Raw genomic sequence first — 72,089 nt, 5'->3', positions numbered from 1 at the left:
GTTTTGAGCATTCTAACACTTCCTAAGTGTACATGCAACCCTAATAAACCTTGGATCTATGTTTGTCTAAGATACATGCATATAATTAATTTTTCCAAGGTTTAAACACGTTCTTCGTCCTGGGCAGTTTAGTCACAAAATCCATGGTGATGTCTTCATATTTACCCATGGGTATAGTAAAAGGTTCTAAACTCCCATATGGTTTCTAATGTTGTTCTTTAACTCTCGCACATGTTACACACTCAGCCACATACTTCGCAACATCGAGCTTCATCGTTAGCCACTAGTAGTAAGGTTTCAGATCCCTATGCATCTTAGTGCTGCCGAGATGAATCGAGTACATGGTCTTGTGAGCTTCTTCCATTAGAAGATCTCTTATTCCTTCCATCGTAGGCATCTAAATCCTATCTTGGAATACCTTTAATCCATGACTATTTGTACCGAATACCAATGTTTTGCCTAAACGTTCTTCCTTTTGGTTATTTTTCTTTTAAAGCTTCTTCTTGAGCTTTCTTGATGCTTTCCACAATCGTTGAGACAACTTCAATTCTTAACGCTCTTGGGCTCTTTTTCTTTCCAAGTTTACTTTTCGACTTAGAGCATCAACTACGACATTTTCTTTACCAGGGTGGTAAAGTATCTCATAGTCGTAATCCTTGAGAAACTCTAGCCAGCATCATTGCCTCATATTCAATTCTTTTTAATCAAAGAGGTACTGGAGACTTTTATGATCAGTGAAGAGTTTGCACTTTGTGTCATAAAGATAATGCCACCATATCTTTAATACAAATACTACCGCTGCCAACTCCAGATCATAAGTGGGGTAGTTCTTCTCGTGATCTTTCAATTGTCAAGATGCATACGCTATCACTTTATCTCTTTGGGTCAGAACACAACCTAACCCAACTCTGGATGCATCACTATAGACTACGAAGTCTTCAACTCCGTCAGGTAAAGAAAGAATTGGTGCTTCGCACAACTTCTTCTTTAATTTCTCGAATGCTTATTCATGTTTATCACTCCATGTATAGGTAGCTCTATTATGGGTCAAAGCTGTCAATGGAGTAGTTATCGAAGAAAAGCTTTGGATAAATCTTTGATAATATCCAGCTAATCCCAGAAAGCTTCGAATCTCAGTGGGACTTTTTGGTCGTTCCCATTTCATCACAACTTCAATCTTTCCTGGGTCAACCATTATTCCATCCTGGTCAACCACATGACCCAAGAATTGGACTTCTTGAATCCAAAAATCACATTTAGAGAACTTTACATATAGCTTCTCTTTCTTCAGAACTTTTAATACTTCTCACAGGTGCTTGCCATGCTCCTTCTGGCTTTTTGAGTAAATCAGAATGTCATCTATGAACACTATCATGGATTTATCGAGGAGTGGTTTGCAAACCATGTTCATCAAATCCATAAATGTTGTTGGAGCATTGGTTAGTCCAAATGACATAACCAAGAACTCATAGTGTCTGTATCTCGTTCTGAATGTGGTCTTCTCAATATCTTGTTCTCTCACCTTCATCTGATGATATACAGACCATAGATCGATCTTTGAGAAATAGCTCGAACCTTGCAATTGATCGAACAAGTCATCAATCCTTGGCAATTGGTACTTGTTCTTTACCGTTGCCTTGTTCAAATCTCTATAGTCTATGTACACCCTCATGCTTCCATCCTTTTTCTTCACAAATAACATCGGAGCTTCCCTGGGTGATGAACTAGGTCTAATGAACCCGTTGTCCAACAACTCCTGAAGTTGCATCATAAGCTCCTTCATATCTGTTGGTGATAACCGGTATGGTGCTTTTGCTATTGCTGTCGATCCTGGAAACAAGTCTATTCGAAACTCTACTTGTCTATCAGGGGGAAATCCAAAAAGATATCCGGGAAAGACTTCTGGATAGTCACATACCACTGGTATTCTTTGTATCTCCTTCTTCTCCTTCTTTGCATCGATTACAAATGCCAAGTATGATGTGCATCCTTTAGAAAAAAAATTTATGGCTTTCATCAGGGAAATGATTCCAGAAATCACTCTATGTTTGTCCTCGTACACCATAAATAACTCTCTTCCAAGTGGGTTTACTCTCGCCATCTTCTTTCTGCATAATATCTCAGCATTATTCGCATTAAACCAATCCATTCCCAGTACGATGTTGAAACAATTCAACTCAATGGGCAATAACTCCTCGTGGAATTTATTCCCATTCAATTCGATAACAATGTTTTTAATAAAATGGCTAACAATTATGAATTTGCCACTGGCAACTTCTACAACTGGAGCACTATCAAGTTTATGTACAGGCAATGCTAGTCTTTCACCAAACTTATGCGATATAAAGGAGTAATTCGCTCCCGAATCAAACAATATATTGGCGGGCAATCCATTTACAAGAAAGGTACGTAAAGCAACATCAACTTCATCCCTTTCCGTTTCCAGGGTCATCTGGAATGTTCTTTCCTTTGGAATCGGGGGAACATTAGGCCTTGCTGCCTCTTTCGTCTTTGGGTAATCCTTAGCAATATGCCCTTCTTCATTTCACCCATAACACACCCTCTTGTTGGATGTGATATCATTGGCATAAGCCCATTTTTCCCACACTTGTAACAAGTCACCTCCTCGCTACATTTTCTAGAGTGCTTCTTCTTGCACCATCTTGCCTCACCTCCTCCTCCTTTAAACTTTTTGGAACCAGACTTTGAGAATTTGCTTTTCTTGTTGGACCTTGAAGATCTGTCAAACATCCTTTTCTCGCCAACCTCAGCTCTCTCCAGACCCTTTTCTCTTATCTGGGTCCCAACATTCTTAGCTGCCCAGATGGCGGATTTCAAAGTGGTTGCTTGCTTGACCATCAGACCAAAGTCCACTTGAAATCCTTTAACAAACTTGTTGACCTTGGAGAGTTCAGTCAAAACTAGGTATAGAACAAGCTTCACCTTCTCCATAAAACTTGCAGCATACTCGGTGACACTCATTCTTCCCTTCTTTAGGTTCTGAAATTCGTTGTTGATCTCCAGAAGATCCTGATTAGCATAGTATTGCATCTTTAGTTGCACCAAAAAGTCTTCCCAATACATCTTGCTAGCTTCTCCCTTGGGCATGGCATCAGCTAGTAGCTTCCACCAGCTCAGTACTCCTGACTTTAACAATGTAACCGCGAGGGCGGTCTTCTGTTTGCTGCTACAGTCATAACTTTAAAACATCATCTCCATCTTGGAGATCCAATCCATGAATTCCAATGATGTTGGGCTTCCAGAAAGACTTTGTGGTTTGGATGCCATTAAATCCTTTTACTTGCACCCATGTCCATTATTTCCTCAATTGGGGTGGTTTCTTCTACCAACTCGTGGCTCAAATTGACTGACATTCTGACTATAGTTTCCTTTGCCTGATAGTTCAGGTTGTAAGATGGTCACAGTAGGTTCATCCCTATCATGCAACATCTGTCTCATCTCCTCACTTTGTTCGGCCATCATATGCCTAATCATTGCTTGGACTCCTGCAATTGTGATTGGCTCAGGTGTAACTGCTACTTCCGGTGCACGCTCAATCACAGGCCGCTGATTAGCATTTCCATTAGCATTTCCGAGTCCACTTAGGGTTCTCTCCATGTTGATCTATACACCAAAGTAGGTGAATTTAGATCTTTATTTACGATAGACGTTTAAATCCTCCTTGTCACTCCAAAAAGTTACATGCTAGTTCTAATACTATAATTATACGTTTAGAATTCTGAACACATTTCCGGATCAGGTCGGCAATAGACCATAGATCCGATCAAATAATAGCATATAAAACATCTTTATAGCTATAACATAAATCATTTATCACATTATAACAATTTAGGCATCTTTCCTAAAATAAGCTATTGCCCGTGTCTAAAATATAGTAAACATTCATCTCATAATCATCGCTTAGCATTCTAAGTTTAAGTCTAGAAATCCTAAAAATTCCTAGTTCTCTTAAACTAATGCTCTTATACCAACTGCGACATCCCCATTTTCACGGCCAGAAAATACCGATTTGTTTATGCTTTATTTGAAAATCAGATTATACTTTTGAAGAAATATGTTGCAGAACTTGGTCCCAAAAATATGATAAAGAATTTATCAAAGAATTTCCAAAGAAATGTATTTTCATTATATTAAAAACCTTGGGATGTCATTGTCAATATAGATCAAAAACATAAATAGAAACAACATAGGCCTTACAACATCTATTTATTCTAGTGGCCTATAACCCATTGATCTCTCATCAGATCATCACTCCTGTGTTCTCTTGCCACTACCTGTATACAAGAAACTGGTGGGTCAGGCTTGCGAGCGTGGTGAGCACATAGGGTTTTCAACCCACAATAATTAAGTTTATTAATTTCATCAAATCAAACAACCCGATTACCCATTCCCGTTATCTTCACTTTCTGTCCCTAAAGCATCTAACGTAAGGGACATAGCTTAAGGATTTTCATCGGGATGACAACACTGCTTAGGGGATTCCTCAACAATACTTGTCAAATAAGGCAACCATGAGGGGGATGGAGTGCATCTGGTGAACATTTAGTTCAAAAACACCTACAGGTTGCAAGCCTGATAACGTTCCACTAGACTATCTAGAATAGTCCGTGGTCATCATCTATACTCCGTTAGATGACTGAATCATCTTAAACATCGAGACCTCTCATCATGTTTATTTCCTCTTTCATCATCAATTTCATCTACCCATTTTTACCCATCATAATCATAGGTATAAAATACATATAAAATTTAAATAAAGTAAAACATGTATATTTTCTTCATCCAACATAAATATCAAGTACACAGATAATATGCACACATAACACGTAATTTATATTAAATACTTCATATATGTGTGTAAGATGAAAATAACTATGCACTTACTTGTTAAAGTGATGATTCCAAACTCAGGCAGCACTTCGCTTCTAACAATTCTATTTTCCTTCGACGAAACCTAGTATCATTACTGTTAGATTTTAGTCTAATATTTATTGCGACTATTTACGAGCGATATTGTTTTATAAGTGTTAAACAATACTTTTCAACCACTATGTATAGAAAGGGGCCATACATGAAACACCGGAGGGCAGGACCATTTTGTCATTATAGCACTTCTGAAATCCAACAACCTTATGCAGACTTTCAAACCAGATTCTCCGTACCGCGAGTAGTTAAAAAATATTATAATAACACTTTGTATATTATATTTTATAATATCTCTCTCTCTCTCTCTCTATATATATATATATATATATATATATATATATATATATATATATTGCTTATAAGTTCATAATAACGTTAGTAAACTTAAACATAAGCTATACTTAAAGTAAGGTACGCATAACTCACTTATTAGGGGGTTTGGCTTGGAACCGGGCTCTGCAGGGGCAGAACTTCCGAGCCGAAATCTGTTCTTCTCGGAGCCTTCTAGTGCTCCGGCACTCGCCTCTAGCACTTAGGAAGTACTAGGGAAGAGGAGGGATAGTTTTGCAGTGTTGAGAGAAATAAGGGTCAAGGTATTAAGAATTGAGGCTTCCCTCGCATCTATTTATAGCAGTTGGCCTCAGACTACGTTGGGTGTACTCCTCAGGGTACGCTGTGCGTACGAGGCTATGCTGAGCGTACGAGGGGGCAGCTGTTGGCTTCGCATGGGAGATCGTGGAGGACAAGTAAGGGCCAAGGTTTTTCCACGTCACCCTCTTCGCAACAGCCTATTCCCAACTTCTAAATTCCGTAATTTTCGCATACGAGCTCCGTTTTCAACGTTCTTTATATCCACGCGTAGGTGACAACGTACTCTACCACTATCGTTTGGACTCAGTCGGCTAATTTTGACTTTATTTTTAAAGTTATATATTAACAGGCCTGGACATGTAAAGTCCGTTAAAAATTCATAACTTTGTCATCCGATGTCCGTTTTCGTCTCTTTATATCGTTGAGTTCCTGTTAACGAGATCTTCGATTCTTGTTTAGGTTGCATTGGCTAAAAATCGGTCGATCTAAAATTCAAATTTCGGGTTGTGCAATACTATCTAAATCTTATAAAAATCATAACTTCCTCATACAAAGTCAGATAATGCTTAGCCTAGAATCACGTGCGTTACAAAATGACCAATCAAGAACATACCTAGAATCGAATGTTACATAGATCATTGGAGGAAATCCCCTAGCCTTCTTCTCCACCATGACACCACCAGAAACCGCAAAAAGGAGCACCTAAATAAATTCCCAAAAAAACTAGAAGCATCATTATGTATGGGAATTAGGTTTTTAAGGGCGATTAAGGTAGAGAGAGAGAGAGAGAGAGAGAGAGAGATAAACATCCAACACCATTAGAGTTCACCGTATCTAAGGTTTGTTACATTTGTTCTATTGGATTAGGTGTCTAAGCCCATAACTATAATTGGTATAAACTTGAAATGATAGTAGCACAGTCCTTTTGGGTTGCCCTCAAACCGAGCAATTGGACAATATGATTTTTGGAGAGAGGGATTGATTTATTATTTGATTAATAAATTAAAATAAATATTTTATTAATATATTATCATAATAATATATTAATTAGAAAATGTAATATTTAATTAATAATTAATCAGAAATTATTTAGAATTAATTTTGGGATTAATGGATGTCATTAAAAGTGTAGGGTCTAAAATGCAACTGCTTAAAAGTTGAAAAAAGTCTCCAGAACCTTCTACCAAGGGGGTGGACGGTTTCAAGGGGATAATCTAGGGTTTCTTGAGTATCCCATGTGGATAAATATGGAGCTGGATAATTACCAATTTGAAATTTTATTATTACATTCAGATTATGGTTATCCATGTCTTCCTTATATCACTATAAAAAGGACCCTAGTCCTTCGTATTTCGGCCACTCATACTCTTAGAGAGATAGCCGGAATTTTGCTCTCCCCTCTACTCTCTCTATAATCTTCCTCTTTCTGGTTTGGGTGTGATTCCATTAGAGGCATGACACTTGTGGTGCTTACTTCCAAGAGATCAACAAAGGAGAATTCTGGATGTTTACAATAACAACTAAAAGGTATGTAACCCTAAACCTTCTCATTAGTAATTTCGAAAATTACCTAGGGTTTCTAGGGTTCTTATTTTGATGTACTTAGTTATAGGTTCAATAGTGAAAACATATATATTGTTTTAGGTTGCATGCACACTTAAGAGTTTTAAGTTTGTTTTGTTATGCCTAAAACCCATCAGTGGTATCAGAGCGAGGTTTGTTTTTAATGGAATTTTCTATAATTAGTACCCTTTTAGTTTCCAAAAAAACATTAATTATCAAAATCTAGGATCCAAGTTGCAAAACAAATAAATAGTTAGGTATCCTTTATGTAACGACCCGTTCCCGGTATGTTAATTCATTAGTAATCGTTTTAAAGTTTTGCAAGAAGGACTCGGCGAGCTCATAGCCTGACTCGCCGAGTAGGGTCGCGACTTCGAGCACGCGTGAGCTGGGGACTCGGCGAGTCCATCCGTCTGGGTGAAACCCTAAATCCCCGGGTTGCCCACTATTTAAGCCACCTTATAGCCCCATTCTTGCCTCCTTCACCCTCTAAAGCTGTGAGAAAAACCCTAGTTCATCTTTGAGAGTTTATAAGTGATTTGTGTGATTTTGTGAAGGCTTGAAGAAGGAGAAGAAGAAAGGAGCAAGGAGAAGAGGTGGAGTGCCAAGATCCAAGGGCAAATCTGAGTTATTGGAGGTATTTTCGGATTCCCCTCTTGTTTTATGCTTTAAACCTCCATTAGAACTCTTCTAAGAACTAGTTGATGCTTGTTCCAAGCCTTGTGCTTTCATGAACGCCCTAATAAGCCGAGATAACCTTGGATCTATTCATTGAGAAGTCCCATAGTCCAGATCTATTGCCTTTATGAGGATACTTTGCATATTAACCCTAGATCTATCCCTTTTATGCATCTTTTAGCCTTATTTTCCCTTATTCATGTGTTGTACACGTAAAGTTGGAAACTTTACGTGGTAAACCAGCTTATTGGACTCAGATCTATCAATTGTATGTGTTGGATTCAAGCAAAATCGAGTGAAAAACAGTTGCATGGCGGCAACTCGGCGAGTCGGGAAGAACAACTCGGCGAGTCGAGTCGCGAGTCCCCGATTCCTCCCTTTTTAGCAGTGTCGAGTGGAACCAGTGAGTTAGAGAGTGGACTTAGCGAGTTGAGGGTAGACTCAGTGATGGAGGGACTCGGCGAGTTGTTCATACAACTCGGCGAGTCCAAGGCAATCTTCTTAAGATCAAGAACAACTTGTCGAGTATTTTCATACGACTCGGCGAGTCGGATGAAGATTGTCTGAGTTCTTGGATCAAGAGGGTACTCGTCGAGTCGATGCCATACTCGACGAGTAGCAACGAGTAGGATTGAAAAGTGAGAGTAGGACTCAGCGAGTTGGGTGGCCCAACTCGGCGAGTCAGTCCAAATGAGAGAGACTTTGACCAAGGGTAAAAGAGTCAATTTACCCAAGTGCAATGTTTAGTATTTGATTGAGTGTGTTTATGGACTTGTAGCCGGGGAGATACAGGAGCAGCAGCCGTTAGCTTCCAGAGCCACACACTCAGCAGCCAGTTTACGAGGTGAGTTTCCTTCCAGTAGGAACGGGTCTAAGGCCACAATGCCGGCCCGTTCAGTTAGCAGTAGTTTCCGGACTTAGGTCCGATGCAGTAGCTAGTATGTTTGATGCCTTTGTGGCTCAGACAGGAATTGTGTGCTATGTTTTATGTGTTTAGTGTTATGTGTTCCGGTCTACGGCCCGATGTAGTATGCAGTATATGTGTTCATGCGAGATGATGTGTTATACTATGCCATGTTCAGTTAGTCAGTTCCAGACTTCGGTCCGATACAGGGGACAAGGTCCCAGTCGGTTCCGGACTTCGGTCCGATGCAGTTAGTTCCGGACTTCGGTCCGATGCAGTTAGTTCCGGACGTTGGTCCGATGCAGTTAGTTCCGGACTTCGGTCCGATGCAGGGGACAAGGTCCCAGTCAGTTCCGGACTTCGGTCCGATGCAGTTTCCGGGCTTCGGCCCGATGCAGTGGGCTAGGCCCAATATGTGTTTATATGTTATTGTATGGTATGTGGTAGTTTGGAGGAGCTCACTAAGCTTCGTGCTTACAGTTTCAGTTTTGGTTTCAGGTACTTCCGCAAGCAAAGGGAAGAGCTTGGGGTGATAGCATCGCACACACTACAGCTTAGCTTTATCCTGGGGATGGTTTTAGTTGTTTCGATTTGATATAGTATGATACAGTTTTCCGCACAGTATTTTATTATGATTTGGGGTACATCGCGTATGTTTTCATGTTATGATACTCATATTATGGTTTTGATTATATTGAAAAACAAAATTTTTGGGTTGTATATTTGGGACGTTTCAAGTTGGTATCAGAGCCCTGGTTTGAGGGATTCGGATACACTTCCGGGTGTATCTGAACTCAAACTAAGGGAAATAAAAGATTTTATTTTTAAAAAAAAAATAATAACGCTTTACAAAAAGAATTTTGAAAGCACTTAGAAAGAAAGAAATTGTTTTTTTTACGAGATAGAGGTGTGTGTATGCGATCAGCCGAGCTCAAGTAAGTACTCCCAAATTACCCATACAAGTTATTTGTTCAGTTTCAGTTTCAGTAGAACAGCATGCTAGTATAGGACTAAGGATCTAGGAGAATGCCTTATGTGCCTGCTTTATGTGTTACAGCTTTATGAGTATTGCATGCTAGAATTGAGTAGACATCAGTAGGATAGCCTGATTAGGTTATGCTTGATAGTGGGAGCATAGCATCCTATGCTAGTGTAGTTTCTTGTTACGAGAATAGTTTTGCTTGAGTCTGTTTCCCTTGTCCGAATGCTGCTTGCTTCGTGCTTTGTGGGGTTCTGAGTGATGGGAGTTAGCCATTAGGTGAACACGTCACACCACGTGTGGTCAGGGTTGAATAATCCCAGAGTGCTGGAACTGGCCCTATTGCGCAGCTCTTGTTTGAGTCCAACCGTTATAGGGACGGGTCTTTTACTTGAAGGATTATCTGATCCTCATCACATGTGATGGTGTTTAGGTAGTGGCTAATTGACATTATGAGGAGACCTTCAGCAGCTGAGGACCAGTGGTGTTAAGTCTGAGGTTTCCCTAGGACAAGCCTAGGATGAGAGTAGCACAGAATAGCCGTAGTAGAAGTGACTTGGTGGAGTCAAGGCAGTTCTTGAGGAAAGTACGGATAGATGTGGAAGGTAGTATGGGCCCGTACTACTGAAAGCAGAGGATCCGTACTCGAATCAAGGAAGGCCAAGACAAGACCAGGAAGCTAGTAGTAGTATCACGATCCCTTGAGATATTTCAGTGTTCTGATGTTGTTATGATATGTTTCAGAATGGTAGTTTTGCGCCCAAGACCAGCAGTCGGCAGCTCAGATGCCGGAGGGGGATCAGGATCGGGATCAGGCCCGGAGGTCGGGCAGATGGATGAGCAGACCAGAGAGTTCCTTTCTTCTGAGGTTACCCGCATCATACTGGACCAGACTCCTGTGATCTTCGGTTCGATCAAGGAGGGTATTTTAGAGCTGATGGATGAGAGATTGGGTAGTTTCCGTGCTGAGATGGCGGCCATGATGGGGTCACGCACACTTACGTTCAGGGAGTTCAGGGCATGCGGAGCTCCAGACTATCATGGGGCGCGGGACCCCATAGCGAGTACCAGATGGTTGGCGGATGTGGCCAACGCTTTCCGCACTAGCAGGTGTCCCGAGGGGGACAAGGTCAGATTGGCGTCCTGTCTTCTGAAGGACAGGGCACGGGATTGGTGGGAGGAGGTTGGACATGCCATCGGGGATGATGCGGCATTGGATCCCATGACCTGGACTGATTTCTCTACTAGGTTCAGGGCGGAGTTTGCACCGGTCATTGAGGTGCAATAGCTAGCTAGGGAATTTCAGGACCTTACCCAGACTACAGAGACAGTGGCGGAGATCACCGCCAAGTTCAGGGAGGGCTCTTCTTGTTCCTCAGTATGCAGCCGATGAGGAGATGAAGAAGGCCCGTTATCATGAGATGTTGCGGAGTGATATCCGCATGTTTGTGAGCTGGTCCAGTTGTAAAACGCTGGACGACATGATTGCTAGAGCTAGGGAGAGGGAGATTGATCTCGAGATGGAGAAGAAGAGGAAACCGGAGGCGGTTTCGGGTTCAGGCAGTGTGGGCAAAAAGCCCAAGGTTTCAGATCACAGGTCCAAGAGTTAGCAGAGCCACGGTCGGTGTGGCAAGTGTGGGAGATTGCACGAGGGGGCGTGCAAGGCAGGGAGTTCCGGCTGCTACAAGTACGGTCGGATTGGGCATTTGAGTAGGGATTGTACGGCCCCTGCTACTACGGTTACAACATCAGATCTGATTTGCTTTCAGTGCAATCAGAGGGGACATAAAAAGTCCCAGTGTCCCAGTTTAGCTGCAGCAGGGAAGGTGGTTGCACCTGCCCTTGCCACCTTGAGGATTACAGATGGCCGGCAGGGCCGATCCGATGCGCCAGTGGCGAAGAGTAGGGCGTTTCAGATGACAGCAGAGGAGGCGCGAGCGACTCCTGATGTGGTGACGGGTATGTATCTTTCCTCCATCTTTTGATTATTATTATCGTTTGAATATTACTTGATGATATGTTTTATTTAGGGTCGTTCTCGGTGAACGGCATCTCTGCTTTGGTATTGTTCGATTCGGGGGCTACCCGATCATTCGTATCGCTTGCGCTTAGCAAGAGATTTAGCAGAGCTCCAGGGGAGCTGGATTGTCCATTAGAGGTTGAGATAGCAGATGATAGGACCGTGAGGGTCGGTAGAGTACATAGAGGGTGTTCCCTTCAGATATTTGATGAGCAGTTTTCAGTGGACCTGGTTCCTATTCCCCTGCGAGGGAATAAAGTTATTGTGGGCATGGATTGGCTAAGCCCCAATGGGGCGGTGATTGACTGTGAGCTTCAGCTAGTGAGGGTTCGCACTCCCAGTGGGAGAGAGATAGTGATTCAGGGCGAGAGGCCCCAGCGAGGACCGACCTTTTGTTCCGCCGCAAGGGCGAGGCGCTATGTTCAGCAGGGTTGCGCCGGTTTTGTAGCTTATGTCTTGGATGCCCGGGAGAAGGGCAAGACGACGATTGATGACGTTCCTATTGTTCGGGACTACCCGGATGTGTTTCCCGAGGATTTGCCGGGGATACCTCCTGAGAGGCAGGTTGAGATCAGGATCGACCTAGTTCCTGGTGCGGCTCCGATAGCCAAAGCACCATATCGACTAGCTCCACCTGAGATGCAGGAGTTGTCTACACAGCTACAGGAGCTGTTAGACAAGGGTTTCATTCGGCCGAGCAGTTCGCCTTGGGGAGCACCGATCCTGTTTGTGAGGAAGAAGGATGGATCGCATCGTATGTGCATTGATTATCGGGAGTTGAACAAGGTAACGGTGAAGAACCGTTACCCACTTCCGAGGATAGATGACTTGTTTGATCAGCTTCAGGGAGCGTCTTGGTTCTCCAAGATCGATCTACGCTCCGGTTATCATCAGATGAGGGTTAGAGATGAGGATGTACAGAAGACTGCTTTTAGGACCCGGTATGGTCATTATGAGTTCGTGGTGATGCCATTTGGGCTCACCAATGCCCCAGCCGCGTTCATGGACCTCATGAACCGCATGTGCAGGCCGATGCTGGATCGGTCGGTGATAGTATTCATAGACGACATCTTGGTATATTCCAAGACACAGGGGCAGCACGAGGAGCACCTGCAGGAGGTGTTGGAGACTTTGAGGAGGGAGAGACTTTTTGCAAAGTTCTCCAAGTGTGAGTTCTGGTTGCGCGAGGTGCAGTTTCTTGGTCATCTCGTCAACCAGAAGGGTATTTTGGTAGATCCAGCCAAGATAGAGGCCGTGATGCAGTGGGAGGTCCCGAAGTCTCCATCCGAGATTCGGAGCTTCCTAGGGTTGGCAGGGTATTATCGGAGATTTATTCAGGACTTCTCCAAGATAGCAGTGCCGCTCACCCGACTAACCAAGAAGTCGGTGGTATTTCGTTGGGGGCCTGAGCAGCAGGCAGCGTTCGAGACTCTCAGACAGAAATTGTGCGAGGCTCCGATCCTTACCTTGCCAGAGGGAGTAGAGGACTTCATAGTCTATTGTGATGCTTCGATCACAGGTATGGGAGCAGTATTGATGCAGCGAGGCCATGTGGTAGCTTATGCCTCGAGACAGTTGAAGCCTCACGAGGCTAATTATCCTACCCACGATTTGGAGCTGGGGGCAGTTGTGTTTGCCCTCAAGATTTGGAGACATTACCTTTATGGGGTCCGCTGTACTATATACACGGATCACAAGAGCTTACGATATCTCATGGATCAGCCGAGTCTGAACATGAGGTAGAGGAGGTGGTTGGACGTGCTGAAGGACTATGACTGTGAGATCCTTTATCATCCAGGGAAGGCCAATGTGGTGGCCGACGCCCTGAGCCGCAAAGTGTCGACGACCCCTATCAGAGATCTGTGTATGAGGATGACAGTGATCACTCCGTTGTTGGAGTGGATCAAGGAGGCTCAGATGGAGGGTCTCAAGGAGGAGAGACAAAAGTGTGAGAGGATAGTGGGTCGAGTAGCTTCGTTTGATTACGACAGTCGGGGTTTGTTGACGCTTCACGGGAGAGTGTGGGTACCGTACTAGGGTGGAGTGCGGCAGATATTGATGGACGAGGCTCATAAGTCTCGGTTTTCTATCCACCCAGGGGCGACGAAAATGTATCGAGATCTTCGACCTGACTATTGGTGGCCCTACATGAAGCGGGACGTCGCTTGGTATGTTGAGAGGTGCTTGACCTGCCGGAAGGTCAAGGCGGAGCACCAGAGACCTCACGGCAAGATGCAGCCGTTAGACATTCCCGTGTGGAAATGGGAGGACATCACCATGGATTTCGTCACCAAGCTCCCCAGGACCGCACGTGGAGTGGATTCGATATGGGTATTAGTGGATCGATTGACGAAGAGTGCCCATTTTATTCCAATCCAGGAGAGTATATCGGCGGAAAGGTTAGCTGATATCTATGTGCGAGAGATTGTGGCACGTCATGGAGTGCCGGTATCGGTGGTGTCAGACCGAGATGTCCGTTTCATATCCAGATTCTGGAAGCGGTTCCACGACGAGATGGGTACTCGTCTTCATTTCAGCACCGCTTTTCACCCCCAGACTGACGGGCAGAGCGAGAGGACGATTCAGACTCTTGAGGACATGCTGAGGGCATGTGTTCTAGATTTTGGGGGCAGTTGGGATACGTATCTTACGTTAGCGGAGTTCTCGTATAACAACAGTTATCACGTGAGCATTGATCGACCTCCTTTTGAGATGCTGTATGGGAGGAAGTGCTGGACCCCGATTTGTTGGGGCGAGGTCGGTCGGCGAGTCATCGGGAGTACAAAAGTGGTGCTCAAGACGACTGAGTTGATCCAGCAGGTCCGTAGTAGGCTGCAGCGCAGAGTCGGCAGAAGAGCTACGCTGACAGGAGGCATTCGGATTTGGAGTTCCAGGTGGGAGATATGGTCCTTCTGAAGGTCTCACCTTGGAAGGGTGTCATCAGGTTCCGGAAGAGGGGCAAATTGGGCCCCAGATTTATTGGTCCTTTCAGGGTTTTGGCTCGGGTGGGTCGGGTTGCTTATCGGTTAGATCTTCCTGAGGAGCTTAGTCAGATCCACAACACCTTCCACGTGTCGCAGTTGAGGAAGTGTTTGGTGGATGAGTCAGCAGTCGTTCCCCTAGAGGATATTCAGGTTGATAGCAGCCTGAATTATATTGAGAGGCCGGTCGCGATTCTGGATCGGAAGGCCAAGACCTTGAGGAACAAGGTAATTCAGCTAGTGAAGGTACAGTGGCAGCACCGGAAGGGATCTGAATGGACGTGGGAGGCTGAGGAGGAGATGAGAGCGCACTACCCGGAGATATTTGCAGATCCAGCCGTAGCAGACTTCAAGGACGAAGTCTGAGATAAGTGGGGGAGAATTGTAACGACCCGTTCCCGGTATGTTAATTCATTAGTAATCGTTTTAAAGTTTTGCAAGAGGGACTCGGCGAGCTCATAGCCTGACTCGCCGAGTAGGGTCGCGACTTCGAGCACGCATGAGCTAGGGACTCGGCGAGTCCATATCCCAGACTCGGTGAGTCCATCCGTCTGGGTGAAACCCTAAATCCCCGGGTTGCCCACTATTTAAGCCACCTTATAGCCCCATTCTTGCCTCCTTCACCCTTTAAAGCTGTGAGAAAAACCCTAGTTCATCTTTGAGAGTTTATAAGTGATTTGTGTGATTTTGTGAAGGCTTGAAGAAGGAGAAGAAGAAAGGAGCAAGGAGAAGAGGTGGAGTGCCAAGATCCAAGGGCAAATCTGAGTTATTGGAGGTATTTTCGGATTCCCCTCTTGTTTTATGCTTTAAACCTCCATTAGAACTCTTCTAAGAACTAGTTGATGCTTGTTCCAAGCCTTGTGCTTTCATGAACGCCCTAATAAGCCGAGATAACCTTGGATCTATTCATTGAGAAGTCCCATAGTCCAGATCTATTGCCTTTATGAGGATACTTTGCATATTAACCCTAGATCTATCCCTTTTATGCATCTTTTAGCCTTATTTTCCCTTATTCATGTGTTGTACATGTAAAGTTGGAAACTTTACGTGGTAAACCAGCTTATTGGACTCAGATCTATCAATTGTATGTGTTGGATTCAAGCAAAATCGAGTGAAAAACAGTTGCATGGCGGCAACTCGGCGAGTCGGGAAGAACGACTCGGCGAGTCGAGTCGCGAGTCCCCGATTCCTCCCTTTTTAGCAGTGTCGAGTGGAACCAGTGAGTTAGAGAGTGGACTCAGCGAGTTGAGGGTAGACTCAGTGATGGAGGGACTCGGCGAGTTGTTCATACAACTCGGCGAGTCCAAGGCAATCTTCTTAAGATCAAGAACAACTCGTCGAGTATGTTCATACGACTCGGCGAGTCGGATGAAGATTGTCTGAGTTCTTGGATCAAGAGGGTACTCGTCGAGTCGATGCCATACTCGACGAGTAGCAGCGAGTAGGATTGAAAAGTGAGAGTAGGACTCGGCGAGTTGGGTGGCCCAACTCGGCGAGTCAGTCCAAATGAGAGAGACTTTGACCAAGGGTAAAAGAGTCAATTTACCCAAGTGCAGTGTTTAGTATTTGATTGAGTGTGTTTATGGACTTGTAGCCGGGGAGATACAGGAGCAGCAGCCATTAGCTTCCAGAGCCACACACTCAGCAGCCAGTTTACGAGGTGAGTTTCCTTCTAGTAGGAATGGGTCTAAGGCCACAATGCCAGCCCGTTCAGTTAGCAGTAGTTTCCGGACTTAGGTCCGATACAGTAGCTAGTATGTTTGATGCCTTTGTGGCTCAGACAGGAATTGTGTGCTATGTTTTATGTGTTTAGTGTTATGTGTTCCGGGCTACGGCCCGATGTAGTATGCAGTATATGTGTTCATGCGAGATGATGTGTTATACTATGCCATGTTCAGTTAGTCAGTTCCAGACTTCGGTCCGATGCAGGGGACAAGGTCCCAGTCGGTTCCGGACTTCGGTCCGATGCAGTTAGTTCCGGACTTCGGTCCGATGCAGTTAGTTCCGGACGTTGGTCCGATGCAGTTAGTTCCGGACTTTGGTCCGATGCAGGGGACAAGGTCCCAGTCAGTTCCGGACTTCGGTCCGATGCAGTTTCCGGGCTTCGGCCCGATGTAGTGGGCTAGGCCCAATATGTGTTTATATGTTATTGTATGGTATGTGGTAGTTTGGGGGAGCTCACTAAGCTTTGTGCTTACAGTTTCAGTTTTGGTTTCAGGTACTTCCGCAAGCAAAGGGAAGAGCTCGGGGTGATAGCATCGCACACACTACAGCTTAGATTTATCCTGGGGATGGTTTTAGTTGTTTCGATTTGATATAGTATGATACAGTTTTCCGCATAGTATTTTATTATGATTTGGGGTACATCGCGTATGTTTTCATGTTATGATACTCATATTATGGTTTTGATTATATTGAAAAACAAAATTTTTGGGTCGTATATTTGGGTCGTTTCACTTTATCCCATTCATTTGAATCCAACTAGGTATATATCAATTATCAATTATATTCTATTATATAATTTTTATTTTTATAGGATCACGAATAACAAAGTTTAATAGAGATGTTTGATCCCATCTATGCCTCAGAATTCTTTTGCGTAGGTATCCTTTATGATAAAAGATTTCTGATCAAATCATCCAAGCTGAACAACTTGTGTAATCGGACTATAACTTGGTTATAGAAATCGCGAATACACCCCGACCGTCAAAAGATAACACTACGCGGTTAAGTATCCTTTATCCCACTAACGTATCAAGAGATGTGCGAGGTTTTCAAAATGGATTGTACAGATTTGAGGTTTTAAGGAACATTTTTATGTTTTAAAATTCTAGTTTTAAAACAAACGTATGATATCATGGTTATTAAATGCATATAATAAGTCATGGTACCAATTTTCAAAAAAAAAAAAAAATTACTTTTAAAGGTTCTATATAAAAAGTTAGTTTTTATATAATTTGACACGGTTCAATTTTAAATTTAATAACCGGTATTAAGTTTGAGTTTGAGTGTTTTTGAACATTTTATATCTTTAATAAAACTTCCTTTTGTTACTTATATATATATATATATATATATATATATATATATATATATATATATATATATATATATATATATATATATATATATATATAACCGCTATTAAGTTTGAGTTTATAAGTTACAAAAATCACCATTTTAATACTTACAATTGAGTATTTCAAAATTTTCTATTATTAACGTTTTTATAAAATCAGTTTTTATGTTAAAACAATAACTAGTTACATCTTATGTTCACATAAATTTTTTTTTTAAATATAAACTCCATATGATGTTTATTTGTCTAAAAAATAGTTTGAGTTTGTGAAAAAACTATTTTATCAACCACACAAAATATTTAAATACAATAAACAACACAAACATGCATAATAGTGCAAAACAAGCAAAGATCTAGTGACACTTTTATGAGGCATCATAAAAGTTTCAAGTCCTAAGGGACTAAATGGACCAAAATTTTCAAGTGTTCTTCATGCTGACTTCAAGCTCCCACTTGCATTGATAATCTACTTTGTTGCAATTTTATTAAACTTTTATAAAAGTTATAAACTTTTTTAAAAAGTGTTAGAAACTATTGGCCTCCTCTGGATCTTTGAAAAGGGCCATCCTCTTCATCTTGTTACATTTTATATAAAATAAATCTAGTCTAAAAACCAATCTATTACATTAAATAACAAAGATGAAAAAACTAGTTATTTTTATTACATACTTTATGAATAAAAGAATATTGCAACTATTTTTAGCAAATCACACAAACAACAACATAAATGGTCCATGGCTTGTTTATACACTCAAAATAACATATAAACATAAAACAACCTTTATTTATCGAAGATAACTTTAAATATCAAAATATGCATGAAATTTTTTGTGAAATAAAATAATGATTATAAAGTTGTCTAGAAAATATGTATGCACTTATTTTCTAACAAAAACAAGTTATCCAAATTTTCTAAAACCTAAGATTTCCAAAAATCATAAAACCTAACCAAACTTGCAAAGTGGCTATGATACCAATTGTTGGGCTTTATTCAAAAATAGTTTGTCAAAACTAGAGTAAATATGGCAAACGGAAGACTTAATTTTCGAAATCATAAAACAAGTTTATAACCTACCAAGGATCATCTTGCAAAGTTTGGAAATAAAATAACAACCAAAGAAGAAGAAAAACATAACAACTTCGTAGTCTTTGAATCTTCAAGGTGAGGTTAGGAAGTTGATGAAGAGTGTAGAGTAGAACTCTTACCTTTGCGAACACCAACAAGACTTCAACTTAATGTAGATGCTAGTCCATAAACTCTTATACTCTGAAGATTAAACTTCATAATCAAATTATGAAATTCAAGAGAGTAAAAGTGCAAGTATTCTTCCAAGTAATGAACCAAAACTAGAGATAATGCATGGGAAGGGAGGATTTATGGTTTTCGGCTTCAAAAACTAGCCAAGAGTGAAAGCCCCATGTGTAGTCTTAAAGCAAAGGTAATACCCTTAAGGTCTTAGCACTTTAAAACCTACCATGTCCCTAATGTTCTCCATACCTCTAAGCCATGATTTCTTTAGATTTAAATAATAAAAAGTCCATGCTTCTTTTATTCGTTCTTATACATATATAAAAGAAGATAAAAGTTTACAAATTTTGTAAACTTCTTTTATAAAATATGAACTTTGGCTTTAGGTTAAAAGCAAAAGTCTTTCTACTCCAAAATAATGTAAATAACTTAATAAATCATACCATATGATATATTATGTTACTTGCCACTGAAAATTAATATTTCAATGAAATAAATAATTTCCAGTTAATTATAAGAGTTTATTGAATATTTATTAAAATCAATTTCTAATAAATAATCAATAGTATCAAGTTATTATTAGTGTGACCCTTTAGGATCATATATTATCTAGAAACATCATTTTATAATTAAACATCATTTTATAATTACTCTTGGACATAGATCTTTCATAATGACCATTAGAGTGCCATAACAAGCTCTGGAGTTCTTCAATCTCCAAGAGCATCCATAATCATCCAAAATTAGCTCAAACTTGCATCTAGAAGATCAAAGGTCAAGGTATGAACTTTATACCTCAAATAATTCAGAAATCTGAAGAAGATAATGGATCCAAGCTAGCTTCTTGCTTCCTTGCACCAAAATGGGGTTCCTCATTCCTCAAGCTTCACCAAATTCCAAAGAACAAGCTATCAATCATGCATGGAGGCTAGGGTTTCGTGTTAGATGGTTGGAGGCTGAAGAGGATGACCTACATGAGTTTAAGCCTTTAAATATGTAAGAAACCTTAAATTTCATGGGCTTGGGCCACAACGTTCACCACGTTGTGGCCATCCTCTTGCCATGTTGTGGTGACCAATTAAAACTCATTCTTCATTACACAACGTACCACACCGTGGTCATGAGCCTACCACGTCATGGTACGCTTGGGCAGCAAACCTAAAATCTGACTTAAGCCTAATATCACTCTAAGTCGAAAGCCTTAATATCAAGCCCAAAAACCTTTACTAGATCAATTACCGCCCGAACCTTCAAGTTAAGATTATCTCGGAAAAAGACGTTACATCCATGTACCTTGCTTTTATATCTAAGTGTAAGGACTACATTTTTTATGGCAATAGATAGAATGCAACATTTCGTACAATATCTTCTCTGTTCTTTTGGAGTATGTGATCAACATTGTTAGAAATTCCTACAAACCGTTGGAAAAACTTGTGCTGTTGTATCAAGTAAGATTTTCATGTTCAGAGTCGACTCCCATCATAGTGTAAACATCTCTATCCCGTGATGTTAGCAAGACCTTGAAGTAAACACCCTAATTTGGCAAAGGACTTATACCAATAGTATTCATATCAACAAACTGCGATACATTGTTAATTATTACTAGGAACTTATTTTTACTGCCATGTGACTTGGCAAGTAACATTTTACAAAGCTTATAAGCTTTGATTTAGTTTTTTCTTTGAGCTCTAACTGAGGTACAATAAAATCAAACAATTTCTTTTGAGTAAATTACATGAATGGTCCCTACTTTTGGGGTAAATTGCGTGTTTGGTCTCTAACTTCCGATTTTAACGTATGTCATCCCTATATTTTTTTTTGTTTGGGGTAAATCGAAACAAATGGTAGCAGCAACAGATGAACAAAACAACAATCAAAATCCTTGAAATTAAACAAATCATACCAAACGGAATACAAAAATGATCCAAAAAATCATACCCAAAGTAGCTGAAATTTTTGAATAGAGCTCTGATACAATAGTCTTCAACAATGCGCGCAAAGTCAGCGTGCTTGCTACAAGTCGACTTCAACATCAGAAAAAAGGATTGAATAGAGCACCGATACCATGCAAACTAATAAATAGTGGAGAAGAAAGATTGCTAGGGTTCTATAAGCTAATCTAGGTTGACCTAGCTAAAATCCCATAACAAAATAAGCCCAATAAGTTTATTAGGCTAACACTTCGACCAACAATTTTAGATCAAGGAGTAGCGTGTTATTTGATCCATACGGTTTTCTCCCCGTTCTTGAACATTTTCATAGCAACCATGTTGTTCTTTAGTATCCTCTTCATATGATCAACAATTCTTTTTTTGAATACTACCGACACATAGTCTTTTGGTTTAGATGATCATCACCATTCAACCTAAATGTCAATGGGAGTATTAGAACATTTACATATCATCATGAAGAATATGTACATTCCAAAAATCATGAATTAAAAGGCCACTAACTGTCAATTAGGAGACATGAAAATGGAATTTACCTCTAATATTCACTTGTCATTAATCGGAGACTTTGTCTATGCTTATCAGAGTGGGTGCTGTATAAACTACATAAATAAAAGTTTGTAAATATAGGTTGCGGCTTTTGACAATAACAAAATACTTGCATGAATTCTTCAAATGTACTTGAAAAATGATGAAAGCAAGAAAGATCTAGTTTATTACCTGTTGTCTGATCTTTATAAAGGAGTTGATGTCTTCCCCTGCATGAAACGAGTGATAAATTGTTTCTATTTCTTTTAGCTGTGGAGTAGCTGAATTTCCATTGGTGAAAATCGTTATTTTTGGGCATTTAATGAATCTCAAAGTATCCAATAATGGGAATGAAAAATCCTCCTTCCCCAAGCTAAACCCCTTAAGACATGGAAGCAAACCAAGTGTTATGGACCTTAGACAAGGTAACACAATCTCATTCCTCTTGCCATTAGATTCTTCCTGCTCTTCTTCTACAACTACATTTGCATCCTTACTGATCACCTCCTCCATACGCTTGCAGCTCCTTACAGTTAGGTCTTGGAGTTGCAATAGACTACCAACCATGGGAATAGTAAATACATATTCTAACCTTGCACATTCGTTAATTTCAACTCTTGTTAGGTTTGCAAGCTCAAATACTGTCCACTGATTGCTTCTCCATATATACCTCAGATTCATTAGCCCCTCTAACTCCACTTGTCTTAGGTTTGGAAGTTTGACAAGAGTAGTTTGTGATGCAGAAGCAGAACCACTATTTGTCCCTTGGAGTGCTTCAAATACCTCCTCTACCAAATTACAGCGCCATAGTCTAATCATTTCCAGATTTTGCAGTTGCTGCAGCTCATTGCATGGAAAAAGCTTTTTAGGAGTTTCCATATAACCGGACACATGTAATTTGATCAAATTTTGATAAGACCAAGGTACTCCTCCTTTTGTAGTATCAGGGGATGAGCTTGTAATGTTTGAACTCTGGAATAGGTTCTGCAAGGCGAATAAAGAAAACGTAAGGCATATTTGGCATGTCGTGTGTTGTAATTATAATGAAACTCAAGTTAATTAAAGAGTAGTAATTAATCAATATGACGACTATCAATGAAAAGATTATAATTATTAGTGATGATGATTAAATCCTACTAATTGTTTCTGTTCAGTTACTATTTTTGATCTCACACAGTAAGTTAATTAGTTAGATATGTAAGGTTTGTTTTGGATCGACCTTCTGCTCTTCGATCAATACGGAAAACTTTGATTCGACCAACCTAAATTTGACTAAAACTAGTATCAATGTTGGCATGATTCTTAATTAGATGATGTAAAAAAAAATAGTAATAAATAAATATATAATTATACCTGATGATGCGCAGTGGTGGACACATGAAAGTTAAGCCCACATTCAAGAATGTATGTGCCTACGCCTGTTTGTACATGCTTGAGCTTCAGAGCTGTCAACTGACCAGATGTGAACACCACCATTTGGGGACATCTCTTGATTACAACATCATCCAATAATGGAAATTGGAAGTCATTCATCCCCAAGAAGAAACCCACAAGGTTTTGTAGATTGCCCAGCGTAATGGACTTTAGACGAGGAAAGACCACAACCTTCTTAGAAGAAGAAGAAGAAGAAGATGATGATGATGCATCTTCTTCTTCCTTCTTCACAATCACTTTCATTGCCTTGCAATCCCATACCCTTAACTCTTCGAGTTGCTTGAGGCTTGCAACTGCAGAGAATGTGAATATGTGTTCCAAACGGTCACAATCTCTAATAATCAGTATCTTTAGGTTGGGGAATTGAATGTTAATTAGACCATATTCAAGACTATGTTTTCCTAAGCTTGTGTCTATATACTTGATCTGCGGGGCTGTCGACCAACCATGTGTGAACTCATTTATCCCCAAGAAGAAACCCATGAGGCATGGTAGATTAGATAGTATAATGGACTTTATAGGAGGAAAGACCACAACCTCATTAGAAGATGCACCCTTTGTTCTTATTGTTTGCTGCTCTCCATCATCTTCCTTCACAATCACTTTCATTGCTGAGCAATTCCTTATCCACAATTCCTCAAGTTTCCCAAGGCTTTCAAGTGCCGAATATGGGAATACATATTCCAAATGGTTAGCACTGTTGATATTCAACTCCTTTAGGTTCACAAGTTGAAGCATGCAACCATTATTCAGTCGTGGAATTGCTGGTGTATCAAAATTTCCTTCCTCACAACCAATACTGTTGTTGTTGATCCCTTGAGTTTCAAATAGCTCCTTCATCCCACCACAATGTTCTATTTTCAGCTTTTCAAGCTTTTGCATTTGTCCTGCTGCATAGGATGGAATCAAACTTGACAATTTATAGCACATCCGTATTGTTATTTCTCTGGAGTATTGGCCTAAGGCCCAAGAAACATCACCCACTTGAGAAGACTGCAACACATGAAAGATAATGTAAAATTAAATCAATATAATTAACAAAGCGCAGTTCTTTGTTACCCACATACATATACACCACTTTTATATAAAGATATTTAATTCAACATTTGTACTTAACGAGTATTCTTCATGTCACAAAAGTATTTTTGATTTTCTATTATTAATGTAGTAGTATTAAAGAGAAAATAAATGAAATACGACTTTACAATCTAAAATCTGGAATGCAAAATAAACGAGGTTGAGAAAGCATGTGTTTGTCACAACGAGGTTAAAGAAATTAAAATTTAAAATTTATTATTATAGCTAGTTTTTTTTTATAACGTCTAACACAAACACCCTCTAAATCCTATTTCTAAACTACAGTTTTGTCCACTACAAGATTTGAACCCTAAGCCACTTAGGGGAAGGACACCTAATTCTAACACCTGATACGGCTAAGGTAAGGGACATTTGGTAGTTAGCAAGACTTAAATATATAATTGGTTGGAATGATAGCTATAAATGGAAAATAGTCCAAAAAATAACATAATAAATGTAATATTTATCATGAAAAAGTATTTAACATGCTTGTTTACAGAAAGAACAAAGGATATGCATCATATAGCCACAACCTAGGATGGTTAGAAGGTCAATTAGATAGAAACAAAAAGAAAGTTATTAGTAGATAATTGTCTTGATCATAATTTTACAAGTGAACTAGTTTTGATTGTCCGTGCCTTACAGGGGATTTATGAATACTATATTTTCGACTGAATAAAATAATATAAAAGGTTGGTATAAAACATAATAATTAAAGAAGCAAAAACCGCAAATGATATATTTATGTAATTTCGCTATTATACCGGGACAATTACTGTAATTTTGTCTTACATAAGTACCATTTCTACAATGTCGCTAGTATAAAGGGACCATTTATGTGATATCGCTATTACATATGGACCATTTTTGTAACCTCATTATTACACAGATACCATATTTTAAATTTTGTTACAATGGACCATTTCTATAATTCTGTCTTACACAGGGACCATTTCTGTAATTTTGTTACACAAGGGTTACATCAGTAATTTTATCTATTATACAGACTGTAAAAAATAGGCTGTAAAAAACTCTCATGTAAGGGATCTCTTCATTTTGTTTCTAGCATTGCAATATAAATATGATATCAAAAAGAAAATTAAATAAGTTGGTTCATATATAGAAAACATACCTTAAATTGATCAACAAAGGCGGTAGTGGTAGTGGAATTATTGGAAGATATTTCATTATTCACACCATTGGCACAAACACTACCACCGATACACTTGAGACTATCAAGTCTATTAAGAGATAGAGAATTAAGACATGGAAACACAGTGGTGCTTGTGTTGGTAAATACCGATGTAGTATATTCTTGATCCTCATCGTCTCTATTTGAAACAACTTCTTCAATACCATCACACTTTACTAAATCGATTGTCTTTAGGTTGGAAAGAAGTTTTCCCATGAGAGGTGAAAACAAGTACTTAATGGTTTTGCATCTGTAAATATTTATGGTTGTGAGGTTGTGGAATGGGGATTCTGATTGTTGTTTTGGAAGAGTGAAGGATTTATTCCAATTCTTGCACTTCCACACATGACTCATGTTGTCCATTTCCCATAGAACTAATTCCTGGAGGTTGGGAAGTATAATAGGTTGTTGTTGGTTATGGTGAGTTGTTACCAATTCTCTACTTGTTGGACTCTCACCCTCTATCTCAAACACCACCTCCACTCCTTCATATCTCCGCAATTCAAGCATACGGAGGTTATGAAAAGAGTTTGCAAGACACGATGAGAATCTAAAGATCTTAGAAATACTATCATCGACTTGTGACGTCTCTTCCTTTGATAGAATATTAGTCTGAGAAGAAATCTAATTAGTAACATGAATCACCTAATGCCGAATTGCATAAATTATTTAATTGCACATCGAAGGCATATGTAGAAATAACGGAAATAGTAAACAAATTTAATAAGGATTTTTTTCCCTTTAAATAAAGGAACCATTTAAAAATTGATTGTAAGAAAATTATGACATAAGGGAAAAATATCTCGGAAAAAAAACCAAAGACTCTTGATGTCTTTTTCAAAACCTCTTATCATTACATTTAAAAAGGAAATTATAATTGTGTTTAATAATGAAGGATGGAAAGATGGTTCCATGCAACAAGCATATTGGGAGATTAAAGAAAAATACAAATCAATTAAGATGTGACAACCAAAAAGCCTTTGGCCTAGCATTAATAGATGTTTTGAAAGAGTGCACCTCTCCAATGGTTGAAGGTTCAAATCTCATTGTGGACAAAAGATATGGATTTAAGAGTATGATTAGATGGTTGTATGAATTAGTTGTTCTAACAAAAACAAATTAAGATGTGATATGTTTTCAAACAAGAGACAAAAATGGATTTTTTATACAACATAATATCCACTTTTTTAACCGACATTTCATAAAAAATAGAATAAAATAAGATAGGTAAATTACAACTTAGGCATCATAACAATTATAAAAAGGACATCACTCATGGCTGGAAACCATTAAATTTCCTATCAAAAGTTAGTTTGTAATAGAAATATTATAAAATGTAATTGATTATGGTTGACCAATTTCCTTATAAAATATTAATTTTTTTTTTTTACTTATGGTTCAATCATTTTCTAAATTTGTACTCATTTCAAAAACAACATGTTTCTTGATTAATTAACCGTCACGTTTTTTAGTTAAAACTTATTTCAGTTAACTGGGTTTTTTTTAAACATTGACATTTTAAATGTTAAACTTATTACAGTTACTTACTTATATAGTAAAATCAATAATAATTACTTGTGTATTGTAAAATGGAATTGGGGATATTTATAAATATCTAATATATATCGATTTTGGTGAAGTGTCTATGTGACACTAGTAAAAAAGTAGGATGCTAACCCTTAATGAAGTAGAAAGTGAAATTGAAAGCCATACCTTCTTGTCGCTCTCCATGGATTCATTCTTTCTCCGGGTTTCTCCACAAGCACTAATGGAAACCTTGATAAGTGCCCCAAGATCAAAATTGGTGGTAGTAGGCATGAATATATGTCTAAACCTCACACAACTTCCAATTGTAATGCTTTCAACGGCTTGAAAGCTACGAACCAAGAGATGGGAGTTATTTTCACCTTTTACCCTCCAAACCTCACTTAGATTCCATAATTGAAAAACAACAATGCTTCTCAAGTTGCTGCTGCCGCAATCTTCTCCAACTCCACCAACACAATCTAGGTCGATGTTGAATAACATCTCAATGGAGCCACAATTCTTGACTTCAAGCTCTTCAAGATAATGTATCAATGGCATGGGGTTGCATGGAAACAAATTCACAAGATTATTACAATAATCCACTTTAATCTCTCTCACTTTAACTTCACCACTCATCCTATATTCACAAGGCCATATCTCCTTCAAATTGTCCATTCCACGAACAGACAATTTCTCCAACTTAGGAATCATAACCTACAAAATTAAGCATCCATTAATACCCTTGTCCATGCAATACATTATACAATAAAATTACATAACTTTAAAGATTGTTTGAATTAAATTAATATAACACATATTAATTTACCTCTTTGTTCAGTAAACAAGATGTTTCCGAATTATTCTTGTGATAAATGTTTGTGATATTTGGAATATAGACTAGTTCCAACTCCAAGAGTTGTGGGATCTCAATTATGTTCACATTATGGCACAAACCCGATAGCTTCGATAGTGTATGCAAATATAAAAACTTCAGCTTGGGGAACGTAATTTTCTCTTCTCCGTTACCCCCGGTATGTATGAGTTCTTCCATGTTCTTGCAGTAGGAAACTCTCAGATGCTCAAGTTTTGACAAAGCTTTTACAACGCTAACTGTGAAAAGATATCTCAACTCCGTGCAACGCGAAACGACAAGGACTCTTAAATTGTAGAACGAAGAGGATTGAGGAGGATGCAATGACTTCACCTCAATATCTTCAAGATCATTCATATCCCCTACACTTAAATAGAGCACGTCTGTTTTTTGAAACAACTCATTCATTTTGGATTCCAATAGCTCACCTTTTTTGGTGACCAACCTCAACGTGTTTTCGAACGAGTGACTACTCGATATCAAATGATCCGCTCTTAACTCACTTCCCATCGAGATCTTGAATCGTTCAAGTTTCTCAAAAGACATATTCTTCGGTTGAGCATTGATTTCAAAGAACTCAAATTCTAATGCAAAAAGGTTTTTTGAAAGTTCCGCCATCTCATTGCAGTTATCATCTGTGAAGCTAATGGCTTTTCTATTTCCGGCTTTTTTACTTCGAACAGCAACTCTCATATAAACCTCTTCAAGTTTGACCAAATTTTTTAAGACACCCTTATCTATACGAAGACCAAAACAATCTGTCAAATCTAGTAGCCTTAGCTTCTTCAAATTTCCAATTCTGGAAGGTAACCATTCAATGCCAGAATTAGCAAAGCTCAACACCTCCAGATTAAACAGATTTCCAATACAAGAGCAATCAAACATCAATGAGCATTGATGGAGATGAAGAACTCGAAGGTTGGTGGAGCAATATTGAGGAGACGAGGGAAGAAACGGATATTTCATTTCATGAAACGATACAACTTGAAGCTTTTCCATTTGTTCATAAAAGTTTGGAGGAAACTTGAGAAACTTATCTCCATGCATAAGTTTTAAAATTGTGAGGTTTGGAAAGTTGAGGTCTATAGGAAACCCAGACATACCCTTGCATGTTAATGAAATTCTTTGGCAAGAGCCACTCACATCATTTTCAGGCCACCCTGACATGCTACCATGGTTGACAATTGAAGCATCCTGCACTTTAGAAAACATATCCATAACAAAAGCAAGTGCTAGATCATGCATCTTTACACACCCAACAACATCTCCTTCCATCAACAAATTGGTATGGATAAGCCGCTCAATGCAGGTGTTGAGTCTGGCTCTTGCTTCTCTTATAGTATACACTTTTTTAAATAAATTTAAGCCCCATCCATACCTCATTAACTCCTCAGGAGGAATATTGTAGTCTTCGGGAAACAATCCACAAAGCAAAAAGATATATTTAGTCTCCTGGTCTTGAAGATAGTCGTAGCTAATTCCAAAAACTTCATTCACAAAATTGTGAAGGTCATGATGCTCTAAACGAGAAAGTGCATCACTCCATGCATCCTTGCTTTTATTTCTAAGAGTAAGGGCCATGGTTTTGATGGCAATAGGCAAACCACAACACTTTCTTACAATATCTTCTCCCATCTTATGAAGGTTGGGATCAACATCACTCGAAATTTGTACAAACTCCATGAACAAACTTTGTGCTTCTTCATCTAGTAAGATTTTCATGTTGAGAATTGAATTGGCTTCGACTCCCATCATAGTGCAAACATCTACATCCCGAGATGTTAGCAAGACCTTGAAGTCGACACCTTGATTTGGCAAAGGACTTAAACCGATATCTTCTAAATCAACAAACTGCCATACATCGTCAAGTATTACTAGGAACTTATTTTTACCACCATCTGACTTGGCAACTAACATTTTACGAAGCATATCAGCTCTTGCTGATTTAGTTTTTTCTTTGAGCTCTATACTGAGGTAATCTGCTACTGCTTCCTGAATAGCAATGGGATCCGTTTTGTGCCCTATAACTGCCTCAATAATAAAATCAAACATTTTCTTTTCTTGCACAATCTTCTTCAACCTTTTCATCATTGTGGTTTTCCCAACACCACCCATCCCACATAAGGCTATCATGTGGGATTTGTGGTTTGGGTGGAGTGCTTGTAGTGCTTCTGTGAAAATCTGTTCTCTTGACTTGAAGTCATCATGATAAGTAGATGGCGTAGAGACGGATGCCTTCATGGAATCAACTTTTCCAAGTGGAATCGGATGATCAGTCCAGATGATTAGAGAGTGTTTTCTTGTGAGACTTTCAACTTCCTCAATGATCTTGAAGGCTTTCCTTCCGACCTTGTGCCTAAGCTTGAGACTGAAACAACTGCTGACATCACTAGGTATGTCTTCCACTTTTGCATTGATTTTTCCTACATCTTCCAACCAACCCCTGACTTGGGCTGGAACCTCAAGAAGGCTACTTGTGTTTTGTTTAATGTGATCTTCAACACCAGTTTTTGCAGAATTCAACTCGCTCAATTTGTTATGCATATCCCTAACATATTTTGTACAGTTTATCATGTAGCCCAGATGTCTCTTAACAGGAACCATAAGAGTGTCAACAACTGGTTTAATAATTGCATTAATAACATCCATTGCTCAAAATTGTTACTTCTGATCACACCTACATAGTACAGCAGCCGACAATTTAAAAAGGGCAATTCGATGGAAGTACATATATAATGAACAAATACATGCATCTTATATTCATTTCGGGTAAGGTTAAGTTGCATTATATTTCAACCATAGACCTATGACGTAATCTTGAAAAAGAGAAAACTTAAAATCTAAAATAAATTTGAAGAGAAACTTTTTGATTAATTTAAACATGATGATAGTAATAGACGTTAAGGCTATATTGTCAAGAATGATGTTCAGTGTTGTCCATCTGGGTTTGCTTGCTTTATCTTTTCATCCATTATTTTACACAAACACAAATTCATGCGATATGTGATGAAATATGAAGTGTGGATATCATAATCAGTGTTCAGTTTGAAAAAGATAGACAAAAAACCATGGATTGTACAAAAAATGCTTGAAAATTACTACAGATGAAAGAGCGTACCTGCACTTTGCTTTGTTTGCTATATCTTCTTGTCTCAAACAAAATGCACAACTCTCAAATAAAAGAGTAAGAACAGTAAAAGTGGGGAAAAAAAAGCATAAACACAAAGAATAAAGGTTTAGGAGATGTTGGGGGTTTTGGTTGATTCTATATTCTTTTTTTTTTTTTTAAAAGTATTATGTTTTCATTATAATTAAGGAAAATCTATCATACAAAATATCGAATCCATTCATTGTATACTTCATTCCCTCTCACATAACATTTTATTTAAAACAATTCGTTAATATAGTTGCATACAAGTATAATTTTATATGATTTGGATTAATTGTCTATTAGGATACAACTATTTTGAAGAAAAATAGATTTAAAAACGGAACCAATTTATATTTTAATGCTTGTTAGTGGATAAATGGACGAGTTTTAAAAGGAAATAACTCTCAAAGCTAAAAATAAAACTTTCACAAATTTTAGATAAAAAGAAACCCAATTGTAACAATATGTTTCATGGCTTGTTTTCTATGTTTTGGTTAAAGTTTTGCACATGGATGATGGATGCTATGGATTAGGTATGTCAATGATGTTTTAAAGGTTTCTACGACTGCATTTATTAGATAAAAAGAAACCGAAATGCAGCCAAATTAATTATGATGACGATGAAACACAACAACTAGAAAGGTTTCTATGACCTGTTGTTTGAAAGTTTAACTAATCGAAGAGACGTCAAGTAATGTTTAAAGAAACCAGTTCAAATCATATTGGAAATTATTTTTTTTAAATGATCTGTTTAAAGTTTTATTTTCATAAAATGAATTTTTACAAGAGGAGCAAATGAGTAATTTGCACGAATAAACCTACAAAATCTTGAAATTGTGGGCAAGAATTGAAATAAAAGGTGAAATGAGATTTTGTTGAGTGTTTAACAAGGAAACGTCGAATAAAGTTGGCACATTGCCTTTTCAAATTAATACGTCACATTACACCAACCAAGGGGATCCATTATGTGTTCAACCACAACGCGAATAACTGGTATGTGTGTGTGCAAGTGTCAAAAAGCTTAAGCAAAATAGATATCTATGTTACTTTAACTTTGATATTTTCTAATTATGCACTCAAATAAAAAAATAATAAAACAAAATCTTTATATTTTTATGAACATATATATCAACTACTTTCATTTCTGTTCATCTCCAAAAGGCAATGAGATTGAATGGATTTATACTGTACACTAAATTACAAATTTAGTGCATCATCTACTTCATGAAAAATAATATGGTTTCGGTCCATATGTTTTTTTTTTGCATTGTTAGTCCCTAAAACATATTTTATTGTACAAATGGCCCCTAACATGTACAACATTAACAAATGGGTGTTAAATATAAGTAAATGGCCTATTTTGCCTCATATTCAATCTCCAAAATTTTCATCCTTTTCGGAGAAAACCCTAAAAAATATATTCCCCATCTCCTTTGGCTTAAACCCTCACTACTAGAAACATGGGTTTTAGAGACGGAAGATTCCGTCGCTATTCCGTCGCTAAATGTTGTTTGCGATGGATCAGCGACGGATTCATTCCATAGGTAATTAATAGGTGGCTAATTTCTCAGCAAGGGTTTTAACGACAGAGAGGTTTTCCCTTGCGACAAATGTAGCGACAGAATATCCGTCGCTAAATGTCACTCAATACATTTACTCAGGGCATTAGCGACAAAATTCGATAACTCCATTCTGTCGCTATTCTGTCACAAATTTCCTTGATCAGTTTTTTTTCCGTAGCAAATCCTTTGCAAAATTCATATACTGGTTTTTTTTTTCCGTCGCTAATCTGTCGCAAACTTTAGACATGGTTTTTTCCCATAGTTAATCCCTTGCAAAATTTATACATGATTTTTTTTTTTTGTTTCGTCGCTGATCTGTCACAAACTTTAGACATAATATTTTTTCTGTAGCTAATCCCTCGCAAAATTGATGCATTAAAAAGCTTTTTTTATTCTCACCAATCCGTCGCGAACTTCTAATATCATTTTTTTATTATGATTCTAAAAGAAAAAAAATACTACAATTATCAAACTTTTATACTAAAAAACATCAAATAATATACAACCAAACATTACAATACCAAAACTATCAAAGTTTACTAATGTATCATTCAAAAAACATCCAAAACCAAAACTATCCATAAAACATCAAACTCCCAAAGGTTTAACTTCAAAATAACATTTTAACACCAAGAAATCCAAAGTATGCAAAAGAGGTACAAACAAAAAAAAAGTTTAACCTTCAAAATAAGCATTGGGAAATGAGTTTTCACAAAACATAACTTCAAAATAACATTTTAGCTGCTCGCTTCATTTCATGTCCATCCAATCATCTTCGGTTCTCATTCCTATAAAAACAATCAAAAGTATCAAATACAAAAGGTTAACAAGTCATTCAAAAACATAAAATACTAATGGTTAACATCATATTACCTCTAATTTTCAATTTCCTATCATATTTTTCAAGGCTGCATACATCTTCTCCATTGCTTCATATTTTGCATCAATTTGTTGTTGTTTGGCATCTATTCTTGCAGCTTTGGCATCCATTTCCTCACGCATTTGTTGATGTTTAGCTTCCATTTCTGCAGCTTTAGCATCCATTTCCCCACGCATCTCGTTTCGTACACGTTCATAGACAACCTAAAGTACAATGCCATGATAGGAAACTTTGTAAGTACAATACCATGATAGGAAACTTTGTAAGTACAATGCCATGATAAGAAACTTTGTAAGTACAATGCTATGATAGGAAATTTTTACAAAGTACAAAATTAAACGAACCTCTTGGGATGTTATTGTACTAGATGTTCCTTCCAAAAAGCTCGTTGGATCAGATACAGATCCGAATCCATATATTCTTCCTTTCTTGACTCCTCCGGAAACATCACACCATGTTTCATTATCCAAGAGGGGGTGACAACTAGTATCATCACCAAACTTAGCCACCATAGCTCTTTCATAAGCCTCCTATTATAGCAAAAAAAATATATGAGAAAACAGAAACATGAAATAAGGAATGGAATGGTTCATTCCATTCCGTTAAATTCATATTCAAGGGATGGAATGAACCACTACATAAGCCCCCTATTAATTAATACTCAAACCTTGCATAAAGTTGATTACTACTTACAAAACACTTAATTACAACTAGGAAGAGGATCAAACATTTAGAGATAATAATTTGTTTCTTTTCTTTTGTAAGTTGATTACTACTTACGAAAGATTTGTTTTATGTCAATTTGTTGCTTTAACAAAGTCTTAACTTTAGCTGCCTTTGGTGTAATGTACTCTTGAGTAGACCGTTTAGTGTGCAACCTTGCATAAAGTTCAACTCCTGTAGGAGGGCGTTTAAGTGTTGCTTTCTACAAAATCCATTAGTAATACATTAAAAAACAAAACAAAAACTCAATAGTCTAAGTGGAAACTAAGGTGAGATGCAAACATCTTACCGTTCTTTTCTTATGTTGACGAATATATATAGAATCCCCGGTATGTTTGGAAACAGAGCCATCTTCTAATTTATTTCTATTATTTTTCCCTGATTGTGATAAACGTTTCCAACAACATCATTGAATTCAGAGCTCCAAAAATTAAATTCTGATTACAAACTACAAAGAAAAGACATTACATCAACTGTCTTTGATAAATTCGAGCATTTCTTCCATATTTTGATCCACCAGGGTGAGTATTAATTTGTTTTTTATATTTTAAAAACATAATTCATGTTTTTATTTTATTTTTTTAATTTAAAATGCAGGATTCCAACCCTTTGAGGAGCTATATTACAAGACATGGCTCCATAGGTATATTAGTTACTGTTCTTGTTAAAAAGGGTAAAAAAGTAATTTCCCTTATTATGGTTTTAATTTGTGCAGTGGACAGAGGCTTATTATTCAAGAAAAAAACCAAGAACATGATTTGCCGATAGAAAATGTAGTCACTGTTCAGGTGAGCAAATCAAGAATTGTTAAGTGACATTTTTTTTTATTAAAACTAGTGTTATAAAATATATCAATAAACATACTTGGAGTCTTTATAATTTGATTTGTTAATTAATATATTAGCATACAATAAGAGTGATTAGTGGATGCTACACATAGTTATATCTTTAGATTGACATTGAAGACAAAAATATTGTATGTGTGTGTTGTGTAAAGAGTGTTTATGAATTAAAATATGATTTGCTCCATTAAACATAAATAATAAATTTTAGCAATAATCAAACATATTGAAAACATTTACTAAAAAGTCCGGTGAAAAAATAAAATATCATACATGATTAAGTCATTTTCAACAATATATATATTTTTCAAATATTTTATTATGCACTTTTTATCATTATAAATATAACTTTAATTTCTAATTTTTTAATACATTTTCATGTTATAATATGATTCAAAATAATGGAAATATTTCATATGAACATTTTAATTTAATAGAACAATTATTATCCCATTGTTAATAACAATGAATAAGTTATTTTTAACAATTTATATTTTTCATATCTAAACACCTTTCGTCTTAAAATGATTTTTCATTTTTAAAACGCCTTTCATATTATTTCAGCTTTAATCACCTTTTGTCTTAAATCAGTTTCAATATTTTAAAACATTTTTCATCTTTAAATCATTGCTTGATAAAGGAATGCAAATGCATGATAGGGACTTAGCTGTCTTACCAATGTTATCTCATCATCAATCTTAACACGGTGATTAAATACAGCATGTTTGTAAGCTAGCACAAAGCACATAAAGAAAACATAGGCACTATAACATGTCAAACTATGTAACATGTGAGCAACAAAACACATGTACGACACAAGGGATATCTACGCCCAATACTTGTGAAGACATTCTAGAATGTCAAAACATCATCTTTCTTTTCTTTAGTTTGGATGTCCATATATTGAATAAATGCAATATATCTTTAGTTTCTACCCAGTGAATAAAAGATCAAAGTTTACTTGGCATCACATTTGGTTATTATATTATAATAATAATAAGTTCACAATATACCTTTGCATAGAGCTCAACATAAGGGCGGAATGCAGGATCATCCAACAATGCGATGTCTGTAGGAAGTTTCAAAAGTCCCTCTGATTCACCTTTCAGGAAGCTCCCTGGTCCTACAGAATCAGGGCAATTAGGGAGATGTTAAAAAAAAGTAATTATTTTATTACAGATACAGAAAGGAAATGAAGTTTTACAGAAAATATGAGTTATCATATTACAGAAATGAAGCATGCATACACAGAGACACACGTGAATTAAACAAGGTTAATTAACCAAATAATGGAAATTTACATTATTGTATATATGAGTGATTAATGACCCAAGTTTTTGCACATGCTTGTTGAAGGGTATTTTGAGTATTTGTTTAATGAGAGAAATGTTGGAGTTTGTCACAAATGGGTTAGAGATAGCATTTAGACTTGTGATCACACTAAGCTATAAAGAAGCTTTTTTGAGCTCTTTTGTTGTGACGCGATTATCTGCAGCTTTTTCAACTGTTTCTATGGCTTGGTCAAGATTCGATATAACTTTGCTTTCAGCCACTATTTCTTCTTCTAACTTACAAAAATTAATGGCAGCAAAGCAGTTGTGGTACATTGATGTCCTGAAATCTTGATCTTTGAGAAAACTTTTAATGTAACCACTCAAAATAGATATCATTGCTTTGATTGCAATGTCATCAAGAGCTACTTCGGGTACAGATTCAATATCAACTGGTCTTCGAACCTTAGTGTCCTTGTTTTGTGTGCTTCTGTTTGATCTGGTAGATGATGAACCAGGTTGATTCACATTTTTCTGATGATTAACATAACCATTATCAACCTGAACATCCTTCCCTGAGATGTCCATGTTATCATACTTCTCTTCTTTCTTGCTCATTGGAGGGCTAAACACTCCATTTAGATAAATATCTTTGTACTTTCCTTTATCTGGTCTTTTGTCATTGACTTTCTGCTTGCTTCTTTGACCTCAACTATCTCATCAAGAGAAAATGGTTGTGATGAATCGATATTGTATCGAGGAACATCACGTGTGTCTTGAGAACCTCTTCTAATATGTCTTTCCTTAGTTTCATTCCTTGAACCTCTATCTAGTTTTTCCCTTTTCAGAACATCTACTGATCTCCTACTCTTGAGTTTATCAGGGGAGATTCAACAAGCATATCATATCTAGGGGTAAATTAGAACAAGCATCAAATCATATTAGAATTTGCAAGTAGGATGCATACTTCTTTCAGGTTTGACACAAACTCATTTTGACATGTTATTCAACCCATATTTTCCAAAACCTTGTACATATTCTAAATCCGTAGCTGAAACTCAAGTTTCTAGTAGTGATATGTTATTTCTTGACTTTTAATGTATGACAGATTGACAGCTCATATCAAGTTAGAAGCAAGAATACCGTCTTCACTTTATATTTTGATGATTAAAAATATGTATCTGATAGTTCATTCTTCCATTTCAGGTCTAGTCATAGATTTGGTATATCTGTCCATTATCATATATAGTCCAGATCTAGTCCATTAAAATAAAACTGAGAATCCCAGTAAGAGCACGAAAACGTGTTTTGACCACATCTCTTCAAATCGTTGAAAGTGTTAGAACTTTTTCGGTTAATTGTAGTAAACGGATAACAAAGAGGGTGTTTTGATGCAACGTTACGAGTTAGGGAAGTTGATTGGACATGGGAATTTTGCAAAAGTCTACCATGGAAGGAACCTTGAAATCGGGACAAGTGTTGCAATTAAGATCATAGACAAATCAAACGTAATGAAAGCCGGAATGATGAAGCAAATAAAGTTGCTATGGGCAGATTTAGGGATGCTGTAGTTGTTAATAATGAGTATACAGGAAATGAATGTATCAAGTATCTAAAAGACCAAAGGTTTCCTCCTATGACATTTCTACCTCTTCACTCAGTCCGAGTCAAGCCAATCATTGGGAAGCTGCGAGCCTTAGGAGGAACTGCAAGGCTTATCGTTGATGTGATTTCAAATGACAAAGTATTTGACAAAGCCATCCTATTCGCTGTGGGGAATACGTTAGTCTGTGAAGATCTTGATGAGGCTAAGCATCTGAGTTGGACTGGAGAGGGGTTTAAAGTTGTAACTATTGATGGAACTTTATTAACAAAGGCTGGTACCATAACTGCTGGTATAAGTGGTGAAATGAAAGAGAGTTCACATAAATGTGATGATAAGAAGATAGAAGGTCTCAAAAAGGAAAAAAAAGGGTTTGAAGCAGAGTTACAGAAGCTGGGTTCAATAAGTGAGATGCAGTTAAAGATATCTGAAGCATCTGGGAAAATCAGTGTGGTTTCAAAGAAATACCAGCTGGAGTATGAGAAAAAGAGGGACATGGGAGCACGGATTGCTAAGCTGAAATCATCACAGAATGAACTAAAAAATGTTTTGCTTGAGGTTGATGAGAGAGAGAAACAAGTTAGATCAACTATAGAGAAAGCTACCAGGGAGGTTGATACATTGAAGGAAGAAATACAAGAGTGGAAGTCACAATCAGAAAGGTGTGAGAAGGAGATGAAAGAATGGAAAACAGAAATCTCTGCTGCTACAACAAACATAACAAAGCATAAAAATAGGATAGATGCTACGGAGACTGTAATCGCACAATTACACTTGAAGAAACAAGATATTATGGACAAGTGTGAATTAGACCAAATTACCCTTCCGACTGTGGAGTTTACCACTGGGATTTGAAACCTGAGAATTTGTTATTAGATGATGAATGGAATTTGAAGGTTTCGGATTTTGGTTTGAGTGCTTTGGATGAAACAAGGATGGTTTGCTTCATACAATCTGTCATACATTAAAAGTAGGTTAGACATACTCATTATCCTTTCAGGTTCTTGGTTAAAATATGAAACATTGTACAGGAAAGCGGATGCATAAATTTTTAATTCCAAAACCTGCTAACTTGCCTTTTACTGTTCCTTCACCTTCAATTCCTGGAGCTTCTCCTTTACCAAGGGAGTTAATGGGTGGTGTTGTGTCATCTTTGAGTTAATGTGTGTGTGTGTGTGTTTATGTGTCTGTGTATATCTCTCAGTTTAAGAGCAGAAGGATTTTTATGGTCATACCAAAGTGGATTGATTTCTTTGAATTCCATATGTTGTATATTCAGAGAGGAACAGAACTTGAAAGACTCCAATGGCTATCAGAGTAATAATGCCCCTGCCTATGCTCATAATGTGCATGTTCCTCTTCTGCCTACTTTCCTATTTACCTCTTATTCACTCAAACATTTCACACTAACTAGCATTGTGATTGGAGCTTGCAATATTACGACCAAAACACCTTGGGATTTTCTAGCTTTGACAACTTTGCAAATCAGGGGCATTGTATTGTGTGGAGGAATGACGATTGAAAAAGGAAAAAAAAATGAAGAAATTAAACCCTAACGTAATATATTGTGCAACTAAATCAAACCTAACCTAATATATGACTAAAGCAAATTAAATCAAGAGATTTACCTGAATCGGAAGTTAACGAAGAATAATTTCAGATTTTAAAATTGTGGAGGCTGTCGGAATCGGAAGCTGCAATGGTCCGTTCTTGTCGTCATCTGTTTGAACAGAGAGGGTGAGATTAGGTTAAGCAAGTTGCAGCTCGAGAGTGTTGTCAATTTCAGATTTGGGTGAAAGCGTGTTCAATTTGAATGACAAATCTGATTTGGGACGGAAGAAAACTTACACGAAGTTTGGAATTGGAGCATCAATTTCAGCGAGAGATCGTCAATCTTAAAAACATAGCGTGCATATGCTCTGTCGGTATTCTCTCGCTAAACACATATCAGATGGCCAAAAAGTCGATCTTTTTTCCCTCGTTGAACCCTCGCCAAATGCCTTTGTTTTCCACCAATTACCGAGGGATAAGAGTCCGTCGATGAATACTTGAGAGATCTGTAGTTGATCCCTCGCTAAACACTCTCTAATATGCTAAATGTTGAATAAATAAAAAAATTTGTTTAAACCATCGCAGATCTCTCGTAATTCCCTCTCTATAAGCCTAAAATTTGCTACAGATTTAATCCCTCTCTAAATCCGTAGCTAAAACTCAAGTTTCTAGTAGTGCCTAAAATAAACTAGATAATACCAAAATGAAAACAAAACCAAATCCAAATCCAACTCCAAATCAAAACTCAAACAAAATCAAAGCTAATTACAAAACCAAAAAAAAAAATATCAATTAGACACAGAACCAAATCCATAATAACGAGTTACAAGCTATGAGTAGTTTATAATTACATAAATGGATAGAAGTTAAGTTACATCTATGCTCACGTGTAGTCTATATAACTTAAGATAGCTCTATATTTTATCACTTTACACATTGATTGTGTTCACCCTCATTTTTTTCATGAGAAAATTCGCCTATGATAAATTGAGAATGATTGAGAGAGAGAACAAGACTGAAAGAATCTAAGTTATAATGATGATGAAGCGGAAGACTTGTTATCTTCTTTCCTCTCAATAAGAACTCGTCTAGAAGGTGGGCCAAACATGCTTAGTACCACCTACAAACATATAATCATTAGTTTGTACTGTGTTTGGTATGCACTGGAATGGAAGTGAGACTGATGCCAATGTGACAAAATGAATTCTTTTTCATGAGGAAAAAAAATTTATGAGGCAAGAACGATGGAGAAATGGTTATAATAACTTACTGGCAAGAAAATGAGCCCATGTAAGAAACCAAGAAGAACCAATGCCAGATACATTTGGAAGTAGTAAACCTACATACCAAAATCAAATGTTAAGTAAGTAGTAAATAAAGTGGATCATATAATGAGAATATATATATATATATATATATATATATATATATATATATATATATATATATATATATTAGTTGGTGGTCTAACTTTGGGGCATAAATAGTCTATTTTTACTATAAATTCCACAAACAAAAAATTCCATATATTTATGTAGAAATGTTTGAGATCATGATAAACAACTTTTGTAGACATGATATGAATCCATGATAGTCTTGTTTGGTGTGCATTTTACTTTGATTGATTTTGTTCCAATCGAAAAGGTGGAACATGAAGAAAACACTTTACATATCTTGTATGTTACAAAAATGCCCTCCTTCTGAAATCTTATTTACCAATGCAATTTTAAGATTAGAGTAATACCACAAATATTTCGGTCCTTGAGAAGCAGAGGACGATTACTCCTACTAGCTTTGTAATTGTTATTCCACTGCAGAAGAAAGAACAAAAATAATGTTCGGGTTTCATAGTCTTTTTTTATCAAAATATAAAATGCTGAGTTAGCAATATAGGATAAAGTAAGCAGTGAGAAAAAAGAAAAGAAAAAAGAAAAACTGGAAACCTGAAAACTGAAGCACCCATTGTACCCAAAGCCTCCTTTGTCCGCTGATCTCTATCACCGCTACTAACCTGCCAGCAGAGCAAAATAGCAGTGAGAAATGACCTTTCTACCCTTGGAATTATACATAGGCAACAGGAAATTTTAAAGATAAAATTGGGAGAGTATGACTTACCAAGAAAGCATGTGTTATATGTACACAAAACTCGACAGCAATACCCACTGACATCACCAGGTTAACAACAGACACAGCATTCAGTTGGATGTTCAGAATGGCCATCACTCCCTTCACACAATTCAAGAACAAATCATTCCCACAATACATATATATATATATACACATACATATATATAAAATAAGTTTTAACAATGACACTTTGGAATTGTTGAGCTTAGGAACAAAACAAGAATGAAACATACCAACATATCCACAAGAATCATCACCAGCACAAGTACAATGATACTTGAGCTCCATAGGCTGAAATGGAAGAAAGAAAGAGAAAAAACAAATCATCATTAGCTCAAACTTTGGTAGTTTTTTGGCATGATGGAATCAGAGAAGGAATGGAATGGTTCATTATGTAGATCTACTGAAATAATTAAAAATAATGATTTCAAACTTATATCTTTATGAAAAACAAATTAAATATATTTATATAAATAAAATTATAGTCTTTATGTAGGTTTAATTTATTAATGAATTTCATTCCATTTTCTTCTAACTAAATGTGTGGCAGATCATGATTCCTTTTGATCATTCCAATTCATGTAGAATCCAAATCCTTTGATAGATTTCATTGCTTCCAAAAATATTCCACAAAGCACATTGTCCATTCCATCAAACCAAACAGATAAGAAAAATAGAGTATGTCAGTCCTACCATAAGGGGAATGGAACTTACCTACATGTAATAACCAAGCAGACAACAAATACAGCACCTGTAGAATCATGGGGAAGTAATTTATCAGAATTTAGAAGTAATTAAGAAGCCATTTAACTTATAGAAGTGAGAAGAAGACTGGAATTCCTTATATGAAAAATGGCTAACCAATGGCTATTGCAAGACTGATCAATGCTGTCTTCCATATGTCAAGATATTGCTCAAAGAACATGTAAAATACAGAATAAGGAAACACCTCAATCTGCAAAAGGAGGTAATTGTTATATAGTTAAAACTTCATTTTTAAATATATATATAAATAAATACAAACAATTTTATAACAAGGCATTTCATGTTTAACAGTTGTATTACATTTAAGGAATCAGAAACCCTTGAGCTAAATTCTCGTGCAGCCCTCATTGAGTTAACAAAATCAACCTGGATTAAAAACAAAAACTCTGATGAATTAAGGGCATGATATAAAGTAGTTGGTTGTGCTTTAATAGGGCTAAATGTATGAAATACTAACAGAATTTCATTTATTTGTGTAGTATAACATCCCAATTTCATTTCTTTCTATTACTGTAGTTTCATTTTTTCTTATTAGGGCATTGTAGCGGGAGTTTGTGATTGCTTATGTAACGTGCTTATTAGCATATTGCGTTTTGGTAATGCTAATAAGCTAATATGAGGATTTCACAAAATAGCTTCTCTTATTTACTTAAATAAACACTTTTGGAAAACTTGTTCATTTTATCAGCTTATAGTGGTTTGGTAAAGTTAAATTTAATAAGCTAATTTCAGTGTTTGGAAAAGTGATTTCATTTTAACTTCTCACCATTGTGTTTGGTAACACATAAACTAATCCGAAAATCTTTTCTTAAACTGCATTTTGGTACTAGATAAGCTAATAAGCACCTTTACCAAAATACATAAATTGTTTTAATAAGCAATCCCAAACAACCCAATACTTTCACAATCCCTTTTTTCCTATTATGACATTCTATTTTAAAAAATCTACCCAATTATAGCATTAAAAATAGTTTTATATTCAGATGACATCATTATAATTAGCTAGATTTGCTACCTGTTTGTTCAGGGGTGTGTGATATGTACGGAAGGAAGATGTTTGAATAATACCATTCTCGAAACCTGAGGACAAAATGTAAACTATTATTATAGTCATGCTGATGTAAGCATCACTTCAATGATATTAAAATTAGTTGTACACTATTTTAAGTCACTTTCTTATGTGAAAACAGTGCTTCAACAACATGAATGACTTATTCTTTGTGTTTAAATTCATAGTACATTTCAATAACATAATTTTAAAGATACTAAAATTAGTGAACCTGTAAGTTCCACACTATTGGTGTAAGCTCCATGGCCACCTTTTGCACAATCAGCAGAAGGGAGAGAATCAAGAAACCATGGAAGCTTCTCCTTGAATTGTGGTGTAGTTGGACGATCATTTTGGAAATCTGAGTGACGAAAACACTGTAAATCATAAAATAGGTTAAATACAAACAATGTGCTTTTCATGAAATGATTACTATAGCATCTTACTTTCCTTTCTTTCTATTAAAGGTATTCTAGCTACTTAAGAAAATCTACCCGATTATAGCAATATCATCAAATTACAAAGCATTTTTAAATGTTATAATTGGTTATATTTTTCAAAGTACAATGTCCTAATAAAATAATACAAACTAAGTAAAAACTTATATAAGTAGTTACCGTTGTACAGTCCTTGCAAAATCCATTTGTGCTACAAGAACCATCACTAGAAGAACAACAAGGAGGCTGAAAGAAACATCATATGCTTTTAGTACATACACTTCTTTTGACATATTTAGATTCAGCTTAATAATGATTTTATAGAATCTACAGATGACATCAACTGAGATATATGATGATAATTTTGGAAGACAAAGTTGTGTGTTAAAGGAAGCAAGAATATTGGAAGTGGTTAAACCTGATCATCAGGGGGGCAATAACTTCCATTAGTGAACTTTCTGCAGCATCCAAAAGCTTCTGGAGATACCCAAACAAGAAAATCATCAAGCCATGAAGCAGCAGGTTTAGCAATGTAGCTTGATGTAGGTACTAGAGATGCTTTTGATATCTGCAATTAATCAATTTTAACTTCATCACAAGGTACTCGATTAATATCCTGTTACCTTTTAAATTATGGAAATATGGGTACGGAATTAAATAATATAACATTAAAAGTAAAAATTATAGAGAAAAACTAAGAGGAAGTATTAGAATATGGAGTAACTCTAACTTTATGTCATAATTGTATCCTTCTAGGACTTCATATTTGGTGCTTATAATCACTCACCCATATTACAATGCAACACAAAGTAAGTAGAAGTAAATGCTCTAAGATGACAAAGGAATTTCTATTTATGTAATTTTTAATGAAACAAACCTTTTTTGTTATAACTAAATTACTTTTTAATTTTTAGAATAACTGAAAAAGATTACTTTCATTAACTTACTGGGGTTTAATGAGCTTTTATTATGTATAATTTTTTATTTTTGTAAATAAAAGTTCATTGATCATAATTATATATTGTACACAATAGAATTAACAACTCATTCCATTACTCCTTTCATCATAATTCCATTCCATCCAACCAAACAGCTTCCCAAATAATTAACACTTTCATACCTCATTCAAAAGGGAGTTTGCATCACAATGATTGATGGAGCACAACTGATTTGTATGTCTTGATTCTGAACTGAGAAAACAGGAAAACTTAACGTGAAAAAAACAAAAACTTGTAGTCTACATTACAAGTTGAAATGAACTTCATCAAAAGCGTGCATTAAGGAGAAAAAAAATATACCTGTAATTATAGTTTTTCACAACAAAATATAGAGGTGGACCAATTCTGAGATACTCTGAGACATTATTAAAATAACCCTGCAGAAGAAATGATATTTTAAAAACGTTTTAACTGTTGACATATTACCACATGAGTTCAGATTTTTATAAATATTTGTATCAGAAGCTTATCATACCTGAAGATATGAGTCTCGAGGCATAACTATTTGTTGTTCTAAACCAGGTTGAATCCTTGTACATAATGCCTTATAAATAAATTAAGATGAAAAATATTAGAGGGGTGTGAATTGAAAAATTCTTGGGAAACAGATTAAGAATATTCCAATTAAAAAAACTTACAATGCTGGCCAATGATAATGCAGCAAACACAGCAATGACTACAAGTTTGACTACCCATAGACCTAAGATGGGTGCATGAACCTCCTGAAAAGTAGCATAAATTTGAAACAATGTGACCACATAAAGCTATTTCATAAAGAAAACTATTCACACACTGATACTTGCATATAAATAATAGGTAAAATGCAAAAAATAGCAACATATTTTTGTTCATTAGTTTATTAACATTATACTTTAAAAAATATGCCCAGATATGGAAATGTTATCCAAATACAAAGCAATTTTCACTGCTACAATTGGTAGATTTTTCAAACTATAATGCTTTTATAAGAAAGAAGTGAAAGTGAGATGCTATAATAGAAAGAAATGAAAGTAACTGCTCTAATTGATTAGATTTTTCAAAGTATAATGTCCAAGAAGAGAATAAATGAAACTACAATGTTGTAGTTAAGTATAATTTTCAAACTACAATGTTATGACTGTTCACCTTTTTGTTATACTACAATGCCTTTATAAGAAATAACAATGGAAGTACCATGTTGTAATAGAAAGAAATGAAAGTAGGATGCAATAATACACCTATAAATGGAAGTAAGTTTTCTATAATTTAGCCCTAGATTTTAATGGTATGTCACATGCTTCTCTATATCCATAAAATAAACTCATTTCATTTTACCATTTCCTTACCTAAAACTTCTAGCCTCAGTGATCATACCATTGTGCAGATACAAAAAAAGAAAAAAGAAAAAGAAAGAACATTTCATAGATGATGGAGACATGTTATATACCTTCATATACCGAGTAAGTAATCCAGATTTTCTCTGATTATTAACTGAAATAGCAATGATTTCAAAACCCTTTATATTATGCAAAATAAAATATAACTAACGCAGTAAAATTGATAAGGTAGACCTTTCACAGACCTTGATCAGTATCAGAAACTGAGCTTGAAGCTTTAATACAAGGAAAACAATCAATCCTCTGGTCCTCAGCTCTCATAAAATCAAAAACAATCAAAGCTACAAAAGCAGTGACTTGCAGAAGGAAATCCAAGAGAATAGCCAGTGCTGAAATGTAAGTGTGAAGCAATGTTACACAAGTCCATTATAGTATTATCAAGGGTCAAATGCAAGAAATTGCATCATACTTAAATAATTTGTATATTATAACATCCTACTATCATTTCTTTCTATTACAACATTCTACTCTAAATAAAACCCCCCAACTGTAACAATGTGATCCAAATACAAAACAATTTCACTGCTATAAATGGGTAGATTTATCGAAGTAATGTCTCAACGAGAAAAAGAAAAACTGAAATTACAATAATAGTAATAAGAAACTGTAATAGGATGATGCTTTAACTAACAAATAAATGAAAGTATGTTGCCATTTGTCGCATTTAGGTCATTGTCAAGGGTTAAATGCAAGATATAGCAGTGTACTTTCATTGATTTGTTTGTTATAGCATTCTACTTTCATTTTTTCTAATACAACATTGTATTTAAAAAAAAATCCACCATGTTATCAAAATACAAAACAATTTTCACTGTTATAATTGAGTAGATTTTTACTACAATGCTTATAACATAGTAGATTTTTCAGAGTATAATGTCTTAATATAAAGTATAGAAAGGACAATGTGTTAATAGAAAGAAACAAATGTAGGATGCTATAAACAAAGATAAATGAAAGTATGTTGCTATTTCATGTCACATAAGAAACAAAAGTAGGATGCTATAAACAAAAATATGGTGCTATTTCATGTCACATAAACAAAAATCCATGTCTAACCTGCAAACATGGAAAATACGCGACATGCTGGCATAGGAATAAAGCTTCCAACCGCAAATGCTAAAACTTCAGACAGACTGGCGAGAGTTATAGATGGTCCCACTTCTGCAAGTGCATTACTTATTCGGCCTTCCAAAGGCAACTCCACTTGTTGCCTTTTAACTGCATGCACTAGAATGCACATGTTGTCTACTCCAACCTTTCAAAACATATACCAAATTAATAATCTCTTCATCTCATATAAGCCAATCTTACTTTAAGAGAAACATGAAAGAAATAGCAATGTACTTTTAATTATCTCTTTATCATAGCATCTTATTTTCATTTTCTCTATTATAACATTATTATACTTTGAAAGTTCTTCCAATTATGGCAATGAAGATAGCTATAATTGGTATATTTTTGAAAATACAATGTTGTAGTAGATAAATATACAAAAGTAAGTTGCTGTTTCTTGCTTTTGTTCATATAAAAGCAATTGGAGAGAACACATGATACAGAAAAGGATGAAACTTACAGCCAAAACAAGAAAAGGGATGACTTCCATGATGATGAGTGTAGATTTTACTCCAATTGCACTGAAAAAACCAACTGATGCAATAACTGATAGCATGACAAGCATTACTCCAGAAAGCCCAAGCAATACCTAGGGTATAAGAATATTTAAATAATTAAAATTTGAATAGTGATTGTCTTAAAAATATTATTAATTAAAGGCTTTGCTAGATGATGAAAATACCTTGGACGAAATATAAAATGAAGTGAAGCGAGGAGTGTCACCCAATGCCAAAGATATATAAGCAAACATCACAAGGTAACTTATCTGAAAAATAAGCACAAATACAAACCATGTACTTTCACGTGAAGTTAAATCTATCAAACTAAAACACCATCAAACTTTTCCACATGATAGAGAAAGATCAAAAACACACACACACACACACAAGAACACAAAACAAGCTCTTACCAAAATTGTTATAGCATCTGCAGTACTTTCTCTTTTCAATTCTTCTTCAATAGAGCTTTCAGAAGAATAGGATAATGTCAAATTCTTAGATGCCACCATTGGCAGGAGCTCATCCTGATATGTATTAAGAGTAGAAAATTAAGTGAAATGTCATAAAAAATATCCATTTCAGCTGAAAAGAAAAGAGAAAAAAGGAAAAAAGACAAACCTCCACTAATTTAATGAAGGCTTTCTCCCATGCAATTGCCCTTTTAGTTTCATTGCTTTCTTTATCGATCACGTTGTTCACAGGATAAGTTATGATGAATGCAGAAGCCTGTCTTTTAATCATTGTTGTAGGGTCACTATAAAACATAAATAAAGTTGCGATAAAAAAATAATATATCATGGAATTACCTCAGAGTAATTGCTACCAGAGAAACCTCCTAATGCTGTGCTTGGTTCTAGTGGGCCTTTGAATGCACTCATGCAGTTCTCATCAGAAGTGTAATGCTAACATAAATCATCCAAACAACCAATTTCAGATTGCTTTAATTTTCATGATAGATAAAGACATGTTACAAGAGTAGGATTTATAAAATACCAATATAGAAATAAAATATGCAACCATGCATAAATAACATTGTTGGGATTAGTTGGTTAACATGAAACAAGGATTTTTTCCAAACCAATATATATACCTGAAAGCAGTATTCAGCATGTTCAATACCCCCATAATTCTCAAAGTTTTTAGGATCCATTTTGTAATACTGCAACATAAAAAACAAAAAAGAAATCATTAGAAAGTACACAACATATGCTACAATTGTGTACACTCTAAATGAAGAAACACTTTAGCTTGTAATTCATTATATATATTATGAAAGCTTCCATAGATATTTACTACAGTAAAAGAGAATTAATTACCTGAAGAATACTTTGTGTAGCACAAGCCTCACCCAGAGGTTTCATGCATATGTCTGTCAAAGAAACCAATGATCCAGTATAATTTGCTCGAATTCCATCTACCTATTAAAATATTTCAACTTATACATTTCTCAACACAATAACCAAAAATATCATGGCATTGATAATTAGGAAGTAAAATCAAATAGTACCTTATCTTGTATTGCAAAAAGCAACTTAATATTTTCCTCTGTCACAATACTCGGTGGTTTCTCATGTGTAGCCAAAGGTTTAGTCGCCAATAAGAGCTGCATATAATGGTTGGATGCATTATGACAAAATGTAAATAAATAAATAATTTTTTTTGAATATGTGAAATATCGAGAAAAACTATTTATGCTGATATATACTCACCTGCTCGATTCTATAGAAAGGAGCGAGGTGGCTATCAAAGTATTGTTTCTCTTCTGCAGCTCTACTCCCATGGCCTACCCAAAGCTGCAATAATAATAGTACAAAGATAATAAGTCCCTGTTTTTTTTAACTTAATCTGCTTAATGAATATAGGAGTACATATATTCTTTTTGACTTTATGGGTTAAGAAGGTCTGTATATGTTAAGTCAAGAAACCTAGCGATTGATACAGGACTAAAATGCTCTGAACAGAGTAAACTACAGAAATAGTCCATGTAGTTATGTAAAAACTACGGATTTGGTCCTCATCCTTAATTTCAACCTTTTTTGTCTATGAAAGCAAAGTATTGTAACCCTTAATTTCAACCAAAAAATGACTATTTTGTCTTTATACGATTTTTTAAGAAAGTTATTAGTTATAATTTTGATGTAGCAATAGGAAAACTGGTCATGCAAAGTTTCCTGTTGCTATATTACAACTATAAATAAGAAACAAATAATTAAAAAAAAAAAAAAAAAAACAATAACGGAAAAGTAGTCATTTTAGGTTGGCTACAGACAAAAGGGTTACGCTACTTACTTTCAGGGACAAAAAAGGTGTAAAATTATAGATGAGTACTTAACCTGTAAATTTGGCATAACAACAGGGACAATTTATGTAATTTAGTCATCTTTGTATAAAACGCTACTTGTCATTAATACAAAAATAAACCATGAACAGAGTTGAGATATAAAGTAAATTAGAAAACTCAAGTAAAAAATAATTAGTTGTAGTTCATACTTTCTCAGGGCGTGTCTCTACTTGAAAACGGATTAAGCCTAAACCAAGAAGAAGAACAACAGCTAATGAAGAACACAAGACAATAACCGGATTTCTAGCAACCCACGCTCCATATAACCTGTAAAATAATGTCTCTGTCAAGATCTAATGGTTTTATTTTAGAATTATTAACAAAAAACACAAAAATTAGGAATGTCATATCACAAAATGATAACCCATTTCACAAAATAGAATCATCCAATGTTTTTTTCGAATTTTTTTAGTGGTCCCACATCATATCTCACAAAAAAAAAAAAAAAAAGAAAAAAAAGAAAAAGAAAAACGTAACACTTTTTTTATACTTCACGAAAAAGAATCATCCAATGAGATTGTTTTTTAGTGGTCTCCACATCATTTTCTGTGAAGCAAACATGCACTACTATTTTTATGAGATAATAACCACCTATTTTGTAAAAAACAGTGTGATTGTTTTTTTAGTAATCACATCATATTTCGTGGCAGAAAAAAAAACGGACAATACTTCTTTTATGTGAGAAAATGACCTCTTATCTCCCTAAAATGTTATTTAAGAGGTCCGGGGTCCCACATCATATTTTCGCAAACTTAGAATCTTTTTCACAAAAATGATGTCATTTTCACGAAAAAAAAAAATGATGTCATTTTTGCGAAAGAAATGATGTCCTTTTTCCCTAAAAAAAGTTGCACTTTTTAAAAAAAAAAATCTGGTGGGGACTAAGTAATTACGTGAAATAGGTAGTCGTTTTTTGTGATAAATGTTGATAAGATGAACATTAGGTGTTATATTTTTAACTATTTTGGTCTTTTTTGTTATTAACTCTTTATATGTGTAGCTATTAGCATTGACTAATTGACTTTATGAGTTATGACCTGAAAGTTTTTGCCATGTATCCTTGAACAACTGAAAGCTGAACCCCACTTGCTATTTGAGGGTTATCCTCAGGCATCTAAGATTAACATAATCGATAAGATGATAGTTATTGAAAAAATAAAAAATTTCAAAACATTTTTCTACATGTTATACATTTATTCTATAAAGGGACAGTATTAAACAAATATGAAATTATAATACCTGCATGGGGATATTCTTGTCTTTTTTCCCATGGACATGCTGTACTTGATCACCACCATTTGTCACATTCACTAATGGTCTAGTTCTCAAAGATGTTTTCCTTGCTCCTCTTTTATAAAACAAACCCCATGCAAGAAACAAAGAGGCCAAAATAATATACACTATTGCTAATGAAACTTCAACGCATCTTGCCTACAAGAAAATTTAAGAATCACTAAATAAATATCACAATATGTGAGCAAAAGTTAACGTTTATAGATTGGTAATAAATTTACCTTAAGAGAGCCAATTTTAACTGAGCAAGAACCCTTGTTGTGAGGTGATGAAAGGGTAGAACTTGAACAAACAGGAGATGAAGGACAATCACCACAAGAACAGCCTAATGACGTGTCACCACATGAATAAGTAGTCACATTCATAGGCTTCATTCCTGTTGCCACGTCAGCATCTGGACGAAAGTTTATTCCATAGGGTGAACCTGGTACCTGAAGGTCTGCTTTTCGACCAATGAAAGCAAACCACTCTGCCAAAAAAAAAAAAAACAGAACATTTAATTTTAAAAAAGAAAAATGTAGGATTTGATTCGAAATAAATATATATCTCTTTTAAGAGTAAATTACACAAATGGTCCCTATGGTTTTGGATAATTTGCATGTTTGGTCCCTAACTTATTTTTTTAACTCGGAAGGTCCCTACAGTTTGCTTTTGTTGCGCACTTGGTCCCTGTTTTACCTAAAAAGACTATTTTGCGCTTCATTTTTTAATTTATTTAAATAAACACACCCCAACCCCACTTCCACCTCACCTTACCTTACCTTGCCTACCCCATCTTATTTAAAAAATCAATGGCAAAATAGTGTTTTTAGGTAAAACAGGGACCAAACGCACAACAAAAACAAATTGTAGGGACCTTGAGTTAAAAAAATAAGTTAGGGATGAAACGTGCAATTACCCCAAACCATAAGGACCATTCGTGTAATTCACTCCTTTTAATAATATTGTAGTAAACTGTACCTTTGAAATTCTTAGCACTAGCACCAACAAACTCAATAGCCCGAGAATTCATGGTGCCAAACTTTACATCCTTGCAGGAATCAAATAAACCCTCTCCGAAAGTGTCAGTTATATAGTAGTCAATACCACCCACAGTCATATTGTTCTTTATCTGAAATCAAAATAATAAAAAAAAAAAATCAATATTTCATTGACAAATGTGAAATATAAAATATGCAATATGCACTGCATCGGGTCAACTAAGACCAATGGGAAAATGAAATCTCCAAAATTACACCCACACTCTCCAAAGCTTTAACAAACACTTTTCTACGATATAAAACAAAAGAAGAAAAGAAAAGAATCAAACACTTAAAAGTGTATTTGATTGGAGAGTCCATTTATTGGGATGGAGCCCACTCCCCCTTTTCTCTTGTCATCAAACATGGGAAAAACACTTCTTTTATTTTAGTCAAATCTCAACATTTCCCTCCATCTATCTGATAAATCTTAAGAACTAAAAATAGCTACTCATTGGTCAAGAATATAAACATAGTCTGACCTTGGAAATTGAAGTCACATTGATGAATTGACTTTGATGTGGAGAGCATGTAAGCTCACAAAATAGATTCAAAAAGTTTCTTAAGCATGCAGGACATCCAACTAGAAAAGGTATTGCCTGCAAGAAAAGACAACATAAGTTTGACCATTTGGTTAAGTCAACTATAAAAGGTGCATAACATTAAACTATACATGGTGAATTTTTTTTTTTTTTTGGTTTATAATTTATAAAAGAAGGAAAACATGTTACTTGTTGGACTTGTGTACGCAATGTATCGAATTGAGCTTCTGTACAACAAATGTTTCCAGAAATTGTTGGACATAAACTTTGGATCTTAGCTGATAATAAATCATCTGGCTGAAAAGAGGCAAACAACATTTAGGTAGTGTAATGTATTGAATTACCCTTTCCGGAAAAAAGCTAGTACCTTTACAGATGGAGAACCGAAAGGGCAATTAAGTACTTTCCCATCGCTACGTGCTCCACATATATCGTACATTGCACAATATTCTTCACCATGTTTTTCACTAGATCAACACATTAATTTCTTCTCATCAATAAAATTAAAAAGGCAATAACCAATAGTGAGAACAAAAATGTAAGTCACATATTCAAATATGCCAAAAAGATACTCAAATGAGCTAATTAAAGTATTGCATAATTAAAGAAAAGTTCACCTCTGTGTGGCAAGTATCCGTGTATTATACCTTTCTGCATTACATATACATACAAACAAAAAGAACTGCAAAAATATATTCACAAGTAAATTAGTCATCAAAATATTTTAAACTGATAGACTAATTTAAAATACAAAGAATATATTTGCTAGTCAATAGTCATGCCACTTGTTTAAATAGGTTTAGTCTTTCATTTTCCATTCCATTTATTGTGGTTTGCTTTTTAGTTGTAGAAAGTACATAGGCCAACTTTTTTATTATTATTTACGAGAGTGTTGTGTAGTAATTACATCGTAATCAAAACAAGATATTTTCTTCCATCAGAAATGAAAATAGTAACATATAGTTATAAAAAAGGTATAATGAAACAATACCTTTTTCCATGCATCTTTATTTTGGTAGATATAGGTGAAAAAAAAAAGATATATACACCAATGACATTTTGTATGGAAAATCTTATTCAACAATGTCCACATAATATTCAAATACATAGAGGGGGACCTGAATAATAAATAAATTTTTTTACCATCCATAACATTGCCTATACTTACCATATTTATTAAAGTATGAGATGTATATCATGCATATATTATAATGTATGTTTCTTTGTGATGAGTACATTGAGTGCATTTATTTATTCAGAAAAAAAAAATAAATGGTAAACATTCTCTAAATAATAGATGAAGTGATCTGTAAGTAACAAGACCTCAAGGAACAGAGATACTAGCTACTCAATAATTGATGGAGTGATCTGTTAGTACACCATATGAAGTGACATAAATTATTTTTTTTTATTTTAAATAATGATAAATATCTTTTGGGGCCTATTTTTTTTTTTTTTTTTTGAACAGCTGTTTGGACAGAATGGATTAATCGGTTAAGCCAAAAATTCATGGCTTAATGCCCTTTACATTTTAACCATTTTTTCTTCCCAGTTCCACTCATCTTAAAATTAATAATTATTTTGTTTTTGGAATGTATGGGTAAAATGGTAATTTAGTCTCATTAACTATATAGCACTTTACACGCTTTCATCAACTTTGCCTGCCCAGAACTTAATGATGAAAAAAAAAAAAAAAAAAAAAACTCAGAGTTTCACCAGTTAGTATTAACAAATTCAAGCAAGATTTCTTTTCTTGAAAAAATAGTTAAATACTAATCAGAGTTATTAATGCAACATTGCTTTATAAAAGCTAAAGAATAATGCACTCGTGCTTCACACACACATGGGAGAAGAATGTCAACAATTCAACAATTTAGTCTCAAGTTCCAGAAATTTTGTGACCACAATAACTTTTTTTTTTTGAAATAAAAAAAGCATATGGTAGAAAAATGTCGATTATCTTGTAAATCAATTCGTATAAAAAAATTGAACTGGATATATACGCATCTTTTATTTTTCTGTATTATCTTTTTCAGTGTAACCAAATTACCCTAAATCAGGGATATCAAATCAAAATTGCATGAACGACCTACCTATTTTTTCTGAAGGAGAAAAAAAAAAAAAAAAAAAAAAGAACAGAGCTAATTAACATTTTTTTTTTTCAAAATTACTTTTTCCTTGTAATATTCAGTGCTAGATTAACCAAATTAAATAAGTTAATTTCATCGCAGAAAAGTTGCAGTATTGGGTAAATTTAGTCTCTGAAAAGTGAACTAACTTTACTAATTACCTTTCTAAGACTATATAGACTATTTTTAGATTCTAGGTTGATAATTAATTAATGTCTTTCAATTATTCGTATTTGTGCTTTTTCCTTCAAATTGAATTGAATTCTCTAAAAATAGTAGAAATACGGTTCTTCTGAAAACAGAGATGAAAATTAATAAATGATCACGCTTCAAAAAACACGAAAATGTTCTGTTTTTTTCTCAAATATTAAATAAATCGGTTTTAATCAATCAATCAAATTAATTAAAAACAATTGTTATAGTTCCATTTAATACAACAGCTAGCGCTTACGAAATGATACGACAACGACAAAACATCTCTCCAAAAAAATTCATAATCTAATAAAAAACTAAAAACAGATTGAAGTAGATACCACATTCGTTGTATTGATCATTAGTATAAAAAAGAAAGAAGCACACGCATGCAGATAAAATTTCAGTAAAAGAGAGCATGCCTGAAAACAAGCAACCGCCGTGGAAAGTCGCCGTGGGAGCGTCATCATTACGGTGATACCACCGCTGTCGTTGCATAAACCGCCGATCAGAGGCCGTAAAATAGCTCCGGCGACCGGAGGCGTTGGGCCTTGGGAGTTGGTGACAGAGAGAAGAGAAAGAGAATTTAAAGAATTTATAGCACTGAAATTTAACCAAAGAGTCGCAGACTCAAGTTGAATTAAAAAAAGAAGCTTTCTAATTTGTAATTAATGGATGGATAGTGTAGTGGCCGTTTTCGAGACTGAGGGTATTTATGTCATTTTACAGGAAGTCGATCTTTTGTGGGATTATGAATTTACAGAACTCTCCTTGCTTTCGGTTGATTTGTCGACTACGATTGACGCGTATGTTACTTGAATCCTTGTGACCAAATATTGTCGTTTTACCCATCAAACAAATTAACATAAATGACCAAAACAAAAACGTATTATATTTTTATACGAATAATACCTATTCTATTTTTCATTTGTATTGGTAATATATTTATATTTTTATATATTCAATAGCAATGTTTTTATAATTTACTAATCCGTAATAGCAATATCTAATATTGAGTTTGTAGACTATTTACTTTATTTTTACTTCTAATAGCAATATATTATTTTACTAGGTGTAACTTATAGGGATAATGACTTGAAAGGGTAACGAACTTTCGATATTTGTCACATTTAGTCATTAAACTTTTTTTCGTTATCTATTTGCCATTGAACTATTGAAACTGTTCACATTTTACCCTTATGACCGGCTGTTGCCGGTCATAAGGGTAAAATGTAAACAGTTTCAATAGTTCAATGGCAAATAGATAAAAAAAAAAGTTTATGAACAAAATCGAAAGTTCGTTTCCCTCTATAAAGTTCAATGACTAAATGTGAACAAACTTCCTCTTGTATTATGTTTTAGCAAATTATTTATTTTTGTTAAATTGTAGCAACATTTGTTGATGAAGAAATCTATGAAAAAAAAAAAAACAAAACCCTGAAAATATATTTAAAAAAAACAAAACCGAAATAAAAAACCAATGGTTTGACGTTTTCCAAAATAAAAAATCAAAATTTCCAATCTGATTTTGGTTTTACAAAAAAAATGAACCATTCTCACTAATGTGAATTATGACCATTGGTTTGACATGCGAAATTTGTGACATACTATGAATATGTAGTTACAACATCGTCTGAACTCGTAATTCATAGTAAGGGGTTAGAGTATCATCGCATGAATACGTAGTTACAACATCGCTTGAACTCGTAATTCATCACCTACAGGTTATGGGTCTGTTGGTGTTTCCACTGGGTTGTCTAGAATGGTACGTGGTCGCCATCTATACTCTGGTAGATGACTACATCGCCACATTGCTGGTTAAGGTTATGGTATCTTCTTTCATCCTACATCACATATTCATCATCATCTATTTACCGAATTATCATCACCTTTCTATCATCACCTATCTCTCATCATTTTATTTCATCACACACCAACTATTTCATCTACCTATGTTTCATTCGCAACATATTTGTAGATATAAAATAAATATACGGTTTAAATCTTTTAAAACATGTATAAAGTAGTTCATCCAGCATAGACAACAAGTATTCAAATAATATGCACACGTAGCACGTAATTTATATAAAATACTTCATATCTATGTGTAAGATGAAATTAACTATATATACCATAAAAATCCAATAAATGCTTCCTAACTTCGAACCCCAAGGTTTACTCTACTAAAACTTAATATTCTCGGCTCTCTAGACCTAGAAGGGTCCAGATGTATCACACCAAAAAGCTCAAGATAGCTTTTCCTCTCACTCTACACACTCAAGCTTGCTAGGGTTCTTACTTATGGGAAAGGTAGTCGCAATTGAAGGCTATAAGTGCCTTTAAATATGGCTTGGGGCCAAAGATTTAGGGTTTCTGCCAACAGCGCGGACTCGTCGAGTCGCCTCACCGACTCGTCGAGTCCATTCATTAATCCGAGTCATCAGTCGCGACCTTACTCGACGAGTTGAGGCGTCAACTCGTCGAGTCTCTCTTCTTAACTCAAAAGAAAAATACTTAAATTATGATACCTGGAAATCCGGATGTTACATTTTGTTTTTTTATTTTCCTACATTTCTTCATCAACAAATGTTGCTACAATTAAACAAAAATAAATAATTTTGCTAAAACATAATACAATAGGAAGTTTGTTCACATTTAGTCATTGAACTTTTTAGACGGAAACGAACTTTCGATTTTGTTCACATTTAGTCACTAAGCTTTTTTTCATTATCTATTTGTCACTAAACTATTGAAACTGTTCACATTTTACCCTTATGATCGGTAACAGCCGGTCATAAGGGTAAAATGTGAACAGTTTCAATAGTTCAATGGCAAATAGATAACGAAAAAAAGTTTAGTGACTAAATGTGACAAAAGTCAAAAGTTCGTTACCCTTTCAAGTCATTATCCCTAACTTATATGTATTATATGAGTTCATTTAAAATAAAAAATTAAATATGAAGTTTCTAGAGCTGTTTGAAGAAAAAAAAAGAAATAATTGAACTATTAAAATTAAAGTGTTTTTTCTATTTAAATTTAAATAAATAAATAAAAGAAACTAATGAGGCTTTAATTTATAAATTTAAAAATTAAAAGGAATGTAAATTAATAAAATTGATATGTATTATCAAAAAAATGTATTTATTATTATATTTATAACAATTATTATATTTAAATATTACGTGAAATTTAATAAAATAGAAAAAATTATAAAGTTTACCTGAAGTTTTTTATCAGTTAGTCGCTTGACAAAAGAACATAATTGTGTTGTAAGTTTCTTTCCTGACTTTTTGTGTGGCACGGGGACTAGAAACGAAGAAGTTGATTGGTGTGGGTAAGTGTAAGGAGGGTCTCTATCGAATGGATTTTGTTGCAAAGAAAAGAGAAGCTATGTCGGTCACACCTGATGTGGAGATTCTGCACAAAAGACTTGGACATGCTTTAGAATCCAAGCTTCATCGAGTTGAGTTTTTGAAGAATTTTATATTTGTTTTAAAAAATAAGAATTGTGATTCATGTGTAAAGGTTAAGCATACAATGCTTTCCTTTCCTAGTTCTTATATTAAAACTATTGAGTGCTTTGATTTATTGCATTGTGATATATGGGGCAACTGTCGTACCACATCTCTCACTGGTGCACGTTATTTTTTGACAATAGTAGATGATTTTAGTAGAAGTGTATGGGTCTATCTTATCAAACATAAACATGAAGCAACTAATTGTCTCATAAACTTTTGTACCACGGAACTCAATTTAGGAAAAGAGTTAAAAGAATTAGAAGTGATAATGGGGGAGAATTTACTTCTAGTTTCGTAAGTGAGTATTATGCTTCTGAAGGTATTATTTTAAAGACCAGTTGTGCTTACACACCCCAACAAAACGATATTGTCGAAAGGAAACGCCACCACACTACTAGAAAAACAGCCTTTTACAATGCTCATTGCGCGTCGTAAAAGGCTCAGACGACGCGCAAATGCGCGTCAAGGAAGGCCCTGTCATAAAGAGAGACGACGCGCATTTACGACGCTCATTTACGATGTGCAATTACGACGCGCGTTTACGACACACAATGCGTATCAAGGAAGGCCTTGTCATAAAGGAAGACGACACACATTCGCGTGTCGTAACCTTACGACGCGCGTGTTAATGACATGCAATGCGTATCAAGAAAGCCCCTGTCAAGAAAGGCCATGTCATAAATGAAGATGACACACATTTTTGCGTATCATAATTGTAAACGTTTAAAAAAAATATTATTTATAGATTTACTTATTTTCAAATTAAATTTGTATTTAATGTTTCATAATAGAAAATAAAATATCATATACAAAAAATAGAATCCATTGCATAAATTTAATGTCATACAATTCTATTTCTTACAATATATAAATTTGCATCTAATCTACTATGTACATCAAATTCCAACTAAGTAAAGTTGCATCTTGCCTTTCATAATTCTTTAAGACTAATGCTCCAAACAACTGATTATATGAATAAGCAGTTGTACATTGGCCCATCTCACTCAATAATGACTTAGCCAAATTCAACTCCAAGTCTTTACTGCATCTTGCTGATAATGCTGCAAGATTTAAATGAGGTGGCTTCATATTCCTTTCTTCCATCAACTTTACCTGATGTACAAAATACACAGAAACAAAAAAAAAACATTGTAGAGGAAGGGGTAATTTGGGAAAATATGAGGGGTATAATATAATAAGAATGCAAATACTAAAGTAAACTGTAAAACTAATAAAGCCCTGATTTTCTGATTATTAGATAATATGGAATTCTGCTGTAAAGAATGAAAAAGAAAAAAGAAAGATAAAAAAGTAAAAACATTAATTAAAATAAATAAATAAATAAAAGAGATTCTCATATGAGTGTCTTACTTTGGATCCAACACCAGTTTTTGAACTTCCTTAATTGATGAACTTGCTGCATAAAGTGAAATCTTTCCAACCTATAATCATTCAAAATTACAATTAAAAAAAGGTAAATAGTGAAATCACAAGGGTATAATGGGAAAAAAGATGTTTTCCCTCTAAAATTTGAAGCTTTGCATCATGGTAATTAGCAAGTTCACGAATCTCTGCACCTAATCATACAGCTTCTGCTAGACTTTCAGGGAAGAAGAAATCAAGCCCTAACTCAACCGTTGACTGCAAAAAGCCAACACGACTCAATTATCAATTTTTATAATTTTATTTGTTAAAAAAAACAGTTTTTATATTTTAGTATTTGTCTGAGAAAAGGACTCTCAACTCACCTGAAGATTCCTCATTTGAAAAGGACATCCAGCTGGGATAAATACAACAACTCCTAAATGTTGATCAAATGACCATGCCTCTACACCTGATAAATAAATAAATAAACTCACATAAATTTCTACAATTAAATCTTTCATATCAATAAGTTCTTTTTTAATTGCTTCTTTTGCCCGATATACCCCTGCGTAAACATACCCCATTCCTGGTCTCTTTTCCCACTAACAATTCTCAAAAGCCTCAACAAAGGATCTGTTAAATGAGTGATCACTGTACGCATTGACCAAAAAGATGGGTTGCTTATATAATCCAATGTAGTGTACCCCTCTTCTTTCTTGGAACATGAAAAATCCATCCATTCCTCTGAGGTTACCATGGATTGGAGGTTGTGCTTCACACTTACCATTCTTTTCAATGTGGAGAAATCTGTGGATGCACGTGTGGGACCCACTACAACGATGTCCAATCCAAAAGTGTACCTTCTCATCATATTCAATACAAAGCTATGATTGTTTATGAATCGTGATATTGATCTACCTTGTTCAAGAATCGTACTTATCCATTCAAGTTCTCTGAAATCATCTAACATCAAATCCACACAATGAGTCACACATGGAGTCCAGAAAATGGTGGGGAAATTATTGGTGATTCGTTTCCCTACTTCAATATAACGTTCTTCATTGTTAGTAACAATATGGAGAACATTTCTTACTCCAACTTCTTCAATGATTTCTTTAAATAAACCATATAAAGCGTCTATGGAGCCTATAATGTTGATCACATCAATAGACCCCAAAAACATTAGCCCTTCGGGACAATAAACTGAGAAATTCAGAAACATTTTACCATTTTCTGAAGTCAATTCATCGACTAAAACATAACAACCACTCTTGCCCCAAGTCCCCATGCATTGATCAACTTATGTTCTAACTTCTTGAACTGTATTCTTTAAAATCCAGCTACGAAGATCATGATATGAAGGCCCCACAAATCCTGACCCTTGTGAAGCAATTGCATAAATCATGGGCTGGAAATATATGGAGTTCACAGCATCTAAAGGTACACCAACGTCAAATAAAAACCTCCCAATTGCTAAACTAACTTGATGGTTAACCTTTTTGAATCATCATACACGGTATCAATAAGAGCAATAGCATTCGAACCTTTTCTCACTCTACATCCTTTTTTTCTTCTACCTCCACCTCTTTTACTACTTACAGTACCTTCTTCTTCTTGAGTTACTAATAAACTAGGATTGGGCTCAATAGCTTCTGCAACAGGAAGCATTACAGCTTCAACGTTCAAAGCAGATTGATTACCAAAAGAATCAGTCACCCCAGAATTGAAATTAGTGATTTCTTCAGCCAATTTCTGTTTCTTTCTCTTCTTCACTACAACACCATTTAAGCTCTCTTGCATCAACAGACGAACATCAGGCTATACTCTTAAACAACTGGATGCGTTACCTTTTTGGCCTGCGAGGTGTTCTTTAATCCTGTGAATTCCACCGCCCTTCAACATTTTTCCGCAATATATACACTTGAGTTGAACCATATAAAAACACTTTAAATGTTGTAAAATAATTTTTATCAGCTCCATACAATGAATGATAGAATATCTAATAATATTATTACAAGCTAAGCCAATATGCAGGGCCTTTATGTATTATCACAAGATCAATATATAATACAGAGGGTGAGGGGAGTTAGAAACTTCAAAATCTAAATAAAAAAAAGTCAGCACAAATCTACCGTCTAAAATTTTAACATAAAACAAGTCAACACAAATGTAGTTGTTAAAATTATAAGAAGTTAACACGACTCTACCTGTTAGAAGTAAGTTTAAGGGATTTAAATCTATAAGTCAACAATAGTGCTAGAAATTAATCTATAGGGTTAGGGTCTTTGATAAATATAAGAAGTCAACATTCATGAAAAGTCAACAAAAGCCTACCTATTTGTGAGTCTACCACAAGTACTTCAAACAATCTCCTCTTTCACAAAGTTTAGGGTTTGAAGGGGTGGGTAAAATGGTCATTTTACAAGGATGAGAGGGTTAGGTTAAGAAACAGTGATTTCGGGACAAAAATCTTTAATTTACTTAATAATGATTAATGATGAAAAATACCTATAGGAATGGCATCTACTAGTGTCACTAGGAAGGGCAGAAGTGTAATTAATGCACAATGTGATGGATTATTAAACCAACTCTTTATTAGAATCCCATTATTCACTTGCATCTGGAAAACCTGAATCCACCAAATAATGGAATCAGTGTTATAGATGAAAGTAAAGTTTACAATTCCATTCCATCATGGAATAGAATGGAAAAAAAGATTAAATTAGAAGCATTACCTGTGGGCAGTTGTCAATTATGGCAACTTTGGCAAGCTCAACACCTAAAACAATTGTATCCTTTGTGTAAATTCAATTTGTGAAAACATTACCTGTGGGCAGTCTCTATACAACTTATAGGAATGTGAAATCAGGATCACCATAGACCTTAATATTAGGTGCAGTGCCATACTCACATAAACAAACAGATCTTGCATCTTCACTATCATAAACTGAGTTAAAGCAATTCCTTTAAGTCCTCGTAGTTAAGGGACAATATTTTAGCATTGATCTTCTAGTTGATGTACTAGCAATGCCTAACAAAGAAAATATAAAAAAAACCAAATAAAGTTGAGATTTTAACAAAAACAAAGAAATAAGTTCATGTATATATAAAATTGAGTGGAAATGAAAACAAATAAATACCTAAGCAACAAGCATCTGACCGCTTCGAATCATACAACCCCAATAAGACAAAGGGAGAAAAAAGACAAATCTTTGCCACAAATATAAGTTCTATATGAAACAATTTCTATCAGAATTCATGTTGAAAACAATATATAAAGCATATAACTATCTTATATCTGCATGTCACATGAATATGAGTGTGAACGAAACTAGATCTTGCTAGCTATGTAATCATGTAAATCAAGTGTTCTTAATCAGATTCCATGAGCATAAATGTTTTGAAGCATATACAGAACAAAGAGAAATGAAGGTAAGTTCACCAACAAACTGATTTATTGTAATCCATGAAAACAAACATACAAATTGCAATTAAAAGAACCTGAACAAGTCTTGTAAAGCCACTTTATTTCTCAGGTGTCTTTGGAAGCCCCTTCCATTTGAAGTTGTTTGAATGTGCCTTCCCCTATAAAGAGTATATTACAAAGTTATGTCAAAGGAAGAAATTAAAATGGCTTATTAAAAAAAAACCCCATGATTGTTTCATGTAGAGGTAATTAAAAGAAGTAATTAGAGTTGGTTCTTGAGTGTTAAACCTTCAATAGAGGTGAGTGGTACTTCTTAACCTGCAGTCAAGAATCACTTAGATGATCAATAAACAAGTTGAAGAACAAAATTTGGGAAATTGAAATGTTCAAAAGCAAAGATGATAACAAGAACAAAGCTGTAAAAAAGGTTGTATCTAGTGTAATCCCAACCATGTCTTTCTGCAAATTTGCAGAAAAAAAAGTTAGAAAGTTGGACACTACTAAGTAAAATATAAAGAATTACACCAGTACTCCAGATATCTGCCTCAGCACCATAATGTCTACGCAAAACTTCAGGAGCCACATAATATACACTGCCAACAACGTCTCTGAGAACATCTCCTGCAACATATCATCTTAACATGATAAAAGGCAAGAGACACAGCAAGATATCATCCCCTTTTGGATGTTAGATTGTTATAGAACACATATTTTGGGAAAAACATCTTAAATAATTCAAATAGAATACCTGGTTTGAAAAACACCGAGAGACCAAATTCAGTAGCTTTCAATGGCGAGTCTTCATCGGTACTCAAGGAAAAAAAGTTCCCAGCTTTGAAGTCTCTATGGAACACTCCCATCGTATGACAATCATGCACCACCGACACCATCTGCTGGCAGAGGCCAGCTACCGCACAATCTGAATAATGTACCTTGGCTATAATCCGATCAAATAGCTCCGTGCCGGCACACAACTCCATGATTAGGTTAACAAAGTGCCGATCCTCGTAGGCACCACAGAGCTCTCGACGAACATCATCGATGTCATCCTTGTTAATCAGCTTTCGCATCACGATTGACTTAAAAACGAACTGTTCGTGCGTGGTTTTATGAGCGAGAATATGTATCACACCAAATTAGCCATGACCTAGCTTGTTACTGATTTAGTAGGTTGTGCGAACTATTCGTGCGAGGCCTGAAGAGTCGGTGTGGGTTGGAGGTAGCGGAGGTGGGTATCAGGCGGGGTTTTAGGGTTTCTTTTGATCGAAGAAGAAGGATGAGAGTATCAGGCGGGGTTTTTAAGTTTTTTGGGATTTCATTCCCCCTTGTCAATTAAAAAATTGGAGAACGCGCGTTCTGAAAAAAAAATTATAAAACGACGGTTTTAGACGATGCGCTTTTTTATGAGAGGTGCCCTCCGTGTTTTTAATTTTTTTGTTCGACACTAATTTTAGGGCACGCATAAATGCGTGTCCACTATCATTCACATTTTGGAAAACTGACATCCATTTCTAGGGCACGCACAAATGCGCGTCTTCTATCAGTGTGTGTCATTGTTTGCGTGTCATTAAAGGGCTCTTTTCTAGTAGTGCCATTTGCTAGAAGTTACTAGAGCTTTAAGATTTGAAGTCATGTTACCTATCAAATTTTGGGGAGAATGCATCTTAACAACCACTTACATCATTAATAGATCACCTTCAAAGGTAATTGGACACAAAATACCCTTTGAGATTCTTTTTAAACAAAAACCAGATTATGAACACGTGAAGGCATTTGGGTGTCTTGCTTATTTTAGAAACACAGAAACAAAGGGATGCAAGTTTGACGTGAGGGGGAGACATGGTGTCTTCGTTGGCTACCTCCAGGACAAGAAGGCTATCGTATTTATGATTTTGAAAATAAAAAAGTTGTGGTTTCCAAGGACGTCAAATTTTTTGAAGAAACATTTCCTTTTGCTAAAGCCGAGAATTAACTTGAAGCCTACAAAGTTGAACCTCCTTTTAACTTATGTGATTTGGAATATGATGATATTGAAGATCTTCATTATGACCTTAGTGAAGGTTTGGCCGAGAAAGAGGTTGATGATAACTTACAACATGATAACGATATACGTGATGAGACTGATCAAGAAGTGGGGGGTAATAGTGAAAATGGTAATCAACCTCAAAGGGGGAAAAGAATCATAACACAACCAAAAAGACTTGAAGACTTCCAAGTAAACCTACCACCTTCAGTTGACAATGCACAACCAACACACAGTTAAAGTGAATCGACAGCTCATTCTATTACTAACTATGTTTCTTATAACAATTTTTCTGTGCATCATAAAGCATTCTTATCTGCCATTACCTCAGTCACTAAGCCAAGAAGATTTAAAGAAGATGCACAAGATGAAATGTGGCATGAACGCATACAAAAAGACATAAAGGCTCTTGAAGAAAGCGGAATGTGGACCCTCCAGCCATTACCAGCGGGAAAATGCACTATTGGATCCAAGTGGGTTTACAAGATTAACTTCAATCCAAGTGGGGAAATCAAACACTACAAGGCCAAATTAATTACAAAGGGGTTCAATCAGCAAGAAGGAATTGGCTTTCATGATACCTTTGCACCGGTGGCTAAGTTGGTAACAATTCGAACCTTGTTAACTATATCCACTAAAAGAGATTGGATAATTCATCAATTAGATGTTAACAACGCCTTTATTCATGGGGATCTCCATGAATAATTCTACATGAAGGTACCGGAGGGATTTGCAAAGAAAGGTGATACAAGAGTATGCAGACTGATAAAGTCACTTAATGGTCTCAAACAGGCTTCGTGTAATTGGTACTAAAACTTCACGGAAACATTGATCCATTTGAATTTTCAACAGTCTCATACAAATGCTTCATTGCTCATATATAAAAAGGAAAAAATTTGTTGCAGCCATGATCTATGTGGATGATGTAATCATCGCTAGCAATGATGCTTCAAAAATACAAGACACAAAGAGTCAACTTGATAAACACTTTAGCATTAAGGACTTGGGCCTTTTCAAGTATTTTCTTGGGATTAAGTTTGTAGGGATAGTTGATGGGATTCTTCTTAGCCAATGCAAATACACTCTTTATATTCTTGAGGATAGTGGGATGGAAAGTTATTGACCCAACTCTTTTCCTATGGAAAAAATTTACAATTAGATCAGTGTGATGATAGCCCTTGTGTTGAATTTAATCGATATCGTTGTTTGATTAGGAGACTGCTTTATCTTCAAGTAACTAGGCCAGATATAGCATATGTAGTTAACATACTTAGCCAGCTTGTGTTAGATCCCAGGGAACAATGCATGAATGTTGTCTTTCAGATACTCCGTTACCTAAAGGCGACACCTGGTCAAGGCATTCTCATTCCAAAAATGGTGATTTGGATCTCCTTACTTATTGTGATGAAAATTGGATAGGGTGCAGCTTCATAAGGCGCTCGAGAGCTGGTTACTTGCTACTTTTAGGAGGAGCTCCAATTTCTTGGAAAACCAAGAAGCAAACTGTGGTTTCACGCTCATCAATTGAATCTGAGTATCGAGCCATGGCCAATACCATTAGTGAAGTACTTTAGGTGCATTGGTTGTTACAAATCTTACAAGCTCATTAGTCAGGTCCTACTCCTCTCTTATGTGACATCCAAGCTGCACAACACATTGCTAGTAATCCAGTTTTCCATGAATGAATAAAGCATGTGTAAATGGATTGTTATTTCATTAAGGTATGTGTTGAAACCAAAGAAGTCAAGCCTATCTATGTTTCTACAAAGTCACAAGTAGCATATCTCTTCATGAAAGCTTTAGGAGTTGAGAGATTACGTACTTTTCTTACCAAGTTGGGCATTCCAGACTTACATGCTCCAGCTTGAGGGGGAGTGAAGGAGTTCACATCGTTATCTCCATATTATTATCTTTTCAATTATTATACTTAGTTGAATTGTGTACTTATCTCTTTAGAACTTTTCTATATTTATGCTCCTAAGCTTTGTTAGTGAACATGATTATTCTGATCTATAAATTATATAGTCTCAGCCCTTCTTGCAGGCATCTTCCTCGTAAAATAGACAAGTAGGTTGTTTTTTTTATAATTCCTGATGTAATGCTCTTGATTTATGAAATCGATTTTTGATTTTTTATTGGCTGAAATTGATTTTTGATTTTTGATTTGCTGAAATCAATTTTTGATTTTTGATTTGCTATAATCAATTTAATGCTCCTAATTTTTGAATCGATTTTTATTTGTTGAATTGGTTTTTCTGATTTGATGAATGTCTAGGAGAAATCTAATTTTGTTATACTAATTTGTTTCCACCCATATATAAGTTTCCTTTCTTTGTTGAAGTGCATGTTTAAAATGTGGGACAGATCTCTATACATCCAGTGATAGTAATTTTAGAGGTAACAAGTTGTGCACTACATGTGCTTGATGAAATGCTTGAGAGAATATTGAAGTTTAATTTAATTTCATTTCATTTGGTCTTACCTAGCATATCTCTGGTAACAAATGCAAATGGTTAAATAGTGAAATGATCTTTGCTTGTGCCTGTTACGAAGCTATTGGCACATCTCTATAATTTCTTTATAAAAATGTAAAAATATAATGTATTTATCCTTGTAATAAGAAGTATGATGATAAAAATGTGATGTATTTATTCTCTTTGAAATCACACTTTTATTTGTGGAGTAGGTGAAGCAAAGTCAAATGGAGCCAATAGAATGTTGTTCCAAGTGTTGAATCAAGATTTTTGTGAGTAAACTCCAAATCAAGAGCAATTTGAAGCAACTCATAAGGACATTATTTAGTTAAAACAATGTAATTTTAATGTTAATTCATTTAATTTGTAATTAGTATTTAATAATATTTAGTGTTTTTATAAAAAACATGCAATGAATTTTATTTTAATGTTGTAAGATTGGAATTCTTAAATTTTTTGTGTTGAAAAACTATTTTAATTTTGTATAGTTAGTTTATTTAAATTTCAGTTTGTAGCAGCATGTAGATATTAAAAAAAACAAACTTTTTATTACATGCTGCAACTGTTTGATCCACCTCTTCTGCTCCAAAGGGTTGCAAATATGATCCTCAGACTTCAAGAATTTTCACTTCGAAAAAACAAACAATACCTTAGTGTAAAACACTTACAAACATTTAGAAAATTTCATGCTATAGATTGTATTTATCAATACACATATAAAAGTTTGTTCATGCTATAAGCTTACATGTTTGTTCTTGTTATAAGCTTACTACTTAGGGATGAGCAATGAGTCGGACCTGGACCGGACCGGCCGGCCCGAAGATCGAAAATCGTGAATTACCTTACCCAAATACTAGACCGTTTTTGGGTGTATTGGGTCCGGGTTCGGTCCGTTTCGATTCTGGGTACCAAAACGGGTTTTGGTTTTGGACCAAATTAGACTTTAGTGTTGTTGTTTATTGTTTCGGTCCGATCCTATTCCAAGCACCAACACCAAACTGGATTTCACATCTTTGCTGATTACGATTTTGGTTTTTGTTTGTCTATTAGTCTCGGGTCTCTAGCATACTATTTCAAATTACAATTTTACTACATAACATCCATCATTCGTATGTTTTTTGTTTTCACAATTTGACTCAAAAATACATAAAAGAAGATCAATGCAAAGGTAATAAGTAACATTATATCATTATGATCTCTCTCTCTCTCTCTCTCTCTCTCTCTCTCTCTCTTTTTTAAATGTTGTCTTGTAAAATTGTAATACTCAATGTATGTAACGAAACACTGTAATAAATTTTATTTTTGTGTTCTTCAAAACAAAAAGACAATATATTTTTGTGAAAAAAATTAAAGTACAATTATAATCAATTAATCATATAGTTTTCATTATATATTTCACTTACTTCATATTCACCTAAAAATATTATATTTGGCTTTTATAATCATTAAAAGACGATAACAAAAATGACTTAGATCCTTAAAATTTATATATCTATATTTGGAAACGTCATAGATATATGATTAGATTAGTAATAAATATTTATAGGTGACATCATAAAATAAATTAAGGTGAAAATGTTTTACAGTCCGGTTCGGGTTAAATATCATATTCCGGGTACGGTCCGATCCAAGCCCGAAACCGATTAGTTGTAAAAACGATACCCAAAAACCGTCCCACTAATATGAATATCTGGTCCAGTCGGGGCCGATCATGAGTTTTTTTTTTCGGCCGGGTCCGTCTAACGGTTCGTATGCTCATCCTTACTTACTAATATGCTTAATGTTTATGTTAACATAGATGTGAGGATATATATCAAGCTTGAAAATAGCAAACACTAATTATATATGTATGTATTAATTCTTTGACATAAAGTAACGTATTGTATTTATTTATATTTAAAGAAAAAAATAAAAACATATTAACACATTACATTACAAAAAAAAACTAAACATATCAAGATGTGAGCATTTTCAGTAGTGTAACACCCAGAATCAGAAAGACTAAGAAAGGAAAGGAAAACCCTAAGTCAAGGTGTCAACTCGTCGAGTCCATAGGTGAACTCGACGGGTCGAAGCGGGATCCGGGTCGGAGAGTAAGTGATCGACTCGACGATTCGGAGAGTGGACTCAGCGAGTCCGGTCTGGATTGGGAAACCCTAAATTCGGGACTTGGTGGCCTATTTAAACGTCTCATTCTCTTCCCTAGGGCTCCTTTACAGTCTCTCTCACCCATAATACCGAACCCTAGCCGCCATATCCATTTTGAGCAAGATCTAGTCTTTGGTGAGGTGATTTGAAGCTTGGAAGAGAAGGAGGTTCATAGTGGTGCAAGAGGAAGCCTTGGATACGTAGTTGGTGTGACTTTTCAGATCCTTTGAGGTAATAAGTTGACCTTATTGCATTTAGATCTATCTTATGGTTGAGATTTGGGCATTTTAAGTATGGAGGAGATCTATTTCGAGTTTCGAGTAGATCTGAGGTTGCTACCTCAAATCTAGGCTATTAAGGATCCAGAAAGCCATAAAGTTTATGCCAATAAGTTGTTGGTGAAGCCCCTTGGTCTAAAACCCTAGCTCTAGAGTGTTTTAAGCCCATATCTCTTTGGTTTCGCATAAAGTTTGAAACTTTACACGAGGAATAGACTTGGGAAGAGTGGATCTATGAGTTGGAGCCCCTGCATGACTCGAAAAGCCACTGTATGGATTAATAACTGAAGCGACTCGGCGAGTCACATGGGTGAAATCGGCGAGTTGGATGAAGGTGGGCATGGACTCGACGAGTTGGAAGAACAACTCGGCGAGTCTGTTGAAGATTGTCATGGACTCGACGAGTCTGTTCTTGGACTCAGTAAGTCAGGTCGCGAAACACTAACCCTTTCCGGGTTAAGACTTAGATCAGTGAGTTGGGTGGTGACTCAGTGAGTTAGGTAGGATGGGACTCAGAGATCATTGAACTCGATGAGTCTTGGGGTGACTCGGCGAGTTGATTCATATTATGGGAGTTTCTGAATTCATGGACTCGACGAGTCTTGGGGTGACTCGGCGAGTAGAGTCAGTCAGGAAGGTTGACTTTGACCAGGACTTTGATTTTGGCAAGAGTGGACTTAGACGGCTTCTAAGAGTCCAGTTTAGGACTAATTGTTATATGATATTGATATTGGTAGCTCTGGGAGCTAGTGGAGCAGTGGTTCAGAGAATTGTCGATCAATAGTCAGAGGGTTATCAACAAGTTCAGCAGTGCAGGTGAGTTTCCCTTTGTGTGAATGGGTCTAAGGCCACAATGCCGACCCATGTAGATATGAGTAGGAAGACCCTAGGGTTAGCCTTGGGCACTGTATGCCAATATGATATTTAGGACCATGGTCCATTGATAGCGAGCGGGTGCCCAAGGATTGGTTTGCATGATAGAGTATACTTGTTGTCTGTGTGATACTTGTATGTGCCTGGTAGGGAGGTGAGTGTGGGTGAGGTCCCGTATCTCACCAATTGCAGAGTGTGGATGGTGTTCCACATCTCATTAGCAGTAGAACAGGAGCGAGGCCCAAGTTAGGGAAAGAGTGAGTGTGGGCTAGACCTGTATCTCACTATCAGTAGGAGCATGGATGGGGTTCCATGACTCATCAGTAGCAGGACAAGGGTGAGACCCAAGATAGGCGAGGCCTTAGGACATGATCCATTAGTATATGTTTAGCTTATGCGTTGAGGTATGTTTATGTGCTATAATATGTTAGCGGGCGAGGCCCAGTGATAGGCGAGGCCTATGTGAAACAGATCTGTATCCGAGCGGGGCTTAAAGCAAGGCGGGGTTGTTGTAGCGGGCGAGGCCCAAAATAGCGGGTGTGGCCTAGTATGTGTTGTATGTGTTTATGCAGGGTAAGTGGTAGGTTGGGGAACTCACTAAGCTTCGTGCTTACGGTCTTCAGTTTTGGTTTCCCAGGAATACTACTCGCACAGAAAGTCAAGTTCACTAACTAAGACCCAAAAAATCTATGTGATTTATCTAATAATATTAAATGTATACATAAGAGTAGTACGTAACTAAGACTCTACAGGCTTAGAATTGATGATTCCACTTTGACTCCTTTTCCTTGTCTGGATGTAGGCTTAGAGATGAATCATTTATTCGACTAGCTTTTCAATCTTAACTATATACGACTCGTATACACGGGACTATATTAGATGAATCAGGCATAAGTCATGCAATGGCTTCCATAACTAAGTTACCCAAGACAACGGGTGGTTAAGATACCA

The 72,089-nt window shown here is 35.7% G+C and overlaps 3 protein-coding genes and 1 pseudogene across 6 annotated transcripts; all 4 read right to left on the bottom strand.

Annotated features, from left to right (window-relative positions):
• Window positions 1-20,878: 20,878 nt before the first annotated feature.
• On the bottom strand, window positions 20,879-30,757 carry LOC145030617 (uncharacterized). Its single transcript, XM_078978992.1, has 8 exons — window positions 30,688-30,757; window positions 27,525-30,246; window positions 26,885-27,412; window positions 25,112-25,783; window positions 22,822-23,895; window positions 21,661-22,452; window positions 21,477-21,542; window positions 20,879-21,356 (listed from the first exon to the last, which is right to left on the bottom strand). The coding sequence occupies exons 2-7, from the start codon at window positions 30,216-30,218 to the stop codon at window positions 21,522-21,524; spliced, it is 5,781 nt and encodes a 1,926-aa protein (XP_078835118.1). The 5' UTR covers window positions 30,219-30,246; window positions 30,688-30,757; the 3' UTR covers window positions 20,879-21,356; window positions 21,477-21,521.
• A 2,023-nt stretch (window positions 30,758-32,780) lies between these two features.
• LOC145030616 (uncharacterized) lies at window positions 32,781-39,694 on the bottom strand. 4 transcript variants are annotated; one of them, XM_078978989.1, is made up of 8 exons: window positions 39,450-39,694; window positions 39,230-39,321; window positions 35,741-35,850; window positions 34,175-34,263; window positions 33,943-34,087; window positions 33,507-33,692; window positions 33,156-33,365; window positions 32,781-33,070 (listed from the first exon to the last, which is right to left on the bottom strand). In XM_078978989.1, exons 6-7 carry the CDS (start codon window positions 33,672-33,674, stop codon window positions 33,165-33,167), a joined length of 369 nt encoding a protein of 122 aa, XP_078835115.1. In that variant the 5' UTR covers window positions 33,675-33,692; window positions 33,943-34,087; window positions 34,175-34,263; window positions 35,741-35,850; window positions 39,230-39,321; window positions 39,450-39,694; the 3' UTR covers window positions 32,781-33,070; window positions 33,156-33,164. The 4 variants fall into 4 exon arrangements, 3 of the variants coding, with proteins under 3 accessions (XP_078835115.1, XP_078835116.1, XP_078835117.1); XM_078978990.1 differs by having other exon boundaries at window positions 33,989-34,087; XR_013676666.1 differs by lacking the exons at window positions 39,230-39,321; window positions 39,450-39,694 and adding an exon at window positions 37,648-37,666 and having other exon boundaries at window positions 33,507-34,087.
• A 228-nt stretch (window positions 39,695-39,922) lies between these two features.
• LOC145030614 (Patched family protein) lies at window positions 39,923-55,676 on the bottom strand. Its single transcript, XM_078978988.1, has 39 exons — window positions 55,455-55,676; window positions 53,329-53,393; window positions 53,079-53,178; window positions 52,901-53,008; window positions 52,652-52,768; window positions 52,111-52,261; window positions 51,372-51,619; window positions 51,097-51,288; window positions 50,895-50,971; window positions 50,007-50,124; window positions 49,226-49,309; window positions 49,024-49,119; window positions 48,833-48,934; window positions 48,607-48,675; window positions 48,323-48,418; window positions 48,135-48,242; window positions 47,927-48,040; window positions 47,699-47,782; window positions 47,477-47,605; window positions 46,960-47,158; window positions 46,089-46,232; window positions 45,954-45,997; window positions 45,166-45,249; window positions 45,003-45,071; window positions 44,828-44,904; window positions 44,650-44,719; window positions 43,948-44,097; window positions 43,710-43,775; window positions 43,325-43,469; window positions 43,060-43,124; window positions 42,345-42,410; window positions 42,141-42,234; window positions 41,994-42,030; window positions 41,513-41,570; window positions 41,268-41,378; window positions 41,096-41,163; window positions 40,897-40,963; window positions 40,423-40,491; window positions 39,923-40,272 (listed from the first exon to the last, which is right to left on the bottom strand). Exons 1-39 carry the CDS (start codon window positions 55,500-55,502, stop codon window positions 40,183-40,185), a joined length of 3,879 nt encoding a protein of 1,292 aa, XP_078835114.1. The 5' UTR covers window positions 55,503-55,676; the 3' UTR covers window positions 39,923-40,182.
• Window positions 55,677-60,131: 4,455 nt separating this feature from the next.
• LOC145029482 (uncharacterized) lies at window positions 60,132-61,953 on the bottom strand (annotated as a pseudogene).
• Window positions 61,954-72,089: the final 10,136 nt, after the last annotated feature.

This window comes from Lactuca saligna, chromosome 2 (genome assembly GCF_052625555.1).
Source record: "Lactuca saligna cultivar CGN05327 chromosome 2, ASM5262555v1, whole genome shotgun sequence".
Classification (NCBI taxonomy): Eukaryota; Viridiplantae; Streptophyta; class Magnoliopsida; order Asterales; family Asteraceae; genus Lactuca; species Lactuca saligna.
The sequence above is the reverse complement of the archived record's forward strand: the minus strand, read 5'-3'. Positions and strand labels throughout refer to the sequence as shown.

Excerpts from the sequence above, each read along its gene's own strand:
- LOC145030617 (XM_078978992.1), bottom strand. The coding sequence starts at position 30,218 with ATGGATGTTATTAATGCAATTATTAAACCAGTTGTTGACACTCTTATG. Across the intron at positions 27,413-27,524 it reads CTTGTTTACTGAACAAAGAG|GTTATGATTCCTAAGTTGGA; the intron begins GTAAATTAATAT and ends TTAATTTTGTAG. Across the intron at positions 22,453-22,821 it reads CCACCACTGCGCATCATCAG|AACCTATTCCAGAGTTCAAA; the intron begins GTATAATTATAT and ends TTCGCCTTGCAG.
- LOC145030616 (XM_078978989.1), bottom strand. The coding sequence starts at position 33,674 with ATGGTGGCTAAGTTTGGTGATGATACTAGTTGTCACCCCCTCTTGGAT. Across the intron at positions 33,366-33,506 it reads GTACAATAACATCCCAAGAG|GTTGTCTATGAACGTGTACG; the intron begins GTTCGTTTAATT and ends ATTGTACTTTAG.
- LOC145030614 (XM_078978988.1), bottom strand. The coding sequence starts at position 55,502 with ATGATGACGCTCCCACGGCGACTTTCCACGGCGGTTGCTTGTTTTCAG. Across the intron at positions 45,998-46,088 it reads AGTTTCTGATACTGATCAAG|TTAATAATCAGAGAAAATCT; the intron begins GTCTGTGAAAGG and ends TTGCTATTTCAG. Across the intron at positions 42,031-42,140 it reads CAGTCTTGCAATAGCCATTG|GTGCTGTATTTGTTGTCTGC; the intron begins GTTAGCCATTTT and ends ATGATTCTACAG.